Source organism: Trachypithecus francoisi, unplaced genomic scaffold (genome assembly GCF_009764315.1).
Source record: "Trachypithecus francoisi isolate TF-2019V2 unplaced genomic scaffold, Tfra_2.0 Lachesis_group13, whole genome shotgun sequence".
Taxonomy (NCBI): Eukaryota; Metazoa; Chordata; class Mammalia; order Primates; family Cercopithecidae; genus Trachypithecus; species Trachypithecus francoisi.
This window is the reverse complement of record NW_022681458.1, coordinates 22,246,130-22,316,514: the sequence shown is the minus strand read 5'-3', so window position 1 is coordinate 22,316,514 and position 70,385 is coordinate 22,246,130. Positions and strand designations below refer to the sequence as shown.

General features: G+C 45.6%; 2 protein-coding genes and 1 pseudogene across 5 annotated transcripts; 2 read left to right on the top strand and 1 right to left on the bottom strand.

The window, feature by feature from the left end:
• The first annotated feature begins 14,385 nt into the window (after positions 1-14,385).
• LOC117094510 (sterol 26-hydroxylase, mitochondrial) lies at positions 14,386-53,162 on the top strand. The gene is made up of 9 exons (XM_033230203.1): positions 14,386-15,327; positions 47,171-47,361; positions 50,081-50,280; positions 50,411-50,608; positions 50,783-50,955; positions 51,884-52,050; positions 52,243-52,321; positions 52,408-52,620; positions 52,774-53,162. The coding sequence occupies exons 1-9, from the start codon at positions 15,073-15,075 to the stop codon at positions 52,891-52,893; spliced, it is 1,596 nt and encodes a 531-aa protein (XP_033086094.1). The 5' UTR covers positions 14,386-15,072; the 3' UTR covers positions 52,894-53,162.
• On the top strand, positions 19,293-20,012 carry LOC117094512 (annotated as a pseudogene).
• Positions 53,163-60,108: 6,946 nt separating the features above from the next.
• Positions 60,109-69,532, bottom strand: PRKAG3 (protein kinase AMP-activated non-catalytic subunit gamma 3). Of its 4 annotated transcripts, XM_033230207.1 has the most exons (15): positions 69,431-69,475; positions 69,046-69,085; positions 68,753-68,793; positions 68,463-68,618; positions 67,688-68,094; positions 66,229-66,310; positions 65,713-65,771; positions 65,542-65,587; positions 65,283-65,337; positions 64,958-65,084; positions 64,640-64,805; positions 62,261-62,298; positions 61,943-62,089; positions 61,366-61,598; positions 60,109-60,796 (listed from the first exon to the last, which is right to left on the bottom strand). In XM_033230207.1, the coding sequence occupies exons 4-14, from the start codon at positions 68,614-68,616 to the stop codon at positions 61,482-61,484; spliced, it is 1,398 nt and encodes a 465-aa protein (XP_033086098.1). In that variant the 5' UTR covers positions 68,617-68,618; positions 68,753-68,793; positions 69,046-69,085; positions 69,431-69,475; the 3' UTR covers positions 60,109-60,796; positions 61,366-61,481. The 4 variants fall into 4 exon arrangements, with proteins under 4 accessions (XP_033086098.1, XP_033086095.1, XP_033086099.1 ...); XM_033230204.1 differs by lacking the exon at positions 68,753-68,793 and having other exon boundaries at positions 68,463-68,636; positions 69,431-69,532; XM_033230208.1 differs by lacking the exon at positions 68,753-68,793 and having other exon boundaries at positions 67,688-67,950; positions 68,463-68,636; positions 69,431-69,532.
• Positions 69,533-70,385: the final 853 nt, after the last annotated feature.

The following is a 70,385-nucleotide window of genomic DNA, read 5'->3' as shown; positions in this document are numbered from 1 at the left end:
TTTCTCTCTCTTTCTTTCTTTTGGTGGGGGACAAGTTTTCTTTTTCTTTCTTTCTATTATACTTGAAGTTCTAGGGTGCAGGTGCACAACCTGCAGGTTTGCTACGTAGGTATACATGTGCCATGTTGGTTTGCTGCACCCATCAACTCGTCATTTACATTAGGTATTTCTCCTAAAGCTATCCCTGCCCCAACTCCCCACCCCATGACAGGCCCCAGTGTGTGATGTTCCCTGCCCTGTGTCCAAGTGTTCTCATTGTTCAATTTCCCACCTATGAGTGAGAACATGCGGTATTTGGTTTCTGTCCTTGTGATAGTTTGCTGAGAATGATGGTTTCCAGTTTCATCCATGTCCCTGCAAACGACACGGACTCATCATTTTTTATGGCTGCATACTATTCCATAGTATATATGTGCCACAATTTTTTAATCCAGTCTATCATTGATGGACATTTGGGTTGGTGCCAAGTCTTTGCAATTGTGAATAGTGCTGCAATAAACATACGTGTGCATGTGTCTTTATAGTAGCATGATTTATAATCCTTTGGGTATATGCCCAGTAATGGGATCGCTGGGTCAAATGGTATTTCTAGTTCTAGATCCTTGAGGAATCACGACACTGTCTTCCACAATGGTTGAACTAATTTACATTCCCACCAACAGTGTAAAAGTGTTCCTATTTCTCCACATCCTCTCCAGCATCTGTTGCTTCCTGACTTTTTAATGATTGCCATTCTAAGTGGTGTGAGATGGTATCTCATTATGGTTTTGATTTGCATTTCTCTGATGACCTTGATAATGAGCATTTATTCATGTGTCTGTTGGCTGCAGAAATAATCTTCTTTTGAGAAGTGTCTGTTCATATCCTTTGCACACTTTTTGATAGGGTTATTTTTGTCATGTAAATTTGTTTAAGTTCTTTGTAGATTCTGGATATTAGCCCTTTGTCAGATGGGTAGATTGCAAAAATTATCTCCCATTCTGTAGCTTGCCTGTTCACTCTGATGGTAGTTTCTTTTGCTGTGCAGAAACTCTTTAGTTTAATTAGATCCCGTTTGTCAATTTCGGCTTTTGTTGCCATTGCTTTTTGTGTTTTAGTCATGAAGTCCTTGCCCATGCCTATGTCCTGAATGGTATTGCCTAGGTTTTCTTCTAGGGTTTTTATGGTTTTAGGTCTAACATTTAAGTCTTTAATCCATCTTGAATTAATTTTTGTGTAAGGTGTAAGAAAATGGATCCAATTTCAGCTTTCTACATATGGCTAGTCAGTTTTCCAAGCACCACTTATTAAATAGGGAATCCTTTCCCCATTTCTTGTTTTTGTCTGTCAAAGATCAGATAGTTGTAGATGTGTGGTGTTATTTCTGAGGCCTCTGTTCTGTTCCATTGGTCTATATATCTGTTTTGGTACTAGTACCATGCTGCTTTGGTTACTGTAGCCTTGTAGTATAGTTTGAAGTTAGGTAGTGTGATGCCTCCAGCTTTGTTCTTTTTGCTTAGGATTGCCTTGGCAATGTGGGCTCTTTTTTGGTTCCATATGAACTTTAAAGTAGTTTTTTCCAATTCCGTGAAGAAAGACATTGGTAGCTTGATGGAAATGGCATTGAATCTATAAATTACCTTGGGCAGTATGGCCATTTTCATGATACTGATTCTTCCTATTCATGAGCATGGAATGTTCTTCTATTTGCTTGTGTCCTCTTTTATTTCCTTAAGCAGTGGCTTGTAGTTCTCCTTGAAGAGGTCCTTCACATCCCTTGTAAGTTGGATTCCTAGGTATTTTATTCTCTTTGTAGCAATTGCGAATGGGAGTTCACTCATGATTTGGCTCTCTATTATTGGTATATAGAAATGCTTGTGATTTTTGCACATTGATTTTGTATCCTGAGACTTTGCTGAAGTTGCTTATCAGCTTAAGGAGATATTGGGCTGAGACGATGGGGTTTTCTATATATACAATCATGTCATCTGCAAACAGGGACAATTTGACTTCCTCTTTTCCTATTTGAATCCCCTTTATTTCTTTCTCTTGCCTGATTGCCCTGGCCAGAACTTCCAACACTATGTTGAATAGGAGTAGTGAGAGAGGGCATCCCTATCTTGTGCCAGTTTTCAAAGGAAATGCTTCCAATTTTTACCCATTCAATATGATATTGGCTGTGGGTTTGTCATAAATAGCTCTTACTATTTTGAGATACGTTCCATCAATACTTAGTTTATTGAAAGTTTTTAGCATGAAAGGCTGTTGAATTTTGTTGAAGGCCTTTTCTGCATCTATTGAGATAATCATGTGGTTTTTGTCTTTGGTTCTGTTTATGTGATGGATTATGTTTATTGATTTGCATATGTTGAACCAGCCTTGCATCCTGGGATGAAGCAGGCTTGATTGTGGTGGATAAACTTTTTGATGTGCTGCTCAATTCGTTTTGCTGGTATTTTATTGAGAATTTTTGCATCGATGTTCATCAGGGATATTGGTCTAAAATTTTCTTTTTTTGGTTGTGTCTCTGCTAGGCTTTGGTATCAGGATGATGTTGACCTCATAAAATGAGTTAGGTAGGAGTCCCTCTTTTTTTATTGATTGGAATAGTTTCAGAAGGAATGGTACCAGCTCCTCTTTGTACCTCTGGTAGAATTCGGCTGTAAATCCATCTGGTCCTGGACTTTTTTTGGTTGGTAGGCTATTAATTATTGCCTCAATTTCAGAGCCTGTTCTTTGTCTATTCAGAGATTCAACTTCTTCCTGGTTTTGTCTTGGGAGGGTGTATGTGTCCAGGAATTTATCCATTTCTTCTAGCTTTTCTAGTTTATTTGCGTAGAGGTGTTTATAGTATTCTCTGATGATAGTTTGTATTTCTGTGGGATCGATGGTGATATCCCCTTTATCTTTTTTTTTTTTTTTTTTGAGGCGGAGTCTCGCTCTGTCGCCTGGACTGGAGTACAGTGGCCGGATCTCAGCTCACTGCAAGCTCCGCCTCCCGGGTTTACGCCATTCTCCTGCCTCAGCCTCCTGAGTAGCTGGGACTACAGGCGCCCGCCACCTCGCCCGGCTAGTTTTTGTATTTTTAGTAGAGACGGGGTTTCACCGTGTTAGCCAGGATGGTCTCGATCTCCTGACCTCGTGATGCGCCCGTCTCGGCCTCCCAAAGTGCTGGGATTACAGGCTTGAGCCACCGCGCCCGGCCTTATCTTTTTTTTTTTTATTGCATCTATTTGATTCCTCTCTTTTCTTCTTTGTTAGTCTTGCTAGCAGTCTATCAATTTCGTTGATCCTTTCAAAAAAACAGCTCCTGGATTCATTGATTTTTTTGAAGGGTTTTTTTTTTGTGTCTCTATCTCCTTGAGTTCTGCTCTGATCTTAGTGATTTCTTGCCTTCTGCTAGCTTTCGAATTTGTTTGCTCTTGCTTCTGTAGTTCGCTTAATTGTGATGTTAAGGTGTCGATTTTATATCTTTCCTGCTTTCTCTTGCGGGTATAAATCTATAAATAAATCTATAAATTTCCCTCTACACACTGCTTTAAATGTGTCCCAGAGATTCTGGTACGTTGTGTCTTTGTTCTCATTGGCTTCAAAGAACATCTTTATTTCTGCATTAATTTCGTTATTTACCCAGTAATCATTCAGGAGCAGGTTGTTCAGTTTCCATGTAGTTGTGTGGTTTTAAGTGAGTTTCTTAATCCTGAGTTCTAATTTGATTGTACTGTGGTCTGAGAGACAGTTTGTTGTGATTTCTGTTCTTTTACCGAGGAGTGCTTTACTTCCAACTTTGTGGTCAATTTTAGAATAAGTGTGATGTGGTGCTGAGAAGAATGTATATTCTGTTGATTTGGGGTGGAGAGTTCTGTAGATGTCTATTAGGTCCGCTTGGTGCAGAGCTGAGTTCAATTCCTGGATATCCTTGTTAACTTTCTGTCCGTTGATCTGTCTAATGTTGACAGTGGGGTGTTAAAGTCTCGCATCATTATTGTGTGGGAGTCTAAGTCTCTTTGTAGGTCTCTAAGGACTTGCCTTATGAATCTGGGTGCTCCTGTATTGGGTGCATGTATATTTAGGATAGTTAGCTCTTCTTGTTGAGTTGATCCCTTTACCATTATGTAATGGCCTTCTTTGTCTCTTTTGATCTTTGTTGGTTTCAAGTCTGTTTTATCAGAGACTAGGATTGCAACCTCTGCTATTTTTTGCTTTGCATTTACTTGGTAGATCTTCCTCCATCCCTTTATTTTGAGCCTATGAGTGTCTCCGGACATTAGATGGGTCTCCTGAATGCAGCACACTGATGGGTCTTGACTGTTTATCCAATTTGCCAGTCTGTGTCTTTTAATTGGGGCATTTAGCCCATTTACATTTAAGGTTAATATTGTTATGTGTGAATTTGATCCTGTCATTATGATGTTCACTGGTTATTTTGCCTGTTAATTGATGCAGTCTCTTCATAGCATTGATGGTCTTTACAATTTGGCCTGTTTTTGCAGTGGCTGGTACCAGTCATTTCTTTCCATGTTTAGTGCTTCCTTCGGGAGCTCTTGTAAGGCAGGCCTGGTGGTGACAAAATCTCTCAGCATTTGCTTGTCTGTATAGGATTTTATTTCTCCTTCACGTATGAAGCTTAGTTTGGCTGGATATGAAATTCTGGGTTGAAAATTCTTTTCTTTAGGAATGTTGAATATTGGCCCCCACTTTCTTCTGGCTTTTAGGGTTTCTGCTGAGAGATCCGCTGTTAGTCTGATGGGGTTCCCTTTGTCGGTAACCCAGCTTTCTCTCTGGCTGCCCTTAACATTTTTTCCTTCTTTTCAACCTTGGAGAATCTGATGATTATATTTCTTGGGATTGCTATTCTCGAGGAGTATCTTTGTGGTGGTCTCTGTATTTCCTGAATTTGAATGTTGGCCTGTCTTGCTAGGTTGGGGAAGTTCTCCTGGGTAATATCCTGAAGTGTGTTTTCCAACTTGGTTTCATTCTCCCCATCACTTTCAGGTACACCAATCAAACATAGATTTGGTATTTTCACATAGTCCCATATTTCTTGGAGGCTTTGTTCGTTTCTTTTTACTCTTTTTTCTCTAACCTTGTCTTCTCGCTTTATTTCATTAATTTGATCTTTAATCACTGATACCCTTTCTTCCACTTGATCGAATCAGCTACTGAAGCTTGTGCATGCATCACAAAGTTCTCATGCCATGGTTTTCAGCTCCATCAGGTCATTGAACATCTTCTCTACACTGTTTATGCTAGTTAGTCATTCGTCTAATCTTTTTTCAAGGTTTTTAGCTTCCTTGCAAAGGGTTCGAACATCCACCTTTAGCCTGGAGAAGTTTGTTATTACTGACCTTCTGAAGCCTACTTCTGTCAGCTTATCAAAGTCATTCTCTGTCCAGCTTTGTTCCATTGCTGGTGAGAAGCTGCAATCCTTTGGAGGAGAAGAGGTGCTTTTCTGCTCTGGTTTCTCCCCATCTTTGTGGTTTTAACTACCTTTGGTCTTTGATGTTGGTGACCTACAGATGGGGTTTTGGTGTAGATGACCTTTTTGTTGATGCTGATGCTATTCCTTTCTGTTTGTTAGTTTTCCTTCTAACAGGTCCCTCAGCTACAGGTCTGTTGGAGTTTGCTGGAGTTCCACTCCAGACCCTGTTTGCCTGGGTATCACTAGCGGAGGCTGCAGAACAGCAAATATTGCTGCCTGATCCGTCCTCTAGAAGTTTCATCCCAGAGGGGCAGCCGCCTATATGAGGTGTCTGTCGGCCCCTACTGGGAGATGTCTCCCAGTTAGGCTACATGGGGGTCAGGGATCCACTTGAGGAGGCAGTCTGTCTGTTCTCAGAGCTTAAACACTGTGCTGGGAGAACCACTGCTCTCTTCAGGGTTATCAGACAGGGATGTTTTAAGTCTGCAGAAGTTGTCTGCTGCCTTTTGTTCCACTATGCCCTGCCCACAGAGGTGGAGTGTAGAGGGAGTAGGCCTTGTTGAGCTGTGGTGGGCTCTGCCCAGTCTGAGCTTCCTGGCCGCTTTGTTTACCTACTCAAGCCTCAGCAATGGCGGACGCCCCTCCCCCTGCCAGGCTGTTGCCTAACAGGTTGATCTTGATCTGCTGCGCTTGCAGTGAGCAAGGCTCCGTGGGCATGGGACCCATGGAGCCAGGCACGGGATAGTATCTCTTGGTCTGCCGTTTGCTAAGATCGTTGAAAAAGTGCAGTGTTTGGGCGGCAGTGTCCTGTTTTTCCCAGGTACAGTCTGTTGTGGCTTTCCTTGGCTAGGAAAGGGAAATCCCTCAACCCCTTGCGCTTCCTGAGTGAGGCAATGCCCCACCCTGCTTTGGCTCACCCTCTGTGGGCTACACCCACTGTCCAACCAGTCTCAATGAGACGAACCAGGTACCTCAGTTGCAAATGCAGAAATCACCCATCTTCTGCGTTGATCACGCTGGGAGCTGCAGATCGAAGCTGTTCCTATTCGGCCATCTTTTTTCTTCTTTCTTTTTTTTGAAATGGCGTCTAGCCCTGTCACCCAGGCTGGAGTGCAATTGTGCGATCTTGGCTTACTGTAACCTCTGCCTCTCAGGTTCAAACGATTCTCCTGCCTTGGCCTGCTGAGTAGCTGGGATTACAGGCACCTACTACCATGCCCAGCTCATTTTTTGTATTTTTAGTAGAGATGGGGTTTCACCATGTTGGCCAGGCTAGTCTCAAACTCCTGACCTCATGATCCGCCTGCCTCGGTCTCCCAAAGTGCTGAGATTACAGGCATGAGCCTCTGTGCCTGGCCCTCTGCTTTCTATTCTAAAACATTAGGATAATAATACTAACTCTTAGAGGTAATGCTGGAATGAAATGAGTTAATGTTAGGAAAGTACTCAGAATATGCCTGGCACATTGTAAGCCCTCAGATGTTAGTTCTGCCTCCTCCTCCGCTCTCTTTCTTCTTCTATTCCTCTTTTTCCCTCTTCTTCTAGGCTGATGTGTGTCCCTGAGATAGAGGCCTGTGTCCTGAACTTCTCCTCACCTAGTGACTTTGAGAATCTGATAACAGAAAGGACCTATACCTGCTTCCTAGAAGGGAAACCTCTGAAGTTCCCTCTTGCCCAGTATGAGGACATCTGAGATTTCTAGGCAGGTAGGCCTGAGATTATCTCAAAGTTCTCCAGCAGATGCTTCCAGGAGCCTACGAAGGATGTGGAAGTAGGAGAGACAGAGAGAGAAAGGGAGGGAGGGAGGGAGGGAGGAAGAGAGAGAGAGAGAGAGAGAGGGAGAGAGAGAGAGAGAGAGAGAGTGAGAGAATGAGCTGGATCTGAAGCCCTATGGTTAGGAATAGAGGTACATTGTGACACCAGGCAGAAACAAGGATGTTTCTGTTAATGGCAGCATTGGTCCATAGCAACTGTGGATCGGATTGTGACCCTTGAAATGATGGCACAATGTAATTATACACAACCACAAGGAAAGGAAAGGACCAGTGCAATGCTACAATTCTGACACGACCTAGAGTTAGTGCAGACTCTGCAGGTTAAGGTCACAGTCTCCAACAAGACTCCTCTTATTTCAGATGCCAGCTGAGTGTTTGAGGGTCCCCAGACCACTTATATCTCTGACCAATGAGGTACAAATTCAGGGGTTTCTAAAACCATTCAGGTTTTACAATACTAAATGACTCATAGAACTCAGAAGAGCTTTATACTATGCTTAGAATTATAGTTTTATTATAAAGGATACAAATCAGGACCAACCATATGAAGAGACATGTAGGATAAGGTCTAGGAGAGTCCTGAATGTGGAGCTTCCTTGTCCTTTCCCTATGGAATCCAGGCACATCACCCTCCCTGTGCATCCCTGTATTCCCCAACTGAGAAGTGCAGCTGAGCTTCAGCGTTCAGAGGTTTCACTGGAATTTCACTTTGTAGGCACAACTGATAGAATCACTGGCCGCGTGTTCCAACCCAATCTTCAGCCTTCTCCCCTTCCCAGAGGTTGAGCTGGTATCACCTAGCTTGAAGCCCCGACCCTGTAATCATGTGATTGGTCTTTCTGGCACGACCAGCCCTCATTTTTTTTTTTTTTTTCTTTTGAGACAGAATCTTGCTCTGTCTCTGAGGCTAGAGTACAGTGGAACAATCTTGGCTCACTGTAACCTCTGCCTCTCAGATTCAAGCAATTCTCCTGCCTCAGCCTCCTGAGTAGCTGGGATTACAGGTGTGTGCCACCACACCCAGCTAATTTTGTATTTTTAGTAGAGATGGGGTTTCATCATATTGGCCAGGCTGGTCTCAAACCCCTGACCTTGTGATCTGCCCACCTTGGCCGCCCAAAATGCTGCAATTACAGGTGTGAGCCACTGTGCCCAGCTGACCAGCCCTCATTTTGAAACTATCTAGGAGCCCACCATGAGTAACAAAGACACTGCTACCAATCAGGAAATTCCAAAGGTTTAGAAGCTGTATATTAGGAACCCAGGACAAAGCCCAGAAACATCTTTATTTTACAGCAGCAGGCATCCTTTAATTTACTTTCTGATGCAAAATGGAATTTCAAATAAGAATGTATCTGATTCAGAAGGACAGAACATGTCCTTGAGACCATTTCTAGGGACACTGGCATGGTAGCCCTGGTTGGGATAGTGAGCTGCCACCCCCCTAGCTCAAGTCACCAGGGCTGGAAAGTGCTATTTTGCTCTAGGCAGATGACATTATATAGGCTCAGGCAATGGATTCTACCTTGTTTTTTGTTTATTTGTTTATTTGTTTTTTTTTTTTTTTGAGATGGAGTCTTGCTCTTGTAGCCCAGACTGGGGTGCAATGGCATGATCTTGGCTGACTGCAACCTCCACCTCCTGGGTTCAGGCAATTTCCTCTGCCTCAGCCTCCCGAGTCGCTGGGATTACAGGTGTGTGCCACCATGCCCAGCTAATTTTTATATTTTTGATAGAGATGGGGTTTCACCCAGTTGGTCAGGCTGGTCTCAAATTCTTGACCTCAGGTGATCCACCCACCTCAGCCTCCCAAAGTGCTGGGATTACAGGCATGAGCCATTGCACCCAGCCGGGTTCTACCTTCTTATGCACCATCAGCCAGCCTCTGGTTATCAGGGTATGAGTGAGCTCCTCTCAGCTTTCCATTTCTGCAATAGAATTGTTCACACTGTCTCCTCCTTCCCCTCTCACCTCAAATCTAACAGAAAGAACATTAAACTCAGTTCATGAAGACCTGGGTTCAAAACCTGGGTCGCCACTTACTGATCTTTACCTCTCTGAACTTCATGTTTCCTATGGCAGGAGAAGAATAACAGCCTCTAACTCTTTAGGGATTCTGTAGTGTTCAAATGAAGTAATATAAGGAGCAAGTCTTTTTATAAAGGGGCAGTATTTCTAACAGGATTGCCCTGGCTCAGAAACAGGCAGAGAAAAGTGGAACATAGTAAAGCACGAGGTGGAAACTGGCATACACAGGTTTTGTTTGAGCTAATTTCAACATTTTTTAAAAAAGATTGTCAGATGTTTTCTCATAAAAATTCAGATTTTTGACTTCTCTGCAAAAATCCAAAACTCTAGCAATACCAGGCCTGTATTCGCATGGAGGCAACAACTGGTGGAGCTGGGTGGTAGCTGCCCTGGGGCTTTCTCACCTCTCCCCTATTCTGGTCTCTGGCTTGGTTTGCTGCGTATAAAGCTATCTGGGTTTTTGACCTCTAGGATGGAGTGAAGGGAAATAGATCCAAATACCTATTAGAATTGAGGAAAAGACCAGGTGTGGTGGCTCACGCCTTTAACACCAGCACTTTGAGATGGCAAGGTGGGCGGATCACTTGAGGCCAGGAGTTTGAGGCCGACCTGGCCAACATGGTGAAACCTCGTCTCTACTAAAAATATAAAAATTTGGCCAGGCACGGTGGATCAGGCCTGTAATTCCAGCACTTTGAGAGGCCAAGGTGGGTGGATCATCTGTGGTCAGGAGTTTGAGACCAGCCTGGCCAACATGGTGAAACCCTGTCTCTACTGAAAGTACAAAAGTTAGCCAGGCGTGGTGACGGGCGCCTGTAATCCCAGCTACTCGGGAGGCTGAGGCAGGAGACTAGTTTGAACCCAGTGTTATAAATAAATTTTTGGTGCTGCCAAAGAAATAGCACTTGAACATAAATTCAATTTTCTCAGCAAGGCAATTTTACTTCTATAGAAGGATGTGACTTGTGGATGGAGCAATGGCAAGAGCACACCTGCACAAGGGAAGGAAAGGGGCTCTTATTCCTGATGCAGGTAGCCCCTACTGCTGTGTCTTTCCCCTATTGGCTAGGGTTGGACTGCATAGTCTAGGCTAATTCCGATTGGCTATTTTAAAGAGAGCAGGGGTACAAGTCAGAGTGGCAGGGTGAGTAGTTTGGTGGGAATGGGTGACTCAGGATGACTTAGATCAGAGTAGGTGACCAGGGGTGACTCAGGACAGAGCAGATGATAGAGGCTAGGAAGAGGTTGTTTACTGGAACTAGGGACAAGGAGATGAAAATTTTAAAATGGAGAGCTGAACATAACTGATACATTGATTCTTTGGAGAGGATCTCAGAACTCATTGTACTTAACAATTTACAGGCTAAAACCTTTGAAGAGGGATTTATTATATCCTACACCAGGAAGCAGAAGTTGCAGTGACCTGAGATCATGCCACTGCACTCCTGCTGTCAGGGAAACATCTCAAGCACAAGGTCATGAAAGTCAAGGCCCCCAGCTGCTGCCCTTGTGCAACGTGGGAGAGGTGAAATTTAACGTGTTTGCTTCTCCTCATAGTGATTCCCCTCTGAAGATGTCCTAGCTTTTTGGTAAAGGAACATGCACTGTCTGATGTGTGGGTCTTTTGAACCCTGAGGAGGTGGAGTGGCAGGAGATGGGGGCTCTCTTTCCCATTTCCTCCTGGTGTCCAGGGAAGATGCCCGGTCACTTTGGGAGGACTGAGACTCAGAGCTCCAGGTAAAACTGGTGGGCTAGGGGAGGTCCCCAAATACTGGTGAGACCTCAACCCTGGCCAGTGTCCAGGTTCTTGACACCACTGCAAGAAGGAATTCAAGGATGAGTCAGAAAATAGTGAAAATGTGGAGATTTATTGCAGTGAAAAGTACACATTAAAGAAAGGGGAGTGTGGGCCGGCTCAAGAGAGTTGTACCATGGGGTTTAGAGTTACCATCTTTATGGGTTTCTTTAACAAAGGGGTGGAATATTCGTAAAGATTTCTGGAAAAAGGTAAAGATTTCTCGGAACTGTGGTGCTGTCCTTTTTTTTCTTTTCTTGATGGAGTCTCTCTCTGTAGCCCAAGCTGGAGTGCAGTGGTGCCATCTCGGCTCACTGCCACCTCTGCCTCCTGGTCCCGGTTCAAGCAGTTCTGCCTCAGCCTCCCGAGTAGCTGGGATTACAGCACGTGCCACCATGCCCAGCTAATTTTTGTATTTTTAGTAGAGATGGGGTTTTACCATGTTGGCCAGGCTGGGCTTGAACTCCTGACCTCGTGATCCACCCGCCTCAGCCTCCCAAAGTGCTGGGATTACAGGTGTGAGCCACCATGCCCAGCCAGTGCCACTCTTTTTTTTTTTTTTTTTTTTTGAGACAGAGTCTCGCTCTGTCGCCCAGGCTGGAGTGCAGTGGCGCCATCTCGGCTCACTGCAAGCTCCACCTCCCAGGTTGACGCCATTCTCCTGCCTCAGCCTCCCGAGTAGCTGGGACTACAGGTGCCCGCCACCACACCCGGCTAATTTTTTGTATTTTTATAGAGACGGGGTTTCACTGTGTTAGCCAGGATGGTCTCGATCTCCTGACCTCGTGATCCACCCGCCTTGGCCTCCCAAAGTGCTGGGATTACAGGCGTGAGCCACCGCGCCTGGCCTTCATTTTTACACCAAATATGGGTGTTCCTAGAACTGTCACAGCGCTGGTGGGTGTGTGATTTAGTATGTTAATGAATGTATAACGAGGTCTTAGGCGAAACCTAAGTCAAATCCAGTGCTATGTTGGTTCCCATCAGTCTTAGCCAGCTTGGCCCACATCTTGGTTTTCAGGGTCTTATTGGCCCCTGCAGCTATTTTAACAGTTTCCTTTTGCTAGTCGTGTGAAGCTGCTGCCTGGAATTGTTTATTTCCCTGCGCCCACCGTGTATTATTCCTGTCTCATTTGACTGCCCTCAGAGATTTTTCTTCTTTATTTGTAAGGGTTGATGAGGGAGGAGGTCAGTGTTTTATATTTACTTTTTGTTGATTTGGGTCATTGGCCATGTCTAGTTAGGGCATGGAAATTTCTGGCTGCCTGTTTTAAAGGTCCCAAGGGTGGGTTATTAGCAGAATCTGAATCCGAGGCAGGGATTGGTTGGAATTTTTCTATGACCATTATTTTGACATGGAACTGCTATAATCCAGAAGACACAAACTTTATAAGGAGGTTAAACAAGCAAGGACCAAAGGTTAGTAGAAATTGGAGTTATTAAAATTTCCAGGAAACGTAGGAACTGTCACACTTGGTAGGTATTTTTTGATGGGGTCCCAGATGGTTTAGGCAGTGTGCTTATTGAAATTATGTAGCCAGGTAGCGTGTTGGTAAATCTGTTGAGCTGGCAGTCTAATTAATCCTGAGTTGTTAATATAAGAACAACAGGTGTGGTTTATTACCGTGTAAACCCCTTTGTTTAGCTAGAAGATAAAGCCTCCTGTTTTTTTGATCATTTGAGTGGCTTATGTTTTGGCCCTGTTAGGGCCTCATACAACGGCTTAGCAATTCTGCAAAATCCTGCTATACCCAGGACAGTTCTTAGGTTTTTTTTTGTTTGTTTTTTGTTTTTGTTTTTGTTTATAGAGGTTTTACTTCTAAGTAAACTTTTGTTTGATGGACAAGGTCCAGTTTCCTGGGTTTAGGATGTACTACAGGTATTTCACTTTTGGTTGAGAAATTTGGGTCTTGGGTGGAGGGAACTGATTTTTTTTTTTTTTAAGGAAGTTTAGGACTTGAATGGCATTTTTATTTGAGTCCTCTTTAGTGAGGCTGTATACAAAGATGTTATTTACATACTGGAATGTGGCTCTCCTTTTTAGCTCTGGCTTTCTTAACTTTTATGTCAAGGCATTTTTGAACAAGCGAGGGCTATCCCTAAAGTCATGAGGCAGTATTGTCCTGGTGTACCGTTGGGTAATAGTAGTTTCAGGATTAGTCTACTCAAAAGAAAATAAATTCTGAGAGTCGAGGTGCAAAGGGATACAAAAGAAAGCATTCTTATGATCTAACACTGTGAACTAATTGGTGTTTTCTGGTATTTGGTTAGTGTAGTATAAGGATTTGGCACTATAGGATGTAAGAGAATTATGACCTTGTTAATGGCTCCTAAGTCTTGAACTAGACCATATATATATATTTTTTTCTTTTTTCTTTTTTTTTTGAGATGGAGTCTCACTCTGTTGTCCAGGTTGGAGTGTGTGGCACAATCTCAACTCACTGCAATCTCTGCCTCCCGGGTTCAAGCGATTCTCCTGCCTCAGCCTCCCCAGGTAGCTGGGATCACAGGCAGGTGCCACCACGTTTTTAAAGCATGGCCTCCTGTCCTTCCTGTCCAAAAACCAAATGAAAAATATGGTCTAGGCTGGGTGCTGTGGCCCACACCTGTAATTCCAGCATTTTGGGAGGCCGAGGTAGGTAGATCACCTGAGGTCAGGAGTTTGAGACCAGCCTGGCCAACATGGCAAAACCCCATCTCTACTAAAAATACAAAAATTAGCCGGGCATGGTGGCGGGCGCCTGTAATTCCAGCTACTCTGGAGGCTGAGACAGGAGAATTGCTTGAACTGGGAGGCAGAGGTTGCGGTGAGCCGAGATTCCACCACTGAGCCGAGATTCCACCACTGCACTCTAGCCTGGGTGACAGAGTGAGACTATGTCTGGGAAGTTGGGGGGAGAGAATTAACAAACTAGAGACACAAAGGAAGAAAAATACACAAGACAGGGTAAGAGGGAGGAAGGGTACAGGGAGATCTAACATACATATAGCAGTTTGAAGTCCCAGGAAAGGAGGAAAAAATGGGGAGAAGCAATGTTTGAACATAGAATATCTGAGAAACTCCCCAGACTGATCAAAGACATCCAGTCACAGATTGAAGAAACTAGGAGCCCTTGAATAAATAAATAGAAAGCCACACCTAGCAACTCAGCTGTCAGTCTAATTGAACTTAATAGGCCCTTTCTTCTCTGGCTGCCTGTAAATCACCAATTTTTCAAATGCTGTTAGAACCAGCTGTACCGTCCTGCTGGGTCCTTCATTCCTGAGTTGAATGTGATCTTTGACCCTGTATTTATTTTATACTTGCAAGAGTCATGTTTTTAAACTTTTTGAAAACTATACTTTGAATATACATGAAACATAGGATTCTTAAGACAATACTTTTTTTTCTTCTTGCAATAAATTTTCCATACTATGTTACTCTTTTCATTTTATTAAAAATTATTCTGGCCATTATCTATGAAATCTGCTCTCAACCTGCAGTTTGAAACATCCTGCCTTGGCAGACACGGCGGGGAGGTTCGTGGGGGAAGAATTGGATTGAAAAAAACAAAACACGAATATTTAGATTTCTTTGTTCAGCGGCCCCCCTCCAGGGATCAGATGACTGGCCCCCCTCGCTCCACACTGACTCCGGGATCAATCCGGACGGCCATTCGGAGAAGCCGAGGGCAGCTTAGTCGCGGCCGGTTCCCGTTCCCTCCAGGACGCGAGGGTCGCCTTGGGTGGGGAACCCGCGGCCGGGCGAGGACCTGTCCCGGTGTAGGACTTCCAGGTTTCGAAAGAATCTCGCTGCACTCCCGCCCAGAGTTCAGACCAAGCGAAAAGTTATTTGAGAGGCCTCGGGGGCGCGGGGTGAGGAGTCGGTGGCGAAGGCCTTGGTCGGGGCGCGGTGGGTATCTCCTGCAGTCCCCGCGTCGCTGGGAGGAGCGAGGGAGCGAACGGGAAGGGGTCTGGCTGGCCTTTGCTCGGCCCTCCCCAGCGCCCGGCCTTGAACCCGCCCTCAGCTGCTGCCTGGGCGGGTCCGGGGGTTCCGCACCCGACCCAAAGGTGCGGGCGCGCGAGCACAAGCCATGGCTGCGCTGGGCTGCGCGAGGCTGAGGTGGGCGCTGCGAGGGGCCGGTCGTGGCCTCTGCCCCCACGGGACCAGAGCCAAGGCCGCGATTCCTACCGCCCTCCCCTCGGATAAGGCCACCGAGGCTCCCGGAGCCGGGCGTGGTATCCGGCGGCGGCAACGGAGCTTAGAGGAGATTCCACGTCTAGGGCAGCTGCGCTTCTTCTTTCAGCTGTTCGTTCAAGGCTATGCCCTGCAGCTGCACCAGTTACAGGTAACCCGCGGGGGCATCGCGTACTGGGGATGGGGGTGGGCACCGGAACAGAGAGGCTAGAGGTGAGGAGACATTGGACAAAAAGTGAAGACTGCAGGAACTCAGCTGGGGACCCACTGAGGCTATGGTCATAAACTGGAAATCTGTAGGGAGAATGTGCAAAGTACAGACACAGCCCTTTGAGCTGAGATAAACAGGACGATGAGGGGTGTAAATCAGGGCGGCACCAGCAAGGAGGGGATCTGGACGCTGGACTTAAAGCGAGCAGAGGCTGAGGAGGGAGCTGTCTTGGGAAGACAGTGGCAAAGGCAAGTGTGTAAGCTAACAGATATTATGGAATCACTAATTCTGTTATGATACTGGCTACCACAGACTTCTTCCAAAGGAAATAACTTCAGGAGGATTATAGAAGCCTCTTGGTTATTTGCAAGGTAAATTTCCTCGTAGGGGAAACCACAATGCTGCTTCTCAGATGGTGGAAGCAAACTCACAGACAGAAAGGAAAAGGTACTTTTTGTTATTAAGAAATCAGTCTGGCCGGGCGCGGTGGCTCAAGCCTGTAATCCCAGCACTTTGGGAGGCCGAGACGGGCGGATCACGAGGTCAGGAGATCGAGACCATCCTGGCTAACACAGTGAAACCCCGTCTCTACTAAAAATACAAAAACTAGCTGGGCGAGGTGGCGGGCGCCTGTAGTCCCAGCTCCTCGGGAGGCTGAGGCAGGAGAATGGCGTAAACCCGGGAGGCGGAGCTTGCAGTGAGCTGAGATCTGGCCACTGCACTCCAGTCCGGGCAACAGAGCGAGACTCCGCCTCAAAACAAACAAACAAACAAACAAAAGAAATCAGTCTGAGGCCAGGTGCAGTGGCTTATACCTGTAATCCCAGCACCTTGGGAGGCTGAAGTGGGCAGATCACCTGAAGTCAGGAGTTTGAGACCAGCCTGGTCAACATGGTGAAACCCTGTCTCTACTAAAAATGCAAACATTAGCTGGGCATGGTGGCACATGCTGGTGATCCCAGCTACTAGGGAAGCAGAGGCAGGAGAATTGCTTGAACCTGGGAGGCGAAGGTTGATCGTGCCACTGTACTCCAGCCTGGGCAACAAAGCGAGACTCTGTCTCACAAAATAAATAAATTAATTAATTAAATTTAAAAGAAATCAGTTTGTGTTCAGGTCAGTGGTGTTGGAGGAGAAAACCAATGTCTAATAAGAAAGTTTTATCCAGCAGAATACAGAAATGAGGCAGGGATGAACAGCTCACTGCTCACTGACAGAGACTGGAAAACCCAACACTGACCAGTGCTGGAGAGGATTTAGGAAATGAACCAAAGGGGTTCATGTGGGATCTGTCTTCCTAATGACTAGCAACAAATGTAAATGCACCTACCATGTTCCAGGCATGGTTCCAAGTGCTGGGATTCAGTGAGATGAGGCTTCTGCCCTCATGGGGCTTATATGCTCCTCTGAAGAAGATGGAGGACAAAGAGATAAAGTAATAAAAAGTTAACTTCACAGAGAGAACTCTGGGAGGAGAAGCTGTTCTAAGGTTGGGGAAGAGGGAGGGGGCTTCGATTCACGGGGTGCCTTCACAAGGACACTTGGTTGTCAGGGACTGATAGGAGCAGGCTGGTCCTGGGCTGGTATAGTCAACCACCTACTGGTCATGTGTCTGTGCTGGAAAGGAGTCAAAATGAGGAGGAGCTGTGGGGACTGGGGACAGAACAGGCCTTTGAGGACAGCCTTGAAGATCAAGATAAGGGCCCTGGTTCCTCTGAGGGGCCATGGTGAGCTCTTGAGCAGGCATAGAGTGAAGATGGCCTGCATGGAACACTGGCCAGGCTGTGGTATGTGTAGTAGGAGAGGTGCAGAGGGTCTAAGGTGATGAAGGCTCAGGCATGGCAGGATCCAGGATGGAAAGGCAGATCTGAGCCACACTCCAGAGAAAGCTGGACTGGAGGTTGAGGATGAGGGAGAAGATGACCCTGAGGGCAACAAAGGGCAAAATGGACTACAACTAGGGCTGCATCCTCTGCAGTGTCCTGGTGGCTGCTGTCTCTCTTGCAGTCTTCCCTGTTGGGCTCATGTTGTGAGACTTGGGAGTGTGAAAATAAGTAATTCAAAATCTAAGCTGTTGGAACTTTAAAATATTTTGAGCCTTAAGGGAATGTGATTATGTGATTATGGGACTCAAGTCACATAAGCAGGCTGCTGTAACCTAAGCAGCTGTAACCTTTGTTTCTCTGATTATAGATTAACTTTCTTCTTTACCTCTGGTTTTGAGAATGTTGTAAATGTCTACAGGGGGTCAAGGAAGATGCCTTCCCCCTTCACTGTTGAACTTCATTGTAGATTAACTTCCTTTTATCTTTCTCATGCAAAGATTTCATGCCTATCACATTGCCTTAAGATGAAATGTTAACTATACTATTTTATTTATTTTTTTTTTTTGAGACGGAGTCTTGCTCTGTCGCCTGGGCTGGAGTGCAGTGGCCGGATCTCAGCTCACTGCAAGCTCCGCCTCCTGGGTTCACGCCATTCTCCTGCCTCAGCCTCCCGAGTAGCTGGGACTACAGGCGCCCGCCACCTCGCCCGGCTAGATTTTTGTATTTTTTAGTAGAGACGGGGTTTCACCGTGTTAGCCAGGATGGTCTCGATCTCCTGACCTCGTGATCCACCCGTCTCGGCCTCCCAAAGTGCTGGGATTACAGGCTTGAGCCACCGCACCCGGCCTTCTATACTATTTTAAATTGGAAAGGAAATGAAAATGAGACACATGGAAAAGAAAACAAATGATAACTAATTAAATTGTAACTCATAAACCAGCCTTGTATAGAAAGTGTTATAACCCTATGAAACTTTGTTTCCTGCCTATATAAGCAAGGACTTAACGTTTAACTTTGGAGCACTGATCCCATTTTTCTGGAGTGTGTGTTTCCCAAATGGCTGAGATACTCAACTTTTCACTTGAATAAAATGTTTAAAACTGGATTCTGATTCTTTTGATTATTTCAATTTGACAGGGGGCAGGTCAGAAAATACTGAGAGATGGTTTTGAAATCACTTGTGGACCCAGATCCTTTAAGCCAGTGGTCCCCAATCTTTTTGGCACCAGTTTTGTGGAAGACAATTTTTCCATGGACTGCAGTGGCGGGGCTGGTTTTGGGATGAGTCAAGTGCATTACATTTATTGTGTACTTTATTTCTATTATTGTTACATTGTAATATATAACAAAATAATTATACAACTCACTATAATGTGGACTCAGTGGGAGCCCTGAGCTTGTTTGCCTGCAACCAGACCATCCCATCTGGGGGTGATGGGAGAGAGTGACAGATCAGGCGTTAGATTCTCATAAGGAGTGTGCAACCTAGATCCCTCACATATGTAGCTCCTATGAGAATCTAATGCCAGCACTGATCTGACAGGAGGCGGAGCTCAGGTGGTAATATGAATGATGGGGAGTGGCTGTAAATACGGATGAAGCTTTGCTCACTCACCTGCTGCTTACCTCCTGCTGTGAGGCCTGTTTCCTAACAGGTCACAGACTAGTGCTGTTCTGTGGCCCAGGGGTTGGACACCCCTGCTTTAAGCCAAGAAAACAGACTCTTGTTAACTTCTTCTGCTTGATTTAACCTTTAGAAATGGGAGAGGCCCAGTAAATGCCTCAAGGGTGAGAACTAAGGATTTCTCAGGGGCAGACTTGCTTAGGATGATGTCTAGAGCAGTAACTACCAAAGAAATTCTAGATGGCTTTAGAAGGAGGAAGAGGAAAGCAGGGGAAAAGTCAGGATGTATGGCTTTTTAAAGGAGAGTCCAGGGCTGGGATATAGCAGAGCCCCCTGGTTTCAGTCCTTGTATCCCAAACATCTTGGGGCACACGAACCTGGGCCATCCCATGGGAAATACATTAGCCCTTCCCACTCTATGTGGCTAGTGTGCTTTAATAGAGAGAGGAGTGTTGTACATTTATAAAACTCAGTTAATAGCCCTTTAAAGAGGAGCTGCGACCGGAAGATGGCGGCGGCTGCAGAGTTGTTGCTGCTGGAGAAGTCCCTGGGACTGAGTAAGGGGAATAAATACAGTGCTCAGGGCGAGCGACAGATTCCAGTTCTTCAGACAAACAATGGTCCAAGTCTAACAGGATTGACTACTATAGCAGCTCATCTAGTCAAGCAAGCCAACAAAGAATATTTGCTGGGGAGTACTGCAGAAGAAAAAGCGATTGTTCAGGATTGGTTAGAGTACAGGGTCACTCAGATAGATGGACACTCCAGTAAAAATGATATCCACACACTGTTGAAGGATCTTAATTCATAAGGTAGACTTGAAGATAAAGTCTACCTTACAGGGTATAACTATACCTTAGCAGATATCCTATTGTACTATGGACTTCATCGCTTTATAGTTGACCTGACAGTTCAAGAAAAGGAGAAATACCTTAATGTGTCTCACTGGTTTTGTCACATTCAGCATTATCCAGGCATCAGGCAACATCTGTCTAGTGTTGTCTTCATCAAGAACAGGCTATATACTGATTCCCACTAGAAGCTGTCCATGCCATACAGAAGATCTATTAAAAATGTTTTAAATGGAAAATGTACTCTGGGCCACAGGACTAATGTAAATTAATATACAGTCATTCATTATTTGTTGAAGTTGATAGAATTTTTGAAGTGTAAACTTGTGTCTGAATGTTTTATTTGTTCTTTAGTTGAAGTTTTGCAATTTTTATGTCAAAATTCAATTGCTCAAACAAGTTGAGATTGCCGGGCGCGGTGGCTCAAGCCTGTAATCCCAGCACTTTGGGAGGCCGAGACGGGCGGATCACGAGGTCAGGAGATCGAGACCATCCTGGCTAACACGGTGAAACCCCGTCTCTACTAAAAATACAAAAAACTAGCCGGGCGAGGTGGCGGGCTCCTGTAGTCCCAGCTACTCCGGAGGCTGAGGCAGGAGAATGGTGTAAAACCCGGGAGGCGGAGCTTACAGTGAGCTGAGATCCGGCCACTGCACTCCAGCCCGGGCGAAAGAGCAAGACTCCGTCTCAAAAAAAAAAAAAAAACAAAAAACAACAAAAAAAAAACAAGTTGAGATCAAGTTATAAATTAACTTTGTTTTTAATAGATGACATTTATTTCAATAAAAGTTGCAAATCAGGGGCTTAATCTTAAAAAAATTGGTGGTCCTTTCAATGGTTGACATATTTGGCTATTTATTAATCTCTCTTTCATATTCTAAAATTCATTTTCCCCTTATGGATATTTATGGTAGTTTGTTAAGAACTGTGATAAATTGTGCCAAGGAAACAGGGAAGACAGATGGATTTGTTCTAAATATTTATGTGAGCTAGTAAATGTGGTTGAAAAAAAAATAGCCCTTTAAAATTAGAGAATGTGTTTCAGTTACTCACTTGGTATCAGTTAGAATTTGTTAGATTGCCACTCAAAGTGGCTTAAACTATAAAGCAGCTTTATTGGCTCATAGAACTGAAAACTCCAATAGTTGAGTATCCTTCAGGTGTGTTTGTTCTAGAGATTCAGGAAGTCATCAAAGCTACAGCTTCAGCTGGGTGTGATGGCACAGTCCTACAGTCCCCCAGCTACTTGGGAGACTGAGGCAGAAGGATCCCTTGAATTCAGGAGTTTGAGACCAGACTGAGCAACATAGCAAGACCCTATCTCTAAATTTAAAAAATGACATCTCTGTTTTTCTGTGGTTCCCTTGGTTCAGCTGTCTTGCAGGAGTTGGTTGACTGGCTTGGCCTGGGTTAATTGCCTATCCATGAACCCATCATAGTGGCCAGGGGGAGATAGACATACCCTAATTAGCTTACCTCTGTGCAGGTTCACCCTCAAGCTGGGATTGGGGTCCCTCCCACCCAAACAAGGTATCTGCCACACAAAGGGGAGGATGGGAATGGACGTAGGAACAGCCAACCACAATGTCCCTTGCGCCCTCAGTTGTCAAAAACTGCATTAGCACACACAAAAAAGTAATAAAAATAAGCTTTGAGAAGCATTGTAGCACTTGAGTGAGGTAGGAATTAGGACATGTAAAAGTCATACTATGTAAATGCCAGTGCCTTTCTCTTTCCTGATAAAAATTATGTTGAACGCTGGAAAAATGAAATGTAAACATATGTTACATTTATATCAAATTAATATCTTTCAAACATATTGATCCTGAGAATTATGAGATATCTATTATGTAGCTCTTATTATGGACTGCCTGGCTTTGTGACCCTTCCTGTGCCCCCCAGTGCCCAGGAGATTAATGATTTAATCTCCTCCAGGTCCCCCAATGTCCTAAGCATATATGTGTCATTTTATGTTACCATGTTTCTCTTTCTTTTTTTTTTTCTTTATTTGAGACAAGGTTTCACTCTGTCACCTAGGCTGGAGTGCAGTGGTGCGATCATGGCTCACTGCAGTCTTGACCTCCCCAGCTCCAGCTGTCCTCCCACATCAGCCTTCCAAGTAGCTGGGACCACAGGCATGCACCACCATGCCTGGCTAATTTTTGTATTTTTGGTAGAGACAGGTTTTGCTATGCCCAGGCTGGTCTTGAACTCCTGATCTCAAGCAATTCACCCACTTTGGCCTCCCAAAGTGCTGGAATTATAGGCATAAATTACTGTGCCTGGCCATCATGTATCACGTTTCTTATCATCACTTGTTTATATGGCTTAGAGATTAGGCTGTGAAGCTGTGAGGCCTGGGCCTATGCCTTTCCTACCTTTTTCCCCCAAGTGCCAGGCAATGGTCTTAGGCATAGGGGAGGTGCTATGAGTGGTACTGAGCAGTGGATACATCTGATGGTAAACGTATCTGTGACACTCTTCTTCCTAGCTCCCTGATCTGGGTTGTTTGACATATTATAGAGTGAAGAAAAGACAATGAGGGAGGTGGGCAGATTGAACAAGCCTGACCCTTCAGTTCTCGGTGTTTGAGGTTTCAGAAACTAAATGTTGTCAACACATTCAGCATGGGCAGATGGTTGGGAACTGACCCACACTGGGCAAATCCAGAGAAACAAATGTGGACTGGAGTGCCTGCATGATTATTTAATGAGGAGGTGCTCTGGTTTGTGTTTCCTAAAGTTCATGTGTTGGAAGCTTGATCTCCAATGCAACAGTGTTGAGAGGTAAGACCTTTAAGAGGTGATTGGAATGATTCTGAATGATTAGTTATCATGAGAGTGGTTACTGATAAAAGATTATTTTAACCCCTCCCTCCCCACCTCACACACATGCCCTCTTACCCCTCTGCTTTCTGCCATTGGATGACGTTGCAAGAAGGTCCTAACCAGATACAGTCCCCTCAACCTTGGACTTTCCAGCCTCCAGAACTGTAAGAAATAAATTGCTGTTCTTTATAAATTACCCAGCTTCAGATATTCTGTTATATCAATACAAAACGAACTAAGATAGGAAGTCAAGCCTCCCAGGAATCATAATACTCCATTGCACTAGAACCCTCTGTTGTAGTTATCTATTGCTGCATAACAAACTATCCCAAATCGTGGTGGCTTAAAACAACAAATATTTTGTTATAGTCATAATTTTGTGTGTCAGGAATGTGGGCAGGGCACAGTGGAAATGACTTATCTCTGCTTCATGATGGAGCGGGCCTTCAGCTCAAATGGGCAAAAATGGAGAGGAGTGCTCAAGTGAGGCCATATATCTGGGCCTTGAGTCTGGCTTTTAGCTGGCAGGTCACCTCTTCTGGGGCCAGAATGGCCAAGATGACTTTTCTAGTTGCATGTTTGGTGCCTGGCCTGGTTTGGCCAGAACAGCTGGTTATCTCTCTCTTCATATGACTGACTTGAGCTTCCTTACAGCATGGTGGTCTTAGAACACTTGGACTTCTTGCATGCACTGGCTTTCCCCAGAGTGAATGTTCCAAGAGACAGAAAATAATAGTTGCAGTTTCTTAAGGCCTGGTCCTGAAAATCAACACAGTATCATTTCCACTGTATTCCACTCATCAAAGCAGTTACAGAGCCCACTGAGATCCTGGAGACATGGACTTCACCTCTTAAGGGGAGGCATGTGAAGGAATCTGTAGCTGTCTTTAATCCTCTACACCTTTTCGTCAGATTCAGTTACCTAGGGAGAGAAATTATTAACTACATTACTGAACCGCTTGGAAGGACCCAGAATGAAAGGAGTAGAATTGTATGGAAGAAAATTCCATCTGGGCCTTGGAGAAACCCTTTTGAATGTACTTCTCTGGTGACTCTCCATTAGGTTAATTATCTCTCTCCCTTGGACTATGAGTGATAAATGCTGCCAAATTCTTCCTATTTGGCTTCCTTCTTCTGGATTTTGTAAAAACCACTCCCATTCGGTTAACACATTCCTTCTTCAGTTTGACAAAAACCTTTTATTAGATAGATTTCTTCCTTAGCACTCATGTTACCATCAGGCCTTCCAGAGATTATTGTCCGTTTACCTTGACTGGACTTGAGTGTTTTTCAGGGTCATCTGGTAGACATCTATGAAGTTGTCCTTGAGGCTGTAGCAGTACAGGGAACATGGCCCAAAAGCCTCAGGGATGGGAATATGAAACTAGGTATTGGCCGGGTGCGGTGGCTCAAGCCTGTAATTCCAGCACTTTGGGAGGCCAAGATGGGCGGATCACGAGGTCAGGAGATCGAGACCATCCTGGCTAACACGGTGAAACCCTGTCTCTACTAAAAATACAAAAAATTAGCCGGGCGAGGTGGCGGGCGCCTGTAGTCCCAGCTACTCGGGAGGCTGAGGCAGGAGAATGGCGAGAACCCGGGAGGCGGAGCTTGCAGTGAGCTGAGATCCAGCCACTGCACTCCAACCTAGGCGACAGAGCGAGACTCCGTCTCAGAAAAAAAAAAAAGAAACTAGGTATTAAGGCGAAATATGTGTGAGTTATGCCAGTTTTGCAATTACATTGCCAGAATGAATCATAGCAATTTAGCATTTGCACTTACAGACAAACTGCTGTGGGCAAAGAGACATGAAGGAATATTCAAGGCAGCCTTATATGTGGTCAGGAAAGATTAGAATGATTTAAATGTCCCATAGTAGGGGACTAATTAAATTATGGTACATCCATATGATGAAATTTCATGCAGCCTTTAAAAAGGTTAGGGACAGATCTATTAATATTTATTGCTTGCTAAGAGATGGAAAGAATGTGTTGAAAGAGAAAAACTTTAGCTGAATTAAGTTTAGCAGAGTTTAACTGAGCAAAGAACGATTCACAAATCAGACAGTGTCCCGAGCCAGAGTAGGCGCAGAGACTCCAGTGCAGCCACGTAGTGGAAGAAGATTTATGAACAGAAAAAGGAAAATGACATACAAAAAAATGGAAGTGAGGTACAGAAACAGCCGGATTGATTGTAGCTTGGCATTTACCTAATATGAACACGGTTTGAACAGTTGGCCATCTCTGATTGCCCAAAACTTGGTGATTGGCACAAGAGTAGGCTACAGTCTGTATACAACTCCATTTACATTATAGGTCGTAATGTGCTGAGAAACCTTCAGGCCAAACTTAATATATAAGGAGGCAGTGTTATGCTAAACTTGAACTTGATTTAACAATTCCCCACTTTTGGTCATCTCAGTTTTAGAGGATGACCAAGAATTTACTCACTGATGTCACTATCACCATTGTAAATGTATTTATTTGGTCTTGGAACCCATTGGGAAATAGCAGAGCAGTGGGTTTTGTAAGACGGGAGCAAGGACTTCAGGTTATTTTTTTGTAAAGGTTAGGGTAGAGGGTACCTCTTTATGCTGGGATGTCCTGTTTACAGAAGAAAAACAAAACCTAGTCTGTTCTAGGATCTATTTGTTTCCTTAAAATTTTAGTTTGATTATGTCACATTTAGCATAAGTGACTCTATCTTGGTTTGGTGTGGTCTGTTGGAGGCTAGTGCATGAGCTCAGTCCAAAACAATGCTCTCCCATAATTTGTTTACAATTTCTCCTCTTTTGGTCAGTTTTTTACTTAGGTAAGAGTATGAGCAAAACTTAGGACCTTAGCACTGCTCTCAGTTACCACCATTTTGTGTTTCTGGTCTCAGCACGTCATTCATAGGTTATGGTGACTTTCATGGTCACATATTTCTTTTAGCTGTTTTCATTCCAGTTGAAGAGAGACCATTTGACATTCTAAAAATGGCTGCATGCAAACATTTAAAACTTTTGACAGAATACATTGCACCAGGGAGACTACTGTTACGACTATCAAGAGGATAATACCTAGAGTTTGGAGTATGCTCCTTAGCCAGGTTCCCCATAAACCAAACCAACTAAAATCAAATAGACTGAAGAATCAGCTAGATAAAAATTCTACTTGCTTTGACTAAGCAGTCTCTTTGTTAATCCCCTACGACTGAATCTCTAAAATACCAGATGTGATGGAAGTGCCAGCAGCTGCATAGATACCTCCCTGTTTAGCCAGTAGGTAATCTAGAGCAAGTTTATTATTTAGCATAACTTTCAGAAGAGAATTTAAAGTCTGTTGTGTAACCATATCCTTTACAGTAGGATCTGCTAGAGAGTCTATCATGAGGGATAAATTTCTTTCTTTCTTTTTCTTTCTTTTTTTTTTTTTTTTGAGATGGAGTCTCGCTCTGTCACCCAGGCTGGAGTGTAGTAGTGCCATCTCGGCTCACTGCAGCCTCCACCTCCCAGGTTCAAGTGATTGTCCTGCCTCAGCCTCCTGAGTAGTTGGGATTACAGGCATGTGCCACCATGCCTGGTTAAGTTTTGTATTTTTAGTAGAGATGGGGTTTCACCATGTTGTCCAGGCTGGTCTTGAACACCTGACTTCAAGTGATCCACCCGCCTCAGCCTCCCAAAGTGCTGGGATTATAGGCATGAGCCACTGCACCCAGCTGAGGGATAAATTTCCAATCATTGCCTCATTTACTCCAAACCATGGAAAAAAGGACCTAACACATGATACCCTTTGAGAAGAGTGAAGACCTGCAAATGATCTTTTAATCCATGATGTAGGTTAAGAGGAGTGGACCAGTGTTCTGTTTCTGACTGACTATGAGGCAACGTATGTGTCATTAAAATTTCTCACCTACATTGGGCCTTTGTCTTGCATCTATTAAGGCATAAGGTTATCCATGTAATAAGGCTGGCTGCAAAATCTTTCACAAATAAAAGTACACTCCATGAGTGCACACAACAGATCCCCTTTTCACTTCTACTGTTCATAGAGGCATAAGCAAAGAAAAAAAATTGGAAGATAAGAGTCTCGTGATAGTAAAGAAGTCTTGATCTGTGATCTTGGGAAAAAGCTGTCTACATCAAGGATACCGTCGTCTTCTGGGGAGAAACTTCCCTGGTTAGCTTTACTTTAAGGTTTCTAATGGGTTTACAGTTCCGAGTATGTGGAGGGACCTTTCTGAGTTATGAGATTATGAACCAAGATTCAAGGTCTGAAAGTCTTGATGCAGTGTGGATGGTAAGGGCAGTCTTTCTGTGACATTCCCAGAAGACCAACTCTTTGGGTTCTAGATTGTGAAAGGCTTGATGTCCTCAGTCAGTGAACCATGAAAAGCTTTCTTTACCTGGTGAAAATACAAGGTGGCATAATGAACTATTGTTATAACATCAGTCCTCTTGTGTGGGAAAGCTTTTATACAACCAGAAAACCTGCATTGAAAATGACAATAGAGGCCGGGCGCGGTGGCTCAAGCCTGTAATCCCAGCACTTTGGGAGGCCGAGACGGGCGGATCACGAGGTCAGGAGGTGAGACCATCCTGGCTAACACGGTGAAACCCCGTCTCTACTAAAAAAAATACAAAAAATTAGCCGGGCGAGATGGCGGGCGCCTGTAGTCCCAGCTACTCGGGAGGCTGAGGCGAGAGAATGGCGTAAACCTGGGAGGCGGAGCTTGCAGTGAGCTGAGATCCGGCCACTGCACTCCAGCCTGGGCGACAGAGCGAGACTCCGTCTCAAAAAAAAAAAAAAAAAGAAAATGACAATAGAATGAAAACCCTCTACAAATGTTTAAATGTCCCATCAGGTAGCGAAATGTACCTGAAATTTTGATTGTCTTCCCAGGGATATGGGTTTGACAAACCAAATGTTGGTCATAAACTATTTTAGCAATTTAGAAGTCACTACCCGCCCCCCCCACCACACACACACACACACACACACCACACACACACACACACGTGTATATATATTTAACTTGGATCATTTAATCTTTTTTTTTTTTGAGATGGAGTTTCACTATTGTTGCCCAGGCTGGAGTGCAATGGTATGATCTTGGCTCACCGCAACCTCCGCCTCCTGGGTTCAAGTGATTCTTCTGCCTCAGCCTCCCTAGTAGCTGGGAACAGGCATGTGCCAACACGCCTGGCTAGTTTTGTATTTTTAGTAGAGATGGGGTTTCTCCATGTTGGTCAGGTTGGTCTTGAACTCCCGACCTCAGGTGATCCGCCCACCTCGGCCTCCCAAAGTGCTGGGATTACAGGCGTGAGCCACCGCGCCCGGTCAATTTGGATCATTTTATCTTTTTCATGATGGGTTATGGAATGCAGAACTTTTAATAACAAAAGCTTTAAGGACTCAGGAAGGACAAGGTGGCTGTTTTGGTTCTCCGTGAGTCCATGCTTAACATCGGACTTATGTCCTCTTGAATACCAGTTGTTTCTCCAATTTAGGTGCATAGCACTAATAACTGGTAAGTTATCATAGGTAATTTGACTTAGACCATGGAGTTCATTCAAATTGTGTAGCTAAACAATTTCAGTACTGGATGATTTAGCATGAAAATCTGGCAAGGTTTTTTGTCTTTGTTTTTGTTTTTGTTTTTGGTATTTAATTAAATTTCGTTCTGCTTGAGTTAGCAGTTTTATAAACCAGTCAGTTTCTTCACTAAAGTTTCAAGAATTCTTACCCAGTCCAAATGATATGATTTTAAAGTATTATAACCTTTTAAAATAATTCAAGAGTGCTTCTCAGGGTTCTTTCTGTCCTTTCATGAACCTCCTTAAAGACATCATATTCTAGGATTTTGCGTGTTTGTGAAATTTTCATAAACTGCATCAGAATTAAGCAATTAACTGGGGAAATGACTTCAAATAGTCATAGTTAGTGACATAATTGACAAGGAAATTTGGTTATTTCTGTGGCCTACAATACTATAACATACATATTAGAATTTTAGAAATCTCATACAATTTTGGAACATATATTAATAACATTCATTAAAATATAACCTGAAGAAGGTTAAACATTATTTCTAATTTGACAATGCTTCCCATGTAACTTTGCATGTCAAATAATTCTGTTTACCTCTCTTTTGGAGGCTCCAGGGAACCTCTGTAACATTCCAAAGTTAAAAGTCAAAAATGACTTAATTTTGAAGCTGAAATCTGATTTTTGGGAAGCCTGTCAAATATGTCAAAGATTTAAAACACTTGACCAAAATAGGTAACCACAAAACAATAGTCATTCATTTAACCAAAGTGATAATTTAAAGATTCTTTCTGTTTGTTTGTTTGTTTGTTTTTTGAGACAGAGTCTCACTCTGTCACCCAGGCTGGAGTGTGATGGCACGATCTTGGCTCACTGCAACCTCCGCCTTCTGGGTTTAAGTGATTCTCCTGCCTCAGCCTCCTGAGTAGCTGGGACTACAGGCATGCACCACCATGCCCAGCTAACTTTTGTATTTTTAGTAAAGACGGGGTTTCATCATGTTGGCCAGACTGGTCTTGAACTCCTGACCTCAGGTGATCCAACCAGCTTGGCCTACCAAAGTGCTGGGATTAGAGGCAGGAACCATCCCACCTGGCCTGAAAGATTCTTAAAAACAAAAAACCTGTACTCTTTGATAAAGGAGACTCAGTTTTCCAAACAATCAAAAAAGACAGCATGAGACAGAATCTGTCTCTTCTTTTCTCTTTTTTCTTTTTGCAGTTTATGTAAAAAGTGAACAAAACTATTTTACGGTCTTATTAACACCACAGAAAATTTTATTCAAAAAAGAAAAATAAATTTTACTTTTGTATTAGTATATTATCATATTAAAACTAATTTTAATAAAACTTCATAAATACATGTATCAAATTTGTCATCTTTTAAACCACACAAGATTTCCATAAACCTTTTGTTTTACATTTTCCCCAAGTTTCTTTTTTTCTCTTTTTTTGGAGACAAATTCTCACTTTGTTACCCAGGCTGGAGTGCAGTTGCACGATCTCAGCCTCTGCAACTTCCACCTCCTGGGTTCAAGTAATTCTCGTGCCTCAGACTCCCAAGTAGCTGGGATTATAGGTGTGTGCCACCATGCCTGGCTAATTTTTTGTATTTTAGTAGAGACAGGGTTTTGCCATGTTGGCCAGGCTGTTGTAGGACTTTCCCCTTAGTTCAATTAAAATTGGGGCCCTTGCCACACAACTCTAAAGGAAAGATTAGGCTCGCGGACACATAGAAGAGTGAGAAAAATGGAATTTATTGGGTGAAAAGGAAAAAAATTCAGCAAAGCTAGAATTTTGCCTGTTAACAGGCCACCATCTCACAGATTGAATCCCCAGGTTACCACCCTGGAACAGGAGAGGACAGTCTCCTCCCCCTGCAAACAGCGTGAACCTCCCGAGGCTCCAGCCCAGTGCGTAGACCAGTCGGAGTTTCTCCAGGGACCTCTTTTGGCTTGGCTGTCTCATTCCCCACTCTAAAGAAGTACCTCTAACTGCCATTAGAATAAGGATTGGGATAAGGATGAAGATTGATCTTAACTGCTTCCTGCTGACAGGGGGCACTGTTTTGGGAAAATGGCAGTCATATCTCCCTCAGAGGCCTAAGGGTCCCTGGCAAAATGGGCCACTGTCCGAGGCTCTGGTTGCATGACCATTTGGAGTTTGATGGCCTGAAGATGAGAAGAGACAAACCAGGATATTAGAAAACATGTATCAGCCGGGCGCGGTGGCTCAAGCCTGTAATCCCAGCACTTTGGGAGGCTGAGACGGGCGGATCACGAGGTCAGGAGATCGAGACCATCCTGGCGAACACGGTGAAACCCCGTCTCTACTAAAAATACAAAAACTAGCCGGGCGAGGCAGCGGGCGCCTGTAGTCCCAGCTACTCGGGAGGCTGAGGCAGGAGAATGGCGTAAACCCGGGAGGCGGAGCTTGCAGTGAGCTGAGATCCGGCCACTGCACTCCAGCCTGGGCGACAGAGCGAGACTCTGTCTCAAACAAACAAACAAACAAACAAAAAACAAATGGGTCAAAGAAAAAAGAAGGCACTTTTTCAAAGGGGTCCCAGGGGTTCAGGATGCAGCACTTGAAAGGGTGCAGACTGAAGATGAATGGCTACTTATCTAGAAAGAGAGGAGCAGGCGTCCCTGGTTCCCTTCTCTTCCTGCCAAATATCTGGGGTGCATAAAGGAGAGAAGGAAGAGCATTATCTTTCCCTCTTCCGTCCTTGCATCCCCAAATCCCGACAACTGTGACAGGGTGCCACCCATGGGTGTCAAAGCGGCCTGCACCCATGAAGCAGGGAGTGCCTAGAGAATAGGAATTATCCATTCTCACCTATGTCTCTATTCCCACTAGTATCAGTAGCCTTGGAGTTCCCTAGACCTCATTTATGCCACAGATGCTAGCATGACCTTTATCTATGAAATGAGAGGCTTGGCCTAATCAGCAGGAATTAGTCATGCTCATCTGTGCTGTGCCTTTTAACCTCTGTTATCGTCTGCCTCTGGATCCCTTAGATCCAGTTTTCTTTCCTAGGGCTTTGACCCGAAGCTTGGAATTGAGTTTGGGACAAAATTGTGTCTCAGGGGGTGTTGCATGGACTCCTTATCATAAGCCAAATGCTAAGGTGAAACTGTGGAATTGAGTCCTCCTCCAACAAGGGAGAGGAAAGAATGGCTTGTGACACACCCAGATGACTGGTGGCTATAGTTACGCTTGCTAAGACTTGGGTGCATGGTGCTTGGTTTTGGTTAGCTCCCTTGGTCTTACTTTCCCAAAAAGAAAACCTCTGAGTGATGGACATCCTGCTTATTTCCATCACCTGGTGGGATTTGGAGGATAATTGCTCAGAACTAGAATATTGACCCAGATTTTTACATTATCCATCCCCTTTTTCTTTCTGAGCTGCAGCCAAAGATTGCTGGTTGGTTCACAGGAGCAGGCAGGGTTAGTCTAAAATGTAGGCAAAACTTAAGAACAACGAATGAGTTTAGAATTTAATTACAAATGTATGGTAAGTTTTGAAACATAATTTCTCTCTCTCCAGTCCTCATTTTTGTTAAAATAAATCATAATAGGACTGAGTTGTTTGCAAAGCAGATGTTAGTCTTATACTTGACCTGATTATTTGCGTAAAGTACAGCAAGAATAATTATTTCTACGTAGGCCTTTTAGATTGGTTCTGATGGAACTCTGTTCCACAAGGAAGCTCAGATAAGACCTTTTAAAGCTGAGCCCAGCCATGGGTTTGTATCCTCAAATACCTGTGAGTTGGGTGATCCTCTCCTTTAACATCCCAAGATAAACTCGGAGCTCCTGGGCCTGTTAGAGAGTGACATTCTTTACTGACCACAGGTCAGGAAGCCTGTACAGGGACTGTGTAGATGAAGGTATAAGGCCAGTTTCTTTTCCCCAAGGGGCTTTTATTGGCTTGGCAAGTCGAGCTTGACTCCTTAAAGGGAAGCATACTTTTCCAGTCAAAGCCTTGGTAAAACAACAGTTTCTCCAATTGTGTCCTATTGCAAAAGAAAAAGGGATTCTTATTGCACTGATGCAAACAACTATATTGCCATAAATTAAGAATACTCTGCTGGGTGCAGTGGCTCACGCCTGTAATCCCAGCACTTTGGATGGCTAAGGCGGATGGATCACCTAAGGTCAGGAGTTTGAGACTAGTCTGGCCAACATGGTGAAACCCCGTCTCTACTAAAAATACAAAAGTTAGCCAGGTGTGGTGGTGCACACCTGTAATTCCAGCTACTTGGGAAGCTGAGGCAGGAGAATCACTTGAACCCGGGAGGTGGATGTTGTAGTGAGCCGAGATCACGCCACTGTACTCCAGCCTGGGCGACAGAGCAAGACTCTGTCTCAAAAAAAAAAAAAAAGAAAAAGAAAAAGAAAAAAAGAAAAAAAGAGTACTCACAGATAATTTCCAAATTCTAGAGGAACCTGGCAGAGAGAAATAAACAAACATGCTCCAAATTTTGTTCACAGGCTTATAGCTTACTCAATTATTGAGGCTGTAAATAGTTCAAAACATGTTTCCTTGACTCTGAAAAACAAAACGAGGATCAGCAATATTACAAGCAAAAGTCAAAAAAACTTGTTTCAGTTTCCTGAGTTCTGTTTCAGTTAGTTCTTTTTTTGCTTGATATTTGTGAACATTTCAGCTCTTCCTTTATTCCAATGTTACAATATCCAAAGTTATCAGAAACCTGCATTTGAGAGCACCTGTCAGAGTTCTATAGCTTACTATAAACCGTCTTTTGAAAAGGATTAAAACAAGACAATTGTCTGTGACTAACAAAATTCCCAGGGTAGTTACAGTTAGAAACACAATTGACAAATAAGTTTGGTTATCTCTGATTTACAATATCTTAACAACCTTAATTATAATTTTTTTTTGAGACAGACTTTTGCTCTTTTTGCCCAGCCTGGAGTGCAATGGCATGATCTCAGCTCACTGCAATCTCCCTCTGCCTGCCAGGTTCAAGCAATTCTCCTGCCTCGGCCTCCCGAGTAGCTGGGATTACAGGCACCCGCCACCACGCCTGGCTAATGTTTTGTATTTTCAGTAGAGACGGGGTTTCACCATGTTGGCCAGGCAGGTTTTGAACTCCTAATCTCAGGTGACCCACCTGCCTTGCCTCCCAAAGTGCAGGGATTACAGGCATGGGCCATTATGCCTGGCCTTAATTATGATTGATAGCATGTACTCAGACATCAGAATTTTAGAGATCCCATACAATTTTGGAACATATATCAGCATTATTCACCAAGATATAACCTAAAGAAGATTGAACACCATTTTGGCAATCTCATGTAACTAAACATGACAAATTATCCTGTTTACCTTTTCCAGAGACCCTCTGAACCATCCAAAAAGCCACGCATCAGGAAAGACAATTTTGAAACTGAAGTTTGATATTGGGAAGGCTGTTAAATATGTTAGAGGTTTAGAACACCTGATGTTATGAAATGGAATTCCAGATTATCATAAATTATTTATTTTGCCAAAATGATGACTCAGAAACTTAAAAGCAAAAAACCTTTTATAACCCTTCACAAATTTTGCTAAAGAGCAGATTAGTGCCTTAGGAGTACCTTGTGCCTTTATTTCAATGCTCACTTTACAGAAAAAGCATATAATACCCTTTGGAATTTAGTCAATATATTCACACACAGAATTTTGCAAGATTAATTTTTATAATCCTTCCACTACTTATTTGAATTTTTAGCTTTATCTTATCTAATTTAAAACAATCTTTTAACCCTGGGCAATAATTTACATTTTCATGCCTTCTTACAATTTTTTTTTCTTTTTTGAGACAGAATCTTGCTCTGTCACCCAGGCTGGAGTGCAGTGGTGTATCTTGGCTCACTGTAAACTCTGCCTCCCAGGTTCAAGCGATTCTCATGCCTCAGCCTCCCGAGTAGCTGGAATTACAGGCGTGCACCACCATGCCTGGCTGATTTTTTTGTATTTCTAGTAGAGATGGAGTTTCACCATGTTGGCCAGGCTGGTCTTGAGCTCCTGACCTCAAGTGATCTGCCTGCCTTGGCCTCCCAAAGTGCTGGGATTACAGGCATGGGTTACCATGCCCAGCCTTCTTGTAATCTTTTATTAAAAATACATTTTATTGTTCTTACACACCTCGCATATATATCTATTTTCACTGTTTTCAATTACATGTTATAATGGTAACTCCTAGCAATTTTAACTTTAATGTAAAACCTGGTAAATTGTTTTAATTGTGTGCTACGAGTAGCCAAGGTTTGACTCCTTCCAGCATAATTAAGGGTGTAGTTAATTCCGTGCATCCCCAGGCCTTACCAGTTGTGAAGTAGGCAAGTCAAATAGTTCTCAAAACCCAGAAGGCAGTTTAGAACCTTAAAACGCTTAGCAAGCCTAATACCTAACCTGCATAATTTAGTTCACCTATTTATATTTTGATGATATGTGCTTTTTACCAATAATCAGCCGGCCATGCAAGGCCCTTGGGTCATGTGTCCCAGCCCCAGCAGGGAGGGACAGGGACGGGAGGGCAGTGGGGAGCCACCCCTTGCTGGTCTGTCCCAAAAAAAAGAAGGAAAAGGCCATGGAAAGGTGGGCACAATTTCCTCTACCCTCAGAAGTCTAAGGGAAAAGAGGCTTAGAAGCAAGCCTCAGCCTCCCAAGAAGCTAGGACTACAGGTGTGTGCCACCATACCTGGCGAATTTTAAAATTATTTTGTAGGAACAGGGGTCTCATTATGTCACCCAGGCTTGTCTCGAACTCCTAGGTTCAAGTGATCCTTTTGCCTCGGCCTCTCAAAGTGCTGGGATTACAGGGTGAGCCACTGCACCCAGCCTGTGATAGTTAATTTTATGTCAATTTAGCTAGGCTATTGTAGCAGGACGAGCCACAGACAAAACTCCTCAGACACCGAGTTAAAGAAGGAAGGGGTTTATTCAGCCAGGGGCATTGGCAAGACTTCTGTCTCAAGAGCCAAGCTCCTCGAGTGAGCAATTCCTGTCCCTTTTAAGGGCTCACAACTCTAAGGGGGTGCATGTGAGAGGGTCATGATTGATTGAGCAAGCAGCGGGTACGTGACTGGGGGCTGCATGCACCGGTAATTAGATTGGAACAAAACAAGATAGGGATTTTCACAGTGCATTCCTATACAATGTCTGTAATCTATAGATAACAGAACCAATTAGGTCAGGGGTCGATCTTTAACTACCAGGCCCAGGGTGTGGCACCGGGCTGTCTGCCTGTGGATTTCATTTCTGCCTTTTAGTTTTTACTTCTTCTTTCTTTGGGGGCAGAAATTGGGCATAAGGTGATATGAGGGGTGCTCTCCTCCCTTACTATGATACTCAGTTGTTTGGTCAAGCACCAGCCTAGATGTTGCTGTGAAGGTAACATTAACATTAAATTGGCAGGGCCGGGCATGGTGACTTCTGCCTGTAATCCCAGCGCTTTGGGAGGCTGAGGCAGGTGGATCACTTGAGCCTAGGAGTTCAAGACCAGCCTGGGCAACATGGTGAAACCCTGTCTCTACTAAACACACAAAAATTAGCTGGGCGTGGTGGCATATGCCTGTAATCCCAGATATTTGGGAGGCTGAGAGATGAGAATTGCTTGAACCCAGGAGGCAGAAATTGTAGTGAGCTGAGATTGTGCCACTGCAGTCCAGCCTGGGTGACAGAGCGAGACTCGATCTCAACAAACAAACAAACAAACCCATGAAATTGACAGTAAAGCAAATTTGAGTAAAGCAGATTGCCCTCCGTAATGTAGGTAGGCCTTGTTCAAGCAGTGGAAAGCCTTGTGTGAAAAGACTGAAGTCCCCAGAAGGGGAATGAATCTGCCTCCAGACCACCTTCAGATTCAACATTGCAATATTGACCCCTGTTGGAATTTCCAGCCTGCCAGCCTGTGCGGCAGATTTTATACTTGCCCACTGTTAGGGACAAACTGCCCCAAAAACCTTCTTGGCGCTCCCCACCCCTCCCCCTAATGCTCTGCAACTCTTTTCCGTGCTGCCCGCCCTTCCCCCAAGTCTCTTTACATTTCTAAGCCCTTATCTAGGCTGTGAAGCCAGCAGACTTCACTTATCAGACCTTGCTGTGATAAGCAAACCCCAATTACAAACCATCCAGACTGCACTAGGGGCGGGGGGGGGGGGGGGGGGGGGGGGGGAGGTCGTGGGAAGCATAAACAAACTTTACCTACACCCTCCTGTAAGTTCCTGTTTATCTAGCTGCTACCATAAACGTCACAAGGTGATATGTGGCAAAATTAACCAGCAAATAACCTCGAGATGTGGCCATACCAAAGAACACCCTCAAAGTCCCCTCCCCAATATAAACCCCTCATTCTGTAAGCTTGGGGCTGCTTCCTCACTGACTGTTAAGGGAGCAGCCGGCAGGTTAATAAAAACTTGCTTGCCTGACTTTGGGTCTATTTTTCCTTTCTCTCAGCTAACTTTACACCAACCTCCATGATCACGTGAGCCAATTCTGTAAAATAAATCTCTGTATATATACATACATCCTATTGTTTCTTTTTGTTTCTGGAGAATCCTTTTAAATATATCCACAAAATTACATCAGTCCACTGTCCAATCTGAGAGTTTCTTCCAAATCCAGTTAAAGCAATTTTTAGACTATACCCATGGGTATTTCTCGGTGCCCCAATGACTTGTGCCCAGTGTCGGAAAAGGCTGAACAGGTTCGACAACTGTGTTTGCCATCAAGTCCCCAGCACACCTTGACCAGTGCATAAATCCTCTGGTCCTCCTTAGAGAAGGAGGGACTTGGGTTTCTGCCCTAGTCCTGTTCATCTTGATGGGGGTGAGATCTTTGCGAAACACAAGGAGACATATGACTGTAATGCAAGTTGTGGGGTACCCCCATTGCTGAGAAACCCCTGCTAGACCGCAGCCAAGGGGTTTTATATTCTGCAACTCTTTTCTGAGCGAGGACAAGGCAGAAAGTCCATATCTCAGAACCTGAGAGGTGATAAGAAGCTGTCTTGGGACGCCTCCGAGGGAGATGGGGAGGCCAGTGAGGAGTGGGAGGGGCCTCCCATTCTTCAGTGTTCCAGGAGGATCACAGGGCAATAAGTCTTCAAGGCTCAGGGAGGCTGAGTCCAAGCCTTTGTGTATATGGATATGTGGAAGGTCTTAAGGGTGCTATGGCAAAGTCACACAGCCTGGTAGTGCTGAGCTAAACTAGAACAAAATCTGTAGCCAAGCAGTCCCTGACCCCTTAACTGGTACTGCCTGCTGGGGATGACTGCGTTGAGATAAAAACACAAGACCGGCCTGGCACGGTGGCTCACACCTGTAATCCCAGCACTTTGGGAGGCTGAGGCGGGCAGATCACCTGAGGTCAGGAGTTTGAGACCAGCCTGATCAACATCCTGAAACCCGGTCTCTGATAAAAATAGTAGAGCTGGCCGGGCGCGGTGGCTCAAGCCTGTAATCCCAGCACTTTGGGAGGCCGAGACGGGCGGATCACGAGGTCAGGAGATCGAGACCATCCTGGCTAACACGGTGAAACCCCGTCTCTACTAAAAAATACAAAAAACTAGCCGGGTGAGGTGGCGGGCGCCTGTAGTCCCAGCTACTCGGGAGGCTGAGGCAGGAGAATGGCGTAAACCCGGGAGGCGGAGCTTGCAGTGAGCTGAGATCCGGCCACTGCACTCCAGCCTGGGCGACAGAGCGAGACTCCGTCTCAAAAAAAAAAAAAAAAAAAAAATAGTAGAGCTGGCCATGATGGTGGGCACCTGTAATCCCAGCTACTTGGGAGGTTGAGGCAGGAGAATCGTTTGAACCCGGGAGGCGGAGGTTGCAGTGAGCTGAGATCATACCACTGCACTTCAGCGTGGGTGACAGAGTGAGACTCCATCTCAAAAAAATTTCTTTTTAATAAAAAAAGAAAAAATAAAGATAAGACACTCCAAGTCGGCCAGGTGTGATGGCTCACAAAAAAATAAAAATAAATAAATAAAAACACATGACCATGAGACAAGCACTTTCTTTTCCTATAAAAATTATCTTAAAAAAAATCACATAAATATGAGTTACAATTACATGCTAATTTTGTGGCTACATACCACATTTAATAGAAAATGCCATTTAGAATTGAAATAACTTACAGAAGTAATATATGCATATTTTAGAGAAATGAGAAAATTAAAGAAACAAAAAGAAGAAAATCCAAATCGTCCATAATCCCAACACCTATCGCATAGCACGATGCCTTATACCCATAGGTTCTTAATAAGCGTTTATGAGATGAATACATAGATACATCCATGATCTTGTTATAAACAGACAGGCATTGTCTGGTTTTCCCATATGTCATCTACATACATATGTTTTTTAAAATAAAAGCGTACCATATGCTCTCTTTTGTAACTTGCCATTTTACAGAAAAATAAATATGAATATCTTTTTCAATAAACACACTTATATAACAATTTTTAATGACTGAAAAGCATTTCGTTGGAAGACTACATCAGAATTTACTGAACCCTGTTGTTATACATTTAGATTTTTCATGTTTAAAGCTTTGATTAACATTAATATATCTAGCACTAAATGTTTGTGTACATTCTCAATTATTTTCTTAGAACAAAACTCCTAAAGTGGAACCATTGTGGTAAAGGATTTGTTCAGATCTTTGATATGTAGCACCTGCCAAATTGTCCTCCAGAAAAGTTGCAAAGGGAATACTTTTGCATGACAAAGGCCATTCCAAAAAACAAACACATGGCCACACACGGTGGCTCACATTGCTTGTAATCTCAGTACTTTCAGAGGCCGAGGTGAGTGGATCACTTGAGGTCAGAGTTCGAGACCAGCCTGGCCAATATGGTGGAACCCTGTCTCTACTAAAATACAAAAACATTAACCAGGCATGGTGCCGCATGCCTGTAATCCCAGCTACTCGGGAGGCTGAGGCAGGAGAATCACTTGAATCTGGGAAGTAGAGGTTGCAGTGAGCTGAGTTGGCGTCACTGCACTCCAGCCTGGGCAACAGAGTGAGACTCCATCTCAAAAAAAAAAACAAAAAAAAACCAAAACCAATTTATTTTTGCAAATAAGTACATGCAGAATATATATCATGAAGATATACCATTTTCAACTATGATATTTGCAAAAACAGTATCTGCAAATATAGTTGAAAATGGTATGTCTTCGTGATATATATTCTGCATGTTCTTATTTGTAAGATTGAACCTGTTTTCTGAATAGATTTACTATTTATATTTCTTTTTTTGTAAATTCCGTATTTTTATTTTTATGTCTGTTTTTCTAAAAAGTCTTTGAATTGTGTATTCACACATATTTTCTTCTTGTCTTTTTGTAGTTTCTTTTAAAATCTTTATCCCACCTGGGATTAGTTTCTGTGTATGGTGTGAGGTCCACGAGGCAGGTGCCTGACCAAGGGGTCACATAAGGAGCAGGAATGGAGCCTGCACTTGGCTTGCCTGTCCCTGGGCTGTGGCCAGGGCTGCAGCTGCATCTGCCCGAGCAGGTCTTTTTTTTTTTTTTTTTTTTTCTAATTCCTGCTTAAGGCACTTTTTAGGCCAGCAATGACCACGGATGTGGGTTCTCACTCTATTTTCTCCCCAAAAAATCAACCAGTTGCTTTAATGACATTTGTTCACTTATTTGTTTCCTCTGATTGAAGACTAGGCTAAGATCAATCGGAATTAGTTTAGCCTGTGCAGCCTAGCCCTAGTCAACAGGGGAAGGACACAGCAGCCGGGGCCATGTGCGTCAGGGATAAGAACCCCTTCCCCTCCCTTGTCCAAGTGTGCGCTCACCATGGCTCCATCTATAAGGAGTGCACCCTTCCGTAGAAGTAACTTGCCTTGCTGAGAATTAAAAAGAACAACAACAACAAAAAGACTAGGCTAAGATGTGAAGAAACAGAACTACTTGCATTGTTACCAAATGCTTTTTCTATCTGCTAATTCATTGTTTACTTCCTATAAGGTCTTTACTATTTCTTGCTCATTCAAAGAGCTTTGATTCTCAGGATGCATGAGTTTCTTCTGATTTGTGGAACGTTGTTCTAGCAGCTTGTCAAAGGTAAGGAAGCCCTCACATTTCTGTTTACTCTTCCAGAAGGCTGCTTACTACCAGTTTGTTGCTGGGAGAAAAATAATACTGTTTCCTGTAGAAAAGAGAGACTGCCGACGTTTTCTTCAGAGAGCAAATAAATGAGAATAAACCAGCCTCTGCTTCCTCATCTAGGATCTAGGAACTGATACTGTTACTTTCTTTCTTTCTCTCTTTTTAAGCCATTCTAGTGGTTAACCGTGGCTTTGGTTTGCATTTCCTTAATGACAAATGATGTTGAACAACTTTTCATGTGCTTATAGGCCATTTGTATATCTTTGTTGGAGAAATGTCTATTCAAGTTCTTTGCTTATTTTATTTATTTATTTATTTTGAGGCAGAGTCTCATTCTGTCACCCAGGCTGGAGTGCAGTGGTGTGATCTCGGCTCACTGCAACCTCTTGGGTTAAAGTGATCTCATGCCTCAGCCTCCCAAGTAGCTGGGACTACAAGTGTGCGCCATCACACCTGGCTAATTTTTGTATTTTTAGTAGAGACAGGGTTTTGCTGTATTGGCCAGGCTGATCTTGAATTGCTGGTCTCAAACTCCTGGACTCAGTGATCTGCCCACCTTGGCCTCCCAAAGTGCTGGTATTATGGGTATGAGCCACCATGCCCAGCCATTCTTTGCTTATCTTTAAATTGAAGTTGTCTTTTTGTTGTTGGGTTGTAACAGTTCTTTGTATACTCTGGATATTAAACCCTTGTCAGATATATGATTTGCAAATCTTTTCTCTTGTTCTGTAAATTGTCTTTTCACATTCTTGATAACGTCCTTCGATGCACAAAAGTTTTAAATTTTTTTTCTTTTTGAGACCGAGTCTCACTCTGTTGCCAGGCTGGAGTTGCAGTAGTGCGATCTCCGCACTGCAACCTCTGCCTCCCAGGTTCAAGTGATTCTCCTGCTTCAGCCTCCCAGGTAGCTGAGACTACAGGCACGTGCCAGCACACCCAGCTAATTTTTATACTTTTAGTAGAGATGGAATTTCATCATGTTGGCCAGGATGTTCTCGATCTCTTGACCTCATGATCCATCCACTTTGGCCTCCCAAAGTGCTGGGATTATAGGCGTGAGTCACCATGCCCCGCCATTTTTTTTCTTTTTTGAGGTGGGAGTTTCACTCTGTCGCCCAGGCTGGAGTGCAGTGGCGCAATCTCAGCCCACTGCAGCCACCGCCTCCCAGGTTCAAGTGATTCTCCTGCCTCAGCCTCCCAAGTAGCTGGGACTACAAGCATGTACCACCATACCTGGCTAATTTTTGTATTTTTAGTAGAGACAGGGTTTCACCATGTTGGCCAGGCTAGTCTTGAATTCCTGACCTCAGGTAATCTGCCCACCTCGGTCTCCCAAAGTGCTGGGATTACAGGCGTGAGCCACTACACCTGGCCAACAGTTTTTAATTTTTATGAAGTACTATTTATCTATTTTTTTAATTGCTCATGCCTTTGTTATCAAATCTAAGAATTCATTGCCATATCCAGGGTCATGAAGACTTACTCTTATATTTTATTCAAAAAGTTTTATAGTTTTAGTTCTTCTCTTTAGATTGTTGATCCATTTTGAGTTAACTTTTTTATATGGAGTGAGGTAGGGATCCAGCTTCGTTATTTTGCATTTAGTTATCCAGTGGTCCCAGTACCATTTGTTGAAGAGACTTTCTTTCCCCATTGAATGGTCTGTGCACCCTTGTCAAAAATCAGTTGACTGTAGATGTTCCAGTGTATTTCTGAATTCTCAGTTGTATTCCATTGGTCTATATGTCTACACTTACGCCAGTAACATACTGTTTTGATTACTGTAGCTTTGTAGTAAGCTTTGAAATCAGAAAATGAGAATGTTCCAACATTGTTTTCTTTTTTATTATTGTTTTGGTTATTTAGGGCCCCTTGCAGTTCCATATTAATTTTAGGATCAGGTTTTCCTTTTCTGCAAAAAGGCCATGGAATGCCTTTAATAAAGAATGCATTGAATTTGTAATTTGCCTTGGGGAGTACTGCCATTTTAACAATATTAAGTCTCCTAATCCATGAACATGGATGACTTTCCACTTATTTGGGTCTTTAATTTCCTTCAGCAGTGTCTAGTACTTTTCAGTGTTCACATGTTTCACCTCCTTGGTTAAACGTATTCCTAGGTATTTTATCTCTTGGATACTATCTATTAGTGTGTTTGGGCTGTCATAGCAAAATACCACAGACTGGATGGCTTAAACAACAAATTTATTTTTCACAGTTCTGTAGGCTAGAAGTCAGAGACTGGGGGACAGTGGTTGGTTTCCAATGAAGGCTGTCTTCCTGGCTTGTAGTTGGCTGCCTTCTCCCTGTGCCCTAGAGGGCAAGCTCTTTGGTGTCTCTTATTATAAGGATGCTAATTCTGTCAGATCAGGGCCCCACCCTTATGACCCCATTTAACCTTAATTACTTTCTTGGAGGGCCCATCAACAAATATAGCAACACAGGGTTTAGGGTTTCAACATAAGAATTTGAGGGGAATGCAGACATTCAGTCCATAACAGAGGTTACTGTAAATGGAATTATTTTCTTAATTTCCTTTCAGATTGTTCTTACAGGTTCTTAAAACTCCAGAGGAGCTACTGTTAACCAGTTTCCTACGTATCCTCTTCCCCACCCACTTTCTATGTCTGTCTCTCTCTCATGTTCTTTGCATTGTCTGCAACATGTTTCTTTCTGCTGGATTCATTGACAACTATTAAGTATGTACTGAGTGTCTTATTAATGTGCTTAGCAGTGTGTCCAACAATTTGGGATGTCATAAAGAAGTATGACATGGTTTCTGCCCTTGAGGATTTTCAATTTAGTTGAAGAGACAAGAAAGACATCCACAAAATAATTAGAAAACAATTTAGGAACATATGTAATTAAATTCTCAACTGTCTGGCCCATGCACTAGGATAAAAACTCTTTAAGAATAGTCTTTTATGCTGTGCTTACTGCTGTATCCCTAGCCCCTTGAACAGTGTAAGAGGAACAGGACATGAGATTCATAAATGAATGTTGAATGAATTCAACATTCTCCTGCTTTGGAGTTTCATCAGGTGGGGGCTAACCCTCCCATTCATCCTGAAAGATGATCTTTATTCTGCAAAGTGGCTCTTAGACAGGACCCATCTGAGAATGCTGGGACTTTCCAACTGGCTCAGGTTACGATCTAATGGTAGGATCACAGACACAGCACGTATCTCTCAGCAAGTATCCTGCTGTCTTTCTAAAATAACTTCTTACATAAGTAGATTCTTGTTAAGTTCCACTAAGTAAACTAACCGAGAAGCATGAAGGAAGAAGGCATGGCTTAGCTAAAAGAAGAAATGTCCCAGAAACCTCCATACTGACAGCCAGGAAGTGGTCTCAGAGGCTTTGGATTCCAGGAAAGAAGCTGGTGTTATTTATCTACTTTTAAAATGTAACTTTTTCCCCTCTGATTCCAAGAACATGACAAAAAATTTGAAAAACAAATCACAGTATAGAGAAGAAAGTAAATTTGTAAAGCACTGTTTACCACCCTTGAGATAACTGCTGTTCAGATTTTTATTAAAATGTTATATGTAAGTTTACTTGAACTTAACAGAAGGATAAGAAACCAAACTTTAGATAAATATTTCTTCAAAATGGTATATATTTGTTTTAAACGGGTCTTCTAAAATTAAAGAATTAAGAGACATATTAAGAGGCTGGATTTATTGCAGTAGTTCTCAATCTGTGGTGATTTTGTCCCCCAGGGGACATTTTGGAAATGTCTAAAGACATCTGTGGTAGCCACAACTCAGAGGGTGTGCGGTACTCGTGGGGAGAGGCCAGGAATGCTGCTAGGCACCCGGCAACGCACACGACTGTCGGCCACAACATAGAATTATCCACTCCGAGTATTAACAGTGCCACAGTTGAGGAATCCTGGATTGTTATTGCATAGTATTGTGGTTTTAAAATAGTACACGCTTTTCAAGGGTCTATATTTGTTTCCAGTTCATAGGACATAGTTGTTTTCTCAGGGATCCATGGAGTAAGTGGTTCAGAGCATGGCCTCCAGCCAGGTGTTTGGAGTTTGAATCCTGACTCTACTACTTAATGATAAAGTGACCTTGAGCAACTTCTTTGGGCCTCAGTTTCTTTATCTGCAAAATTGTGGTTATATATATGTGTGTATATATATGTGTGTATATATGTATATATGTGTGTGTATATATGTGTATTATATATGTGTGTGTATATGTGTGTGTGTATATATATGTGTGTATCTGTATATACATATATATATATATATTTTTGAGATGGAGTCCCCCAGGCTGGAGTGCAGTGGCGCAATCTCCGCTCACTGCAAGCTCCGCCTCCCACGTTCACACCATTCTCCTGCCTCAGCCTCCAAGTAGCTGGGACTACAGGCGCCCGCCACCATGCCCGGCTAATTTTTTTGTATTTTTAGTAGAGATGGCGTTTCACCGTGTTAGCCAGGATGGTCTCGATCTCCTGACCTTGTGATCCACCCATCTCAGCCTCCCAAAAAATTGTGGTAATATTAAACCTACCCCCAAACAGCTGTAGTGAGGATTGAATGAGTTAATATAAGTAAAATGCTTGGAAGAATATCTGGTTTATGGTCAGCTCTATGGAAACATGTGCAATTATTATTGTTAATGTCTTAAACTGGAAACAAATTAAGCCTGCTAGGGAATTTAATAGAGAAAAATAGACATGTATGTAAAGTATTTTTAAAAAGGAACCTTTAAGAAAAAAAACAAAACTCACTTACAGGAAAATGATATGGCTGGGGCACTTATAAATCTCAGGAGTATTTGCATGAATTCAGAGGCTCAGCAAGGTTTCCCTGCCTTCTGGAACTATCTGGTCAATGTCAGGTGACTTACTGTTTCAGAAAACATTTCTTTTTGTACCTTTAGATTTTAAAAGTTTAAATAGGTAATACATTATAATAGTTCAAAACTCAAACAATAGAACATGATACACATTAAGCAGTCTGACCCCCTCTGCTGTTCCCCTGACTCTCCTATAGTAATCACTTTATATTTATTTATTTATTTAGAGACAGAGTCTCACTTTGTCACCTAGGCTGGAGTGCAGTGGGTACAGTCATGGCTCAATGCAGCTTTGACTTCCCAGGTTCAAGCAATTCTCCCACCTCAGCCTCCGAGTAGCTGGGATCACAGGTGCACACTGCCATGCCCAGCTAATTTTTTTTTTTTTTTCTTGTAGAGACAGAGTTTTGCCATGTTGCCAAGGCTGATCTCAAACTTCTGAGCTCAAGTGATCCTCCTGCCTTGGCCTCCCAAAGTGCTGGGATTATAGGGGTGAGCTACGATGCCTGGTCCAGTAATCACTTTAACTAGTTTCTTATGTATCCATCCAGTATTTTTCTATAAAAGCAAATACAAATACTATATATTCTTATTTTAGACCCCCTTTCTTAGACAAAAGATATACTTTTTCACATAACAATTTATCTTGGATATCTTTCTGTGTTAGTACACAAGGAATTTCTTCATCCCTTTTGAAGGTGACATATTATTTCATTGTGTGGATGTCCTATGCTTTGTTTATAAATTTGCTTGTACTTTTTGTAAATATTAACAAATCGTCCTCCAAGTAGGGATGTGTTATTTTGGAGTCCTACCAGCAGTATATTTTCCTTCCAGGAAAATAGGCGTATTCACTGCAGTTTACAGACGATCAACTGTTCAAAATTAAGACACACTGTCAGGTGTTCCTGGGAGGTAGAAATGGGAAATAGGTCTAAATGCATGTTGGGAGTTTGTCAAGACTGTCCTCCCAGGAATTGGCAGAATCAGCCATCAGTTCAGGGTGATGTCCAGGTAAATGGGTGATATATTGAAGGCAATTATGTTGGATTGGTCCTAGGATCATCCAAGTTTTAACACCAATACTAAGACCCAGTAAAGTTGGAGTTTTTCTGGACTATGGGTTGGGTGAGGTTTCCTTCTGTAATTTGAATGATAGATTTCATCTCTTTAATTGGTAATGTCTTTTTTATAGAAGCCCTTTGGCCTAACTTCTATACTGGAACTGACTCTGATCCTCTTAAAATCTCTTCAGTAATAGATTAGGAAAGATGAAGTGCCCAGGACACCACTATGTTTCATTTTCTTTCGGTTTGTAGGTGTAACTTAACCTAGGAAATTTAATCTCAGGATTTGTGGGTTATTTAAATTGTTTATTCCCTGAAACATGTTTCTTTTCCCTCTCGTTTTCAGCAACTATAAGAATATCATAGCAATGTCAATTTCATAGAGGCTATGGATATCAATTGTCAAGTGCTTTAGAAATTGTAAGATAAAATATTTGAGAGTTATATTCCATAACATGGCCAGTAATTTTTTTTACTTCTTTTTTTTTGTCATGTTAGATTTCAAAGACAAAATCATATGGAAGCTCAGGAAACTCATGGGAAATAAATAAATAAATATCATACCACACGGTCTACTTCATATTTGGACCCTGACCTTCTTATCCAGCCTATTGTTTTTCCTGTTGTTTCTCATCAGGCTTCTTTTTTCTTGTTGATTACACAAAGCATTCATCATTTCATTGACAGCAAGCTGCAGTAGATTTAAATGCAAAAAAGGAGCCAGAGGCTTTCTATCACACCTCACTAAAGGGCTCAGTTTCCCTAAAATGTTGGCCCCCAACATACACCTTGACATACCTCAGTTTGCCATATATCTCATTTTTCCAAACCTTCATTCCTCCAAGGACCTTGATGCCCCCAGTTCCACCAGACACTCATTGCTCTAATATTCTAGTTACTTGTGTGCCCATTATTTTTTTATTGCTCTTCCTCTGAAACAACAGGTCATCCTGGTGCCTACCTCATAAACAATGTACTTTTTTTTTTTTTTTTGTCCAGCCCATTTGCTCTGGTGTAGCCATCAGACCCTTCCTCACCCCATCTCCTGTCCTGGAAGCACCTGCCCAACTTGGCCCAGTTATTCAGTTTTGATTGAATCCCACAGGTGCTTTACAAGGCCAAGTACGGTCCAATGTGGATGTCCTACTTAGGGCCTCAGATGCACGTGAACCTGGCCAGTGCCCCGCTCTTGGAGCAAGTGATGCGGCAAGAGGGCAAGTACCCAGTACGGAATGACATGGAGCTATGGAAGGAGCACCGGGACCAGCACGACCTGACCTATGGGCCGTTCACCACGTGAGCTGGGGACTGAAGGGACTGGAACAGGGCTCCAGAGGGTCAGGGCGAAAGACAGTGGGCACAGGGCAGGCAGATGGATAACCAGCAGAATAGGACCCCCCTGCATCCTCTGAACCTGATAGTCTAGAGAGCAGTTGTTGGGAGGTGCTGAAGCCCAGGGACCATTCATTGACTCTCCACTAATAAATATTAGGTTGGTGCAAAAGTCATTGCTGTTTTCACAGTTAAAAATTATGGCAAAAACCACACCTGTAATCCCAGCACTTTGGGAGGCTAAGGCAGGCAGCCTCACTTGAGGTCAGGAGTTCAAGATCAGCTTGGCCAACATGGCGAAACCCTGTCTACTAAAAACACAAAAATTAGCCGGGTGTGGTGGTGGGCACCTGGGAGGCTGAGGCAGGAGGATCATTTGAACCCAGGAGGTGGAGGTTGCAGTGAACCGATACCATGCCACTGTACTCCAGCCTGGGCAACAGAGTGAGATGCCATCTCAAAAAAAAAAAATCTTTTTAACTTGACATCTGCCACTGAGGGCAAGATTTAGGTTGCAGCTTTTCACTGGGCCAGGCCACCTATGACATGACAGTTCAGATTTAGAATCGGAACTAAACATTATGTAGAGCCCTTTGTAATCTATTTACATTTTTTTACTCTAAAGCCAGTTTCCTGAACAGATGATATCATATGCAGGCATTTAAAAGCTCTTTTGTGAATCTTTGAGTCAGATGATTGGGGAAAAAAAGCTATTCTGCTAACTCATAATAAGTTTGGGGATCTAAAATTTTTGTTTTAACATATGTATTTTTAAAATATCATTTTAGGAAGCGTTGTTTCTCCCAGGAGATATTTTAACAACCACATTTAAGTTCTGTATATCCGATTCCTACTGTTGAGAGTTTTATTTTTGGAACAACTTGAAATCCCAACAAATGGGTCTATTCTGGTTTTCATTTCTTTTTCAGCAACACTTTTAGTTTATCTTTTTGCAATTTTCCCCTAACATAATAAAGGCAGCTCCTGGGGTGGGGTGTTGAAGATCATTAAAGAAATAATAATTTTTTAAAATAAAAAATATGTATTAAAAAAATAAACTTGACTGGGCGTGGTGACTCACACCTGTAATCCCAGCACTTTGGGAGGCCAAGGCGGGCGGATCACAACGTCAGGAGTTTGAGACCATCCTAGCTAACACGGTGAAACCCTGTCTCTACTACAAAAAAAAAATACAAAAATTTAGCCAGGTGTGGTGGCACGCACCTGTGGTCCCAGCTACTCAGGAGGCTGAGGCAGGAGAATCGCTTGAACCCCAGAGGTGGAGGTTGCAGTGAGCTGAGTGGATGACAGAGCAAGACTCTGTCTCAAAAAACAAAGCAAACAAAAAACAACTTTATTAGTTTTAAAAATTCAAAAGTAATACTTGCCGTGAAAATTTCAATAATAAAATATGAAGTCTCTCACCTTTCCACTCCTATCAATCCTCCTTAGCAACCAGTGCTGACACTTTGCTGTGTATTCTCCCCTCTTTATCCAGGAGCATGCAAATACACATGTGGATAGGTAGGATTTTTGTCTCCTCTTAAAATTGGACTATATTGTACTTATTGCTCTACAGCTAGCCTTTAAGAAAAGGGACTCATACCCAGCTTGCTTAGGAAAGGAAATAGGTTTGAGAAACAGCTGGGAGTGGGGGCAGTTCCTGGACATTAAGCTTGCTTTTGGGAAGTATGTTTCCACCTACGTGAGCACCCTTGCCTAACTAGGGAGGGGGCCTGACCATCTACCGCATGACTGAGGCAAGAGGCTAGAGCTTTAGCCTCGTGGGCCTCCCTGTCCCTCTGACCCACTGAGCCAAGCAGAGCATGAAGGCTCTGAGCCTGAGGAGTCCAGGAACCCTAACCTGTTCCTCCTTTATTCCTCAGCCTCCTCAGCTCCCCCTGATTTGACATACGGAATATTCCAGAGCTGTATAATTCCAAGATAATCAGTCAATATTCACTAAGCATTCACCATGTGCCAGGCACTGAGCTAAGCACTCGAATGATGTGAATAAGCCTCCTCAGATAGGCACTCTATTTTTTTTTTTTTTGAGATGGAGTTTCGCTCTTGTTGCCCAGGCTGGAGGAGTGCAATGGCGCGATCTCGGCTCACCGCAACCTCCGCCTCCCAGGTTCAAGCGATTCTCCTGCCTTGTTCTTCCTAGTAGCTGGGATTACAGAGGCCCGCCACCACGCCCAGCTAATTTTGTACTTTTAGTAAAGACAGGGTTTCTCCATGTTGGTCAGGCTGGTCTCGAACTCCCGACCTCAGGTGATCTGCCCGCCTCAGCCTCCCAAAGTGCTGGGATTACAGGCATGAGCCACCGCACCCGGCTTAGGCACTCTTATTATCCCCATTTTATAGAAAGGGAAATGAGGCACACAGGAGTTATCTACCTAGGGTCCCTGTGCCAGGAATGGTCAGACCTGTGATTTGACCCTGGACAGTCTGGTTCTAGATGCCCACCATACCCACTCCACTCTGCTGTAGCGAGATTCTGGTTTGGGGATTCTAAGATTCTGTCACTTGAGATTTTGGTGATTCTATAATTCTAAATTCGAGGAGTATGGGATTTCCTTTGACTCTGGGTGGCGGGGGGTGGACTTCAGGGTGAGAAGATCTTCCTTAATTGAACCCCTATAGAGGCTTATGTTTGTGCTGTTCCTCTGCATCCCTGCAGGGAAGGACACCACTGGTACCAGCTGCGCCAGGCTCTGAACCAGCGGTTGCTGAAGCCAGCGGAGGCAGCGCTCTATACGGATGCTTTCAACGAGGTGATTGATGATTTTATGATTCGTCTGGACCAGCTGCGGGCAGAGAGTGCTTCGGGGAACCAGGTGTCGGACATGGCTCAACTCTTCTACTACTTTGCCTTGGAAGGTACCCTTGCTGGGAGAGGCGCTGGGGAAGGGAATGGGTCAAGGGGAGGTTGTGCTCCCACTCCTCAAGGGCTGCTGGATTCCATATGTCCTGGTTCTGCCTCCTGTGACGGCCTCTGTGCACTACTCAGCTATTTGCTACATCCTGTTCGAGAAACGCATTGGCTGCCTGCAGCGATCCATCCCTGAGGATACCGTGACCTTTGTCAGATCCATCGGGTTAATGTTCCAGAACTCACTCTACGCCACCTTCCTCCCCAAGTGGACTCGCCCCGTGCTGCCTTTCTGGAAGCGATACCTGGATGGTTGGAATGCCATCTTTTCCTTTGGTGAGGACTCCCAGATGGGGCCCAGGGAAGAGAGATGGGGGTGACTCCAGGTCTGTGCGTCAGCGGTCTCTCCCAGGCCTTTTCCCTCATGCTACCAGTTGTTGGAGTGGCTCTTGGTCCTTGGAGATCATGACTTTTGGCTTTGTCCTTTCCTCTTCTCTGTTGCTCTCACAGGGAAGAAGCTGATTGATGAGAAACTCGAGGATATGGAGGCCCAACTGCAGGCAGAGGGGCCAGATGGTGTCCAGGTGTCTGGCTACCTGCACTTCTTGCTGGCCAGTGGACAGCTCAGTCCTCGGGAGGCCATGGGCAGCCTGCCTGAGCTGCTCATGGCTGGAGTGGACACGGTGTGTGAAGGGGGAGGATGAGACCAGGGGCCCCTGGCTCCCATCCTAAACCATTTCCCCATTATCCTTCACCTGATCCCAACCTTCATCCCTCCAAGGACCTGCTTCTTTTTCTGTACCATGGATACAGCACTAGAAGGAAAATAGAGGGCTCGTTCAGCTTAGCTGAGGTGGGTGGACGGGGGATAGTCCTTTTTTAAGATGGATTCCATCACCTCCTGGAGTCTCCTCACTCTGACAGCTGGGAAGTTCATCTCACATCTATCCAACTGTCTTGCTGCAATTTGAATGGAGAACTGGAAGAGCTCATTCACAAACACTTTCTTTCTTTTTCTTTTTTTTGGGACAGAGTCTCACTCTGTTGCCCAGGCTTGAGTGCAGTGGCTTGATCTCAGCTGACTGCAACCTCTGCCTCCTGGGCTCAAGCAATTCTCCTGCCTCAGCCTCCAGGTAGCTGGGATTACAGGCATGCACCATCATGCCCAGTTCATTTTTTTTTTTTTTTTTTTTTTTTTTAATTTTAGTAGAGACAGGATTTCACCTGGTCAGGCTGGTCTCAAACTCCTGACCTTAAGTGATCTGCCCGCCTTGGCCTCCCAAAGGGCTGGGATTACAGGCATAAACCACCACGTCCGGCCAGTACCTTCTTTCTTTATAGTTCATATTTCCAGTGCTTTTGTCCTGTTGGGTTTCTCTGTGTTGCCATCCCCTCCTCCAGTGAAGGTGCGATTCTCCATCACATTGGCCCTCATCCCACTGTGAATTCATGTTTAGCATGGAGGCTGCCATGAACCTTCTTGTTTTTTCCTGCTAGGCTTGTGGCAAATTCATTTCTCCCATATTTTGCACACACCCACTCATACACCCTCCCATTACTGGTCTCTTTCCTAGAAATCGCCCTCACCTCATCTCCCACTCTATCTCCTAGACATCCAACACGCTGACATGGGCCCTGTACCACCTCTCAAAGGACCCTGAGATCCAGGAGGCCTTGCACGAGGAAGTGGTGGGTGTGGTGCCAGCCGGGCAGGTGCCCCAGCACAAGGACTTTGCCCACATGCCGCTGCTCAAAGCTGTGCTTAAGGAGACTCTGCGGTAGGACAGGATGCTGTTCTGGGGGGCACAGGATCTATGTGTGGGGAGGGAATCAGAGGAGGAAATCGGAAGTGAAGACAGGTGGGCGGGGGCTAGTGACAAGGATGAGATGGGAGAGGTAGGGGAGAAGGAGTGGGGCACTTTTTACCCCCATGAATCCAGAGCAGACCCTAGATATTCTTTTCCCTGCAGCCTCTACCCTGTGGTCCCCACAAATTCCCGGATCATAGAAAAGGAAATTGAAGTTGATGGCTTCCTCTTCCCCAAGAATGTGAGTGGGGCTAGACAGCCTGATTGCCTAGGAGTGCCCCATGCTCCCGAAGAGATGCATTCATGCTGCCCAATCTTCCTTCATAGACCCAGTTTGTGTTCTGCCACTACGTGGTGTCCCGGGACCCCACCACCTTCTCTGAACCTGAGAGCTTCCAGCCCCACCGCTGGCTGAGGAACAGCCAGCCTGCTACCCCCAGGATCCAGCACCCATTTGGCTCTGTGCCCTTTGGCTATGGGGTCCGGGCCTGCCTGGGCCGCAGGATTGCAGAGCTGGAGATGCAGCTACTCCTGGCAAGGGTGAGCTGGGAGAGACTAGAAGGGTGTGTGGGCAGGGAGGGGTAGAGGAGTCCTGGGAGGAGAGGAAGGGAGGCACAGGGTAGGAGTGTGCAGAGCAGGGAGTGGATGGCAAACACACAGTCCACCCAACCACATGTGCTCTTTGCCCCCCAGCTGATCCAGAAGTACAAGGTGGTCCCGGCCCCGGAGACGGGCGAGTTGAAGAGTGTGGCCCGCATTGTCCTGGTTCCCAATAAGAAAGTGGGCCTGCAGTTCCTGCAGAGACAGTGCTGAGCTGAGTCCCCACCTTGCTGGGGCTTGTCCTAGAGGCTCCAGCCCTGGCATAGTGGTTCCTGGCTGCTGCATGTCTCAGATGAGGAGGGAGAGAAGGAGGCTGCCAGACTTGAGAGGTGGGAGGAACTCCCTGCATTTCCCACAGACCCTGAGCTTTTGCCGCTTCTGTCATTTTTGAGCAACTCCGTCTCAGATAAAAGGCCACCGCTGTATCGCATTGCTGTCCTTGGGTAGAATATAAAATAAAGGGACTTTTATTTCTTATTGGAGACCTTTGTCATTTTTTTTGACTACCCAGCATCTGAGGGAATTCTCCTCCTCCACTGAGTCATGGTGAGAGGCACAGCCACCCTGGTCCTTAGAAACTGAGAACACCTTTTGCTTTCCCAGACCTCACAAAGAGGCCTTGGTTTCACATGGTCCTGGCTGAGGCCACACCAAGCAGGAACTACAGTGACTCCTGAGCACTGTGTCAGTCAAGTAGCAGTTGTAGAGAATAGAAACCACCCTCTTTGAACAGAAAGAGCAGAGATATAGGCAATGGGGTGCTACAAAAATTATTGGAGGTGCTCGAGACCAGGCTAGAGTTGACCTCTAGCAGGCACTGAGCAGCTTGGGGAGCACCATGTTGGGCACAATCAGGAGGATGAGAGTCTAGAAGCTATTGCTACAACTATTGGCTCTAGAGCTACTCCATGTCAACTAAGTTCAAGTAGGTCTGTGCTGGCAAAACAAAACAGGTCACGCAGGATGACCCCCATCCTGCCTCTCAATACCCACGAAGTCAGCAGTAACTGGACTTGGACCTTTACGAATGCCTCGCGACTGCTCCTGATAGCAGAAAGGGCAGGGGCCTCTACCTCTCTTCCACCTTCCACATCTTTCACATACAGCTGAGAGGAGGAACCTAAGTCCTGCCTGGAGCACTAGCTGCAAGGGGGCCTAGGGATTATAGCTTTTAACCTCCCAGCCTCCTTAGTACAGGAAGCCCACTCGAAGGAAAGTGGGTTGCCATTGAGAGCCAATGCATTATAGCACTAGCCTGAAAAAGTCCCAGCAGTAAATTTTGGTGGAGTCATAGAAAAAAAATGAAGTTCACTTTCTTTTTAAAAAACTAATTTGATTTTTTGAGACAGGGTTTCATTCTGTCACCAAGACCGGAGTGCAGTGGCACCATCTTGGCTCACTGCATCCTCAACCCAGGCTCAAGCGATTCTCCTACTTTAGCCTCCTGAGTAGCTGGAACTACAGGCGCACATCACCTTGCCTGACTGATATAGATATATAAATTTTTTTTTTTTGTAGAGATGGGGTTTTGCCATGTTGACCAGGCTGGTCTCAAACTCCCGAGCTCAAGGGATCTGCCTGCCTTGGCCTCCCGAAGTGCTGGGATTACAGGCATGAGCCACCGTGCCCACCTAAAGTTCACTTTCTTGGGCCTGTGAGAATTATAGGGTTTGAACTCATTTAAAAAAATTATGTCATTGCCCTGATTAAAATACTTCAGAACTACCCTCAGCCCTCAGGTCAAGTTCAGAGTTGTTACTGTGGTTCATAAGACCCACTGTGCCCTGGCACCCTGCACCCTGACCGTGGTCACCCTTTCACAGCTGAGCCTGAATTCCTTGCATGTCTCTGAGCACATTATGCTCTTTCCAGCCTCAGTACTTTGTATCTCCTGTCCCCACTCTTGGAACACCCTCTTCCCCAACTGTCATGTCATCACAGAGAGCTTGCTTTTCCTGAGGATTCAGCTCAAATGTCACTGCCTCTGCAGGGCCCTCCCTGACCTCTCCGAGCAATCCTGTGTCCCACCTTCCCCTCCCCTGCTTACAGAGCTGAGCTGTCAACATGCTCACTTTGTTAGAGATCCAGCTGTCTCCCCAACTGTGAATCGCCTGAAGGGCACAAATCAGGCTTCTTTAATGTTGGATCCCAGTGTCTAACTGTGTCTAGTACCTAAGAGGTGCTTAGTAAATGTTTCCTGAAAAAGAGACCGGAATAGGGGGAAGGGAAGAGAAGGGAAGGGGAGAGGAGGACACAGAATTTTCTAGATTGAGAAGGGGAACCCAGCTTGTAATCCCAGCACTTCGGGAGACCAAGGTGGGTGGACCACTTGAGGTCAGGAGTTCAAGACCAGCCTGGCCAACATGGTGAAACCCTGTATCTACTAAAAAAAAAAAAAAAAAAAAAACAAAAATTAGCTGGGTGTGGTGGCATGCCCTTGTAATCTCGGCTACTAGGTAGGCTGAGGCAGGAGAACAGCTTGAACCCAGGAGGCAGAGGTTGCAGTGAGCCGAAACTGTGCAACTGCACTCCGACCTGGGTGACAGAGCAAGACTTCTCTCAAAAAGAAAATAAAGAAAAAAAAAAGAAGAACCTAGAGGGAATTGGGAGGAATTACTGATTATACAGATAGGCTCTCAACCCCTCCTGTGTAGTGATCCACCTGTGAGAGCTCCTTGCAAATGCAGAGGCTGGGACTGGGCCCCGAGGCTGCCAGGATCGGTGTCACAAAGTCAACCAGAGTGGAATTCTGCCTTCCCTAGTGTGCTGCTCCTTCAAACCAACAGGGCTGAACTGCCAAAACAACATGGGTGGTGCTTGGGTGAGGGGAAGTCTGTGATGAGACTTGGATTGGGGTTTTGTAGCAGTTGTGCAAGATGATGTCAGTGTTCACAGTCTTGCAGCTCAGTTAATGAACTGATCTCACGTGGAAGTCCAGGAAGACCTTGTATATCCACACAATGAAATATTATTCACCCATAAGAAAGGAATGAAGTGCTGATTCACGCTACACTATGGATGAACCTTAAAAACCTTATGCAGATGGAAAGAAGCTCACAAAAAGGCCACATATTGTGTGATTTCATGCATGCAAAATGTCCAGAATAGGCAAATCTATAGAGACAGCAAGTAGATTACTGGTTGCCAAGGGTGGAGGGACGAGAGAATGGGGAGTGACTGTTAATGGGTTTGTTTGGGGGGTGATGAAGATGTTTTGGAATTAGATAGTGGTCATCACTAACTTTGCCTAACTTTTTTAACTTTTTGAATATACTAAATATCACTGAATTGTATATTTTGGTTTTTGTTTGTTTGTTTGTTTGAGGCGGAGTCTCAATGGGTCGCCCAGGGTGGAGTGCAGTGGTGCAATCTCGGCTCACTGCAACCTCCACCTCCCAGGTTCAAGTAAAGTCTCCCATGTCAGCCTCCCGAGTAGCTGGGATTACAGGTACAAGCCACTACTGCTGGATAATTTTGGTATTTTAGTAGAGACAGGGTTTCACCATGTCGGCCACGCTGATCTCGAACTCCTGACCTCAAGTGTGATCCACCCGCCTTGGCCTCCAAAAGTGCTGGGATTGCCGGTGTGAGTCACCACACCTAGCTTGAATTGTATATTTTGGAAGGGTGAATTGTATGGCATATTAATTATATCTCAAGTGAAAGAAATCTGTGAAGATCAGTTTGATAAGATTATCGTAAAAATAGATGTCAATGTAATCGATACTTGCAGAAGATTCTTGGGGGTCACCAATGTCCTAGAGGCACCACAGGAAATTCTGAGGCAGCACTGCCCTGTCACGTATCTACAGGGCCTAAAATCCAACCTCAAATTGGAAACTGGAAATGCAGAGGAGAAAGGAACTAAGCCGATGGACGAAGTCACGAAGTCCTTGTGAGGCTGTTGCCTCACCCTCTGATGAGGTGGGTAGGCACAGCTTCAGAGGCTCCCCGCAAAGTTTTTGTCATTAGTGACAGAACACAAGATGTAAGAGCTGAAGAGTTATGAACACAAACGTGAAACCTTGCCTACTGGAGCTGCCACTAGAAAGCCCGCCCACATGGCACTGGGACGAATAGAATCAAAGTCTCCCATCCCCAAACAGAGAAAAACAAAATATAGCATATGGCCAAAGTAATTTATCTTTATACTTGTTTTTTTAATATTTAAAATATATTTATTGCCCTATAATATATCTACAGAAAAATGCACTGACCCTAAGTGTACATGAGATTCTCTCATAAATTTCATGTGTACATGTGTACTTCAAGTGTACGTGAAATGACCTCTGTTTATATTCCATCACAATGCCTGGACAAGACTTACTTAATATAAATGAAAAAATCACTTTCTTTGACAGTGATTCATTCAGATACATATGTAGTATCTCTAGGATGGATGTGGTCATAGTCTCAGTTCCTTTCCCAGCAGTTTTTTCTCTGGAGGGAGAAACACATCACCCCTGGTTTGAGGGTTGGCACAGAATTCATCAGTGGCCAGTGATGGGGCACAGTTCCAGGCCCCGAGACTCTCAGGAGCTCAGGGCCCCCAAGCATCACCATGAAGAGATGTCACAGTGAGGCTCCCTGAGAGCCAACCCCAACCTGCCTCTATAGAGAAAGAACAACAGCAGATTAAGGATTGTTGGTTCTGCACAGCAGATCGACATTTGGCTGCAAAGACCATACACATCGTGTTACTCATACCCCAGCTAATTTGAAATTGTTGGCCAAATTCAGATCCATATTTTTGGGTAAGACTTTAAGAAAACAACTAGTCTTCTTAAACAAGGTGGCACTCTTTTCTTTTCTTTTTTTTTTAGATGGAGTTTCACTCTTATCGCCCAGGCTGGAGTAGAATGGCGCAATTTTGGCTCACTGCAACCTCCAACTCCCAGGTTCAAGCGATGCGCCTGCCTCAGCCTCCCGAGTAGTTGGGGTTGTAGGCGCCCACTACAATGCCTGGCTAATTTTTTGTGTTTTTAGTGGAGACGGGATTTCACCATGTTGGCCAGGCTAAGCCTTAATCTCCTGACCTCAGGTGATCCACCTGCCTCGGCCTCCCAAAGTGCCAGGATTACAGTCGTGAGCCACCGCGCCTGGCCAACGCAGCACTCTTATAAACAAAAATAGATGGGGTACCTAGTGTTGCCTGGCTATCTACAGCCCAGGTTCTGTGGAAGTTTGAGCTATTAGTGCATTTTGGCTTGGTAATAGGAGTTTGTTTCCAGGTCATTATTTGTGACTCCAGTTTTAATATGCATATCAAACAAAAACTTTGACAATTGTCATGAAAGGAACATGCAGGATATTGTAATGAACACTTCCGCATTTAAGGATGTCTGGGAGAAGGATGGTGAGAATGGTAATGAGTCATACATCTATGTTGCGCCACTACCCTTAGTCATTGCTTCTTGGAAACTACAGGCATAATTAAATAGCTAGACCCCATCATATGACAAATGATTGACTAGCTATGAGCATGGGGCATCCTCATTTCTCAGCCCAGTTTCATGTTCATCATGTGCTATTAATCATAAGTCTCTAGCATTTATAGAAAATAAATACAGTTGCTCAATTCCCACCCTCAAATGAGGAAATTAGTGCCCCTAGGAATGGAGCCCTGGAATCTGCATTTTGTAAGGCTTCTTTGCTGATCCAGATGCACATCCAGGGCAGAGAGCTACTGAAGGGGTTGTGAGAAGAGAGACGGGAAAGCGAAGGAAGCTACAGAAACCCAGAGAGGCCCGCAGAGGTCTGAGTAGGGGCTGGGGGCACGGAGGCAGCAATGCCTGGAAAACCAGCCCCGCCCCAAGTTCACATGCAGGAACAGAGTGGGCGGCACGGCGGGCTGCACACAGGGCGCGTCTTTGATTCTGAGCTGGAGTGGAAGAAGCAGCTGCAGTCCCGGTGGCAACTCCGTAACTGTTTTCTAGCAGCCATGATGGCTGCAAGGGCTGGACTGTGACCAGAGGAGGGGTCTGAGGCAGGGAGGGTGGCATGTGCCCTTACAGAAGGTCCGAAAGGGAAGAACTGCCGAGTCTTTAGGATGGTGACTCCAGACAGGTAGAGAGATCTGCTCCCATGATGGCAAGGGGAGCAGGAGGGGCAAAGAGTGCCTTTCTCAGTTGCTTGTCCTAGCACCGCTGAAGATCCTTCTCATGCACAGAGCAGAGCCGCCCAGAGGCACAGCCTCAAAGGACCGACCTGTTACAAGATCCCAGAGCCCCAGGCTCCCCAGGAGCACTGTCACTGGAGAGATCCTCTGGGCCCAGACCCAACCATGACCGAACTCCAATCCTCTCCCTTGAGCCCAAGACCCTGGACCTTGCCGGGTGGGACCACAGCAGAGCCAGCACTGACGCTCAGGTTTTGGCAAAATGTATAGTGACAGAACATCTTCATTTATGGTCCAACCAATTCAGTACAAAGCCTCTGCCTTCTCGCTCTGTGAGGTAAGGGGAAGGAGTCACATTTTAGGGACAGTAACCTCCCCCTCCTCTGGACAGCCCGCCCGTTGCCACAGGGAAGGTGACATAGCAGAAGCGAGCCTTAGCTTCGGAATTTCAAAAGCTTGATTCTGAAGATGGATGGCAAGAACTCGGGACACTTACAGTGTGTTTGGAAGAATATATGATGGGTTACAGAATAAAAGCCCCTTCTCTCCCCGACCGGTCAAGATTCCATAGGTTGGCAGGGCTTGGGGAGCAAGGCGACTATTGACATTTCTGGAATCCTTGAGAAAAGGACCCTGAGAAGGAGGTTGCGGCTAAAGAGGGGGAAAGCATGACAAATACACCATATAGGTTTGGAGATGATAAGGGTAGGCAAGCACTGGGTAGAAGAACCCACACGCTTCCTGGGAAGAACCTGGGAAAACAGCAAGCCACAGAGCGGAACAGGTGACTGGCTCTATATCTTAGCAGTTGGCCTGGAACAGAATTACTGAGCTTCCTGAAGCCAGAGGGTGTGCAGGGACAGGAGCTAGAATGTTCCACATGCTCCAAGCCACAGGCCCCCAAAGAGGCTTTGTGGACGTGAAGGAGCCCCTGGCAGACCATGCACGACCAACTGATGACCAGATGGGGACAAGGATGTCCAAACAGGTACTGAAATGGACAGATGATGATGGCTGAGGAACAGAGTCTTACATAACTTAAAGCCACCCTCCCACCCCACTGAGCTTAACCCCAGGAAAAGGTCAGGGGGAGACTCTGAATTGACTGAGATTAATTTCTAAAACCTGGTGAAACAGGGTTCCTAATAGAAATTACATTCTGTGTTAGAAAAATAAAGTTATGCTTCTTGCAGATTAGAGTTTGTAGGCTGAGTTGTACCTACTATATAAGCAATGAATTAATATTTTCTTTACAATTTTGTAAAGAAAAGAGAAGAAAGAAATTTCAGTAAAATAGCACTACATGCAAAAGAAATGCCACTTGCGATTTTTGTCAAATTTCCTTTTTGTCTTTGAATTCAGAAAGCACAAGGCTCTTGCCACAAGTTCAGGTCAAAGACTGCAGCACTTTGAGTGAAACCTATAAAATCTAAGTTCGTGGATTGTTCCTTTTGTTGTGTTTTTTTCAATTGCTCATCCATAGGGGTCCATATACAAGGCCATCCGTCTCTGGGGACACAGAACACTGCTCACTGCGAGAGCTAAGGAGTTTTCTGGACAAGAATGGAGGGAGGACCCCCACCTCCAACAGGCAGTTCTATAAATAACAGCTGCTCCATGGTGGCCCCTGAAAAGCAGCATTTCAGCAGCCCTGAAATGACAAAGCCTGGAGAGTAGGAGGGCAGTGGCGACGTTGCTGGGAACAACAGCTGGGACTCCCAGGAGCTGAAGGCTGGAGCCATAGGTAGCCCAGAAATCGAGGAATCCAGAAGCCCTGACTAAACCCACTGGGGCCGTCCGACCCAGTTAGGTGGCAAGGGGATGAGTGGGCATGGAGCACAGATGGCCCTGGGGTAATCCTAGTGCCTCTGGTTCAGGGACCTCCAGACTTGACTCAGCTGTTCTCCTTAATTTCATCATCCCATGGTGCACTGGGCATGTCCGAGGGCTTCTGGGAACACAGGCAGGGCAAGGGCAATCTGGGAGGGCTGAAGAAGCCTGTGAGGAAAAGAAAAGGGAAGATGGTGACCACATAGGAGGGGCAGCTGCCTTTCCAACAGGGGACTCTTGCCAGCCATGGCGAGTAGACGGAATCTGTGCCCATCCTCTGCAAGCCCCTAGCAAACGTGTGACCAGGAAAGAGTCTGAGATCATGTCACATTTCCTGAGATGAGCATATAGGTAGAAGCTCCTTCCTTTAAGCTTTAGTTCTTACTGGGGATGGAAATTCCATCCAACAAAGATTTATATAGCTTGCTTCCTTCTAATGGAATTTCCAGCAGGTGGGAATTGAATTGTGAGGGAACAAGGAAATCTTCCCAGAGTGTCTGAAGTCACATCGCTGTCTTAGCCTTTAGCCGGGGCTCTGTCCCTCCCTCCTAGGAGAGTCTCCATGACCTCAGCTGAAAATGGGACAAAGTGGGGACGTGCAAGTCCTTACACTTGTAGTTTTCACAGGGCTGCTCAGCTTTGAGCTTGGCCACTCCCATCCTCAGGGTGTCCCAATCTGAGATCCAGGAAATCAGGAAGACTAAGAGGCTGGTGTCATGGCCCAGGGCAGAGCCTACCTGAATCATAGCTGAACCAGCAAATGGGGGTGGGGGAAGATGAAGGCTGAGTTCTCTGGCTCCCTTCATTGTCTTCCAGGTGTGGAAGAGGATTGGGATTGAGGACTCGGATCTTCTCAGGCCCCGAGGGCATCGATGCCAGCAGGGCTGAGCACCAGTGCCTGAAGGATGTCGGAGAGGGAGACCACGCCCAAGAGATGCTGGGTCTCGTCCACTAGCACCAGCCGGTGTACCTGTGGGTCCGCAGTGTTCAGTGAGGGGGCAGAGCCATGGGGCTACAGCAGCTACTGAGGTTGGTGCCAAGAATCAGGAGAAACAACCCACCATCACCTGGGAGAGAGTGTCTCCTAGGAGCCAGTTAGGGATGGCTGTGATCGGCCTTGGGCGATCAGCTGGCAGTGACCCCTGGCATAAGGGGCCCATGGGCAGGACAAAGTGCAGGCCAGTGGGGGAACCAGGAGTTGGTCATGAAACGGAAGGATAGGTCAGGTGCTCCGATGTTCAGGGATGGCTGGAGCCATGCATGAGAAGGACTGGGCTATATGTGTTGCGGGCATGAATGGAGGGCACAGGGTACCTGCTCCTGAGCAATCCTGTCGATCACTTCCCCCAAGCTCTCATGGGGCTGGCAGGAAAGGACTCCCTCCAGACATAGTGTCCTCTGCCTCAGAGCTTCTCCCACACTCATGTCCAGGTGGTTGTAGGTTTGCTGGGCAGCCAGGTGCTGGGGCAGAGAGAGAAGCATGGCTCCTAGTCACCCCCTTGCCTGGGCCCCTACCCCACAGATGTCAACCCCTGCATACTTGTCAAGGTTCCCCTGGTTGACAGACGCCGCCCCACCCATTCCCACACCCTTAGTCTCCCTACAGCATCCCACCTTTCCAGGGATACTTACGATCACATCAAAGCGGGAATAGAGTCCCACGACCTGACCTGCAGAGAGTGGCAGGTGGGGGCAGGGAGAGAAAGATAGGGAAGAGGCTCCGATCAGAACCAGGGTGCTGTGTAGAGGGCCTAGGGCTATTTGCATCAGGGTGCCACTATCAGAACCCAAGGATCAAACTTAGTATCCCAGAGTGAGACAACCTGACGTCGAACATCCTGAGGAAATGGAGTGTGAGTAACACGGCATCGCCTACGAAATAGTCTAGCCTCGAATTTATTGCCCAAATCTCTTCAAGTCTTTAGATATAATTCCAGTGTACAGGAAACACAGGACTAGAGAACAAAGTAAAGGCCAGCTCTAGAAAGCAAACAGGCAAATCTGGATGTGGGGTATCCTATAGGACAACTGACCCAGGCTTTTCAACTCACCCATGTCATAACAATTTAGGGGGAATGGGGTTGTTCTAGATTTAAAGAGATTTAAGGAACGAAAGACACAAATGTAAACCATGGACTTCAGTTGGGTCCTGTTTTGAACACATCAACCATAAAAAATACATTCCCTTGGGAGGCCGAGGTGGGCGGATCACAAGGTCAGGAGTTCAAGACCAGCCTGGCCAACATAGTGAAACCCCATCTCTACTAAAGATACAAAAAATTAGCCAGGTGTGGTGGCATGCACCTGTAAACCTAGCTATGTGGGAAGCTGAGGCAGGAGAATTGCTTAAATCCGGGAGGTGGAGGATGTAGTGAGCCAAGATCGCACCATTGTACTCTAGCCCAGGTGACAGAGCAAGACTCCGCCTCAAAAAAAAAAAAAAAAAAATTCTTGGCCAGTCGTGGTGGCTCATGCCTGTAATCCCAGCACTTTGGGAGGCCAAGACAGGTGGATCACTTGAGGTCAGGAGTTGGAGACCGGCCTGGCCTATATGGTGAAACCTCATCTCTACTAAAAATACCCCCCCCCCAAAAATTAGCTGGGCATGGTGGGGGTTGCCTGTAATCGCAGCTACTCAGGAGGCTGAGGCACAAGAATTGCTTGATCCCGGGAGGCAGAGGTTGCAGTGAGCCGAGATGGTGCCACTGCACTCCAGCCTGAGTGACAAAGCAAGACTCTGTCTCAAAATAACAAAAAAGCCCAAAGTTCTTGAGGAAATGGAGAAGTGAGAATAAGGATTGGATACCAGACAATAATATGAATTATTCATGGTTTTGTTTGGTGGTATAAAATGCACTTTTTTTTTTTTGGAGTCTCACTCTGTCAACAGGCTGGAGTGCAATGGCGTGATCTTGGCTCACTGCAACCTCTGCTTCCCAGGTTCAAGCGATTCTCCTGCCTCAGCCTCACAAGTAGCTGGGTCTAGAGGTGTGCACCACCACGCCCAGCTAATTTTTTTGTAGTTTTAGTAGAGACAGAGTTTCACCATATTGGCCAGGATAGTCTTGATCTCTTGACCTCGTGATCCGCCCACCTTGGCCTCCCAAAGTGCTGGGATTACAGGCGTGAGCCACCGCCCCTGGCCAAAACTACACTTGTTTTAAGAGGTGCAGACTAAAATGTTTAGGGGTGAGATGACATGATGTCTGTAATTTACTTTGAATTACTTCAGAGAAGAGATGAACTGTTTATGGCAATACAGTAACAGTAGTTAATCTAGGCAAAGGATATAGGTGGTTCATTATGCAATTTCTTTGTACCATTTTTGTACGTTTGAAGTTTTTTATAATCAAAACTAAATTGAAAAGACTTCTTGATATCTATCTTAATTATGGTAATTTTAGCTTTGAAAGATTTCATAGCCATCATTCAACCAAAGAAATAATCTTGTTCCTCTAGCCCTTTTTCAGTGTAGGGAACTGAGGTCTGGCTAGGGGCCCGAGGTAACCATGGCACATTTTACTTTTTAAATTTTATTATTTCGTTATTATTATTTTAGAGACAGGGTCTTGCTCTGTTGCCCAGCCTGAAGTGTCACTGTATGTAAACTCAAACTTCTGGCCTCAAGCGACTTTCTCGCTCTGGCCTCTTTCAAAGTGCTGGCATTACAGCCGTGCACCACATGCCTGGCTCCATTTTAAGATGAACTAAAACTAAAATCTGCTGCTTCCTCTCACTATGCTCATTTTCGTGCATATAACCTTTTAAATCCTCCTGTGAAGTCAGAAAGATGAGTGTTGTGAAGAATCCCATTTCACAAAGGAGGAAACTGAGGCACAGAGAGGCTAAGTAACCAGCCCAAGTCTCAGAGCAGATGGAGACTTCTAATCCGCAGTCCATCCTATACCCCCCACAGGGATGGCATGGGAACCCCTGTCCTTCCCATATTCTCTCCCACCAGGTTCTCCCAGGCCCCAGCCCAGCCCAAGCCTCTCATCCTGTGGTGGGTACCACATTCGTTGACCACAGGCAGTGCAGACACACGCCGATCCACAAAGATGTCCAGTGCAGTCAGGATGGGTGCTGTCTCCAGCACCACAGCCAAGTCTCGGAATGTGCCGATGCCCAAATCTTGGATAGTGCGGTAGAGGAAGGAGGGCCGGGGCAGCAGGGAACCCTGGTTAGGAAGGGGACCCGGTGGAGATCAGGGATCCAGCAGCTTCAAGAGGGCTCCCAGCTCCTCCCCGCGATTCCTAGGCTGAAGACTCCTCAGGCCCTCTGATCACCTGCCCAGGTCTCCCCCTTCCTCCCACCTGGGCCCAGGCTCACAAAGATGTGCAGGAATTTGAGCAGGCGTTTGTGCGTGAGGATGTGGAGTACGTTGCCTGACACCGGGTCCAGAACAGGCAGGCGATGGATCCGGTTCTTGATGAGGGTGTAGACAGCTTCAAACAGGCTGTAGAGATGGGAGCAGTGAGCCTTGAGGCAGCCTGGGGAGAGAAACCCTCCATCCCAGTCCCCTAAAAAGGAGGGCAGAGCACCAAGGCTCCCTTGTCCGTGTGTTGCCTAGGATGAAGAGGTGAGTTCAGAGCTGAGTGGGACTGGGGAAGGGAACTGTGGGAGGAGGCGCAAATGAATGAGCGGGGACACCCACCTGTCATTAGGAGAGATGGAGACCAGAGGCTTGAAGCAGCCTTGCAGGTAGATCTCTGCAGAAAGAGCCAGAGTCAGGCCAGGGGAGCCAGTCACCTGCCTCGCCTTGCAGTCCCAGGCAGCTTCCCTTCCTTCAGGCACCCGGGGATCCTATTGTCCCTCCCCTGTTAGCTCCAGGACATCCTCCCTGCCCATCCTCCACCTTAGGCCCCGGCTCACCCTCACCAACAGCCCCTTTCCGGGTTCCTCTCCCCACTCACCCCTCCAGGTCTCAATCTTATGTTGTTCAATCTCATAGATCTGGACCTAAAGATATCAACAGGACTCCAGAAGTCAGACAGACATGGGCTTCTAGGGCACCAGGCTCTAGGAGGACTTCCCTCCGCACCCACCCCTCTGGGTGCTCATAAGATTCCCAGCCCACTCCTCACCAGGGGGGACCTGTAGTAGCGATGCAGCACCAGGATGAAGTCAGTGATGGTCAGCATCCCTGCAGGGGAGGGGCGGGGAGGAGGTCAGCTCGGGGCCTTTGGGTGGAAAGCAGGTTGAGGATCAGATCCCCTCCCCACCCTGCCAGTTTCCTTGCACTGAGACACAGTGGGGACTGTGGGAAGAGGACAGTGGGACAGCCCCACAGGCCTGAGAAGTGGGGCTCTTTCTCTCCTGCCTCCCCGCATTTGCTCCCTAGCACCTACGGCATGGGGCCATGCAGTAGCAGAGCTGGAAGGTGTCAGCTGGTCACAGCGGCTCCACAGATGGAGAAATTGAGCCCCAGGGTCTCCCAGCTGGCCACGCAGACTCGGGATGAACTTTCCCCCACCCTGGCCCCTGGCTGGGCTTGGCCTGAAGCCAAGCTTGTGGTATATCAGAGATTGGTCCCAGAACAACCGTACGAGGTCCGCACCTCCCCTTCTCCATCTCCCTTTACCTCCCCAGCCTCTCCTCACCCACAAAGCTCTGCTTCTTGCTGTCCCATAGAGGGGCTGCCCGCACACCGTTGGCCACCAGAGCAAAGAAGGCCTTCTTGATCTGAGGGGCCAGGGAGAAGAGTCAAGGGTGGGTCCTGAGAGACCCTCACCCTCCTCTCTGCCCCTCGGTGGGCACCTCCCATCTGCCTGCTGTCCCCTCCCTGTCTCACCCAGGGTTCTTCCATGGGGCCTTCTCCTGGACCCTCCTCTACACCAGCTGGCCTGTCTTTCTCATGTCACAGTACACGCTAGACATGATCGTTGCTGCAGACATGTGGTACATAGATAAGGCTGTGGCCTGAGACACTGAGCCCCTCACCTGGCACACCAGGGAGTGAAAAATTCTAACTTCATGTTTCCATTTGGAGGGCATGTGTGTACAGACACAGTCTAGGTTTTGATAGCCTAAGTACCGGAGGCATAGTTATTTCCATAACATTTGCATATCTACATACTGTTTTGTAGATAAATATTTTATTGACTCATGTTGTGCCTTGTCCTAAACAGTACTATCTGCACATGCTGGTTATATTTTTTAACACACCCTAAAACAAACACAAAGCTACTGAAATAGGCATATTTGTTCATGAACCACTAGAATCAAAACATATGCTATGGACAATACATACACCATGTTTTGGGAAAGGCTGCACGGCACAACAATGATAAGAATAAGATTATAGATGTTTATAGCTTAGCCTAATGGAAGAGAAGGTGCCAGAGCTCACTATTTTTTCTGTTGCCAAAAGAGTCCCCTATTCTTTGTTCTAAGTGACTCTGCAATGTCTTTTTTTTTTTAAATGGAGTCTCTCACTGTCACCCAGGCTGGAGTGCGGTGGCACAATCTCGGCTCACTTGCAACCTCCACCTCCCAGGTTCAAGCGATTCTCCTGCCTCAGCCTCCTGAGTAGCTGGGATTATGGACACCTGCAACCACGCCCAGCTAATTTTTTTGTATTTTTTTTTTAGTAGAGATGGGGTTTCACCATGTTGGCCAGACTGGTCTCGAACTCCTAACCTTGTGATTTGCCCGCCTTGACCTCCCAAATTGATGGGATTACAGAGGTGAGCCACCGTGCCTGGCCTCTGCAATGTCTTACACATACTTTGCTCATGCTTTATACTGGGTAGTCCAAGAATCCTCTGAACTATGCAGGGTGCAGCAGGCATTTTGATCCCCATTTTAGAGACAAGAAAGGTAAAGTAACTCAAAGTCCTACAGATACTAAGCGGCAGAGCTGCGATGACAATTACGTGTGCTCACAGAGAGTAGAAGCTCTCCCTCCCCGAAGTGGCCTCCATAGTGCTAAGAAGGAGTCCTTTCAGGGGAGCTTGCAGGGGCACCTGGCTTGGCAGGGCATCCTGTAGGGTGGGAGTGGTAGCTGCAGCACCATGTGGATGGAGAGCAAGTGCAGGTTGGGCAGAGCCATGGCCTCACCTCCAGCGTGGTGTCGAAGATGACCAGCTTGGAGCTAGTTGCCATGGCATCATAGCAGGTGTGCTCCTGCATGAAGCGCATGTAGATCTGGGCGCCAGGTTTCTGCAGTTCGTCATCCCAGCCCAGCTTGGGAAACAGGGCTTGCGGGGACGGGCATGGGGCAGGCCTCTCTTCAACCAGGCCTTCTAGCTCATCATACTGCCAGGCCTCTGTGGCTGGGAACTCCGTGGCCAGCTCCACTTCATCTGTGCTGGAGCCTGTAGCTGAGGCTATATAGTCAGAGGGGAGGCAGTCCCACCCTGTTGGTGGAGTGCCTACACTGGCAGGATCAGCTTGAGCCAAGGGTGCGGCCTTAGGGAATGTGGCCTCCAGCCCGGTGGACTCAGCAGCTGGCCTGGACCAGGGACCTGTTTGGGGGAGGAGGGGAAGAGGACAGTAACTCCATCTTCCAAAGCACGTTCTCATCTGCTGTCGCCGTTCATCTCACAGCAGCCTTTGGAAGCCTGGATGCTGTGGCCCTATTTTGCAGGTGAGAGGCTGACCTGAGAGTCACCCCAGATAGTGGCTCTGTCCCATCTTTCTGAGTTGGCCATGTTGGCCCCTGGCACTGCAGTGCAGTTGTTCTCTACCACGTAGGGAGACTGAGGCCACAAGATGAGGGTTGAGTCCAACTCTGTGTTTTATGGAAGGAGCCGAGGCAAAGCCCAGATCCAGGCTCCTCTGGGACTTCCCACTGCTCTGGCTCCCATCTCCCCAGAACTGGCCTTGGCCTTACCTTGCCCCTGACCCGGTGGCTCCCCTTCCTTCACCGCCTCCTGCCTTGTCCATCTCGAGGACTTGGCCCTCCGTTTCCTGCGGATTCTTTCTGAGCTGCTGGTCACAGCTGGTGATGGCCATGAGCTGCTGTCTTCTTGCTCTAGGAAGCTCATCTCTGGAAGGGGAATGGGGCCTGTTTGATTAATAGGGAGTAATACAGAAAAATCAATTCAAATGTTATTCATAATCTTCAGGATTTGCAAGCTTCCAATGGGCTTTTTTCCAACATATTTCTCATTTAAAACTTACAGCAGCCTTATAAGGCAGTCATTATTATCATCCCTGTTTTGCTAGTGGGGACCAGAAATTCAGAGAGGTTAAGCAATTTGCCGCAAATCACACAGCAAGTGGGAAAGTCACTTCTGAAACGAGGAAGGAGGAGGTGAGGGAAACACACGTGGGGAAAGGAGGAAGAACAATAAGGAAGAAGGACCAAAAGGAGGAAGATAAAAGCCAGGCTGGGAGGGAATGTGGCCCCAGAAAAGTGGGGACAAGGCAGTGGGGGAAGAGGCTAGGCCCCAGGGAGGGGGCAGTCTCCTTACCTTGATGCTCAGAACCCCCAAGGCTGCTCCAGGAAGGGGTCTGTGGGGAGAAGACTTTCTGAAGGAGTGGGGAAAGTGCCTTATATTCCCAGACCCCTTCTCCCTGCACACACGCCCACATACCCATGCACACCAATACACATGCTCAGTCACACGGCCATACACAAACACACACAGAAAGACACACATCCAAACGCTCCCAAGCACACAGAACCACACACACTCACAATACATATGCCCAGACACGCACATGCCCATAATCACGAGAAAATCCAGACCAAACACACACCAAAAGACACACACGCACAGACACACATTCACAGCACGTGCTCTCAGTCTTCTGGCCTCAGCTGCCCCGGCTCCAGCTCCCCTGGGACCCCCATACCCTGTGCAGTGCGTGTTCCAGCTCTGGCTCCATGTGGCCAGCCCCGGACCAACGGAGAGCAAGTGTGCGACACTGTGGCTGGGCCGCACTATTCTGGGCCCGGCCCCGGGCACCCTGCCCTGCCAGGATCAGTTTCTCTCTGATTGGGTGTCAGGCAACGAGAGGGAGGGGCCCCTACTTGTTCAGCTGCTCCAGCCCCGAAGGCTGGGGGCTGCTGGGGGGGGAAGGGGCACACCTGATAATCTGGGTGCTTGGTCCTCAGCTGCCTTCTGGGTCATTGAGGACAAGCTAGAGGAACCCTGTACAGGGGAAGGTGGCTTGGAGCATGTGGGAGCATGGGCGCTGGGCAGAGTTGGGCTCTCAGAGTTCTGAGCCCCTATTCCAAGGGCCTCCCTCATCATTATCAGGCACCAAAGCAGGGAACATGGAGGCAGGTCAGTGTAACTGTCTTCCTTGTTCTAATTTCAGTAGAGGGTGGTGCTGGAATTAGAAAGGGCAAGTTGCAGCCAGCTCAGAGTCTAGAGATGAGGCAAGGGGTTTGTGGGTAGTTCCAGGAGAGCAGCCAATGTATGTCCAGATGTTCAGATTTGAGTCCCTGGAGCCTGTCCCTCTCTCAGGTGGAGGACGTGGAGCGGGTGTTGCAGGCAGGTGAAGAGCTGTGAGAATCACCTCGAAGCCGTGGGGAGCACTCAGAGCTCCCCGCAGGGGAAGAGACACCTGATTCCACCTGTGGTTGGGAGATATGTCTGGGTGTGCAGGTGTCCCAGCCCCCATCCCTCTGTGAGTGCTGTGCCTACATCCCTGGTGCCAACAGGATCCCAGCCTGGCTCCGGCGGCTGCCACCCGCTTCCTTGGCATTCCTGGAGCCTGAGTCAATGTCCGGATCGGGAATGCTGACCCAGCTGCTCCGGCTTTCCTCTCTCTGCCCCTCCCTTTCTATCCTCCTTCCAGCCTC

What these genes read in the sequence shown, in the direction of transcription:
- LOC117094510 (XM_033230203.1), top strand. Translation starts at nt 15,073, where the DNA reads ATGGCTGCGCTGGGCTGCGCGAGGCTGAGGTGGGCGCTGCGAGGGGCC. An exon ending in CTACTACTTTGCCTTGGAAG is followed by an intron (nt 50,281 to 50,410) that starts GTACCCTTGCTG and finishes TGCACTACTCAG; the next exon opens with CTATTTGCTACATCCTGTTC. An exon ending in GCTTCCTCTTCCCCAAGAAT is followed by an intron (nt 52,322 to 52,407) that starts GTGAGTGGGGCT and finishes CTTCCTTCATAG; the next exon opens with ACCCAGTTTGTGTTCTGCCA.
- PRKAG3 (XM_033230204.1), bottom strand. Translation starts at nt 69,463, where the DNA reads ATGGAGCCAGAGCTGGAACACGCACTGCACAGG. An exon ending in TGGAACACGCACTGCACAGG is followed by an intron (nt 69,086 to 69,430) that starts GTATGGGGGTCC and finishes TTCTCCCCACAG; the next exon opens with ACCCCTTCCTGGAGCAGCCT. An exon ending in ACAGGATTGCTCAGGAGCAG is followed by an intron (nt 61,599 to 61,942) that starts GTACCCTGTGCC and finishes GCGGACCCACAG; the next exon opens with GTACACCGGCTGGTGCTAGT.